At 36.9% G+C, this 72,089-nt stretch overlaps 1 protein-coding gene and 3 pseudogenes across 4 annotated transcripts; 2 read left to right on the forward strand and 2 right to left on the reverse strand.

The window, feature by feature from the left end:
- The first annotated feature begins 13,938 nt into the window (after positions 1 to 13,938).
- Positions 13,939 to 22,909, forward strand: LOC129870096 (methyl-CpG-binding domain-containing protein 11-like). 3 transcript variants are annotated; one of them, XM_055944688.1, is made up of 3 exons: positions 13,939 to 14,152; positions 20,910 to 22,178; positions 22,603 to 22,909. In XM_055944688.1, the coding sequence occupies exons 1-2, from the start codon at positions 14,081 to 14,083 to the stop codon at positions 22,170 to 22,172; spliced, it is 1,335 nt and encodes a 444-aa protein (XP_055800663.1). In that variant the 5' UTR covers positions 13,939 to 14,080; the 3' UTR covers positions 22,173 to 22,178; positions 22,603 to 22,909. The 3 variants fall into 3 exon arrangements, with proteins under 3 accessions (XP_055800663.1, XP_055800662.1, XP_055800664.1); XM_055944689.1 differs by lacking the exon at positions 22,603 to 22,909 and adding an exon at positions 15,333 to 15,457 and having other exon boundaries at positions 14,063 to 14,152; positions 20,910 to 22,522; XM_055944687.1 differs by lacking the exon at positions 22,603 to 22,909 and having other exon boundaries at positions 20,910 to 22,522.
- A 151-nt stretch (positions 22,910 to 23,060) lies between these two features.
- Positions 23,061 to 26,266, reverse strand: LOC129870097 (thylakoid lumenal 16.5 kDa protein, chloroplastic-like; annotated as a pseudogene).
- Positions 26,267 to 26,771: 505 nt separating this feature from the next.
- LOC129871212 (uncharacterized) lies at positions 26,772 to 37,509 on the reverse strand (annotated as a pseudogene). Its single transcript, XR_008762211.1, has 14 exons — positions 37,439 to 37,509; positions 36,240 to 36,291; positions 36,027 to 36,134; positions 35,401 to 35,485; positions 34,747 to 34,801; positions 34,241 to 34,633; positions 33,066 to 33,125; positions 31,463 to 31,560; positions 31,275 to 31,385; positions 30,867 to 30,938; positions 30,553 to 30,669; positions 29,590 to 29,739; positions 28,560 to 28,660; positions 26,772 to 27,219 (listed from the first exon to the last, which is right to left on the reverse strand). The product of XR_008762211.1 is annotated as an uncharacterized LOC129871212 (transcript).
- Positions 37,510 to 38,654: 1,145 nt separating this feature from the next.
- LOC129905010 (protein SEEDLING PLASTID DEVELOPMENT 1-like) lies at positions 38,655 to 47,416 on the forward strand (annotated as a pseudogene).
- The last annotated feature ends 24,673 nt before the right edge of the window (positions 47,417 to 72,089 follow it).

Genomic DNA, 72,089 nt, shown 5'->3' on the forward strand with positions numbered 1-72,089 from the left:
AAATTAAAAAGAATACTCGACGTCCATCGGTTCTCCTTGACTAGAAAAGATGAAATCTCACATGGATTTTTTTTGGATCGTTATTTTCTCTAACATAAACATTCTTGGCTTTTTGACAACCATAATTCCACAAGAGTTGTGGATAATACATAAGATCTTGTTTGATATAGGTTGTAGATGTACCATATGCAGTAAATCTTGATACATGCAAATCTGATACATAAGCAAGATGTATCATAAACATTAAATCTTGAGACATGAAATTCTTATGCAAAAACTAAATGTATGAGCAACTGAAATGTTGAGAAATGAGAATCTGATACATATGCATGATGTATCATAATCGATAAATCTTGATACATGAAAATCTCATACATAAACAATATGTATTAGAATTCGCAAAACTTGACACTTATGAATATGATACATAAAAAAGAAATATCAGAATCATAACATCTTTATACAAGAGGATTTGATACATAAACAATATGTATCATAAGAATTATTATTTTGTAAATGAGAATGTGATACAAAAGTATATGTATCAGATTCATTAAAAAATGGTAAATGTTATTGTGATACATAAGGAAGATACCCCGGGCAGTCAAGTTTGATACAGTAGAATATGATACATCAACTTTGTTTTTATATTCGAGTTTGATGCATGAGAAAAACATACAAATCTTTTCAATTGATATATGGAAAGATTATTACATTTCAGTTGCTTACTGATTCTGATACATTACAGTTAATGTATCAGATACATTAAAATAGCAGATACATCTAAAATGTTTACTATCACAAAAAAAACCTATTGGACATCAATCAGTTCTCCTTGACTTGGAGAGATATCTCTCCTAGGTTTTTTTGGATCATCATTTTCTCTAACATAACCATCCATGGCCTTCTGACAACCATATCTCCATAAGAGTGCGGCATATTTTGAATGGAAGAATTCGACATTTAGTCCAATATTTGAAATAGAAATTATATCACTAAGATATTCAGCAAAAATGGCCAGGAAAACTCCACAATTCCTGCAAAGAAAGGAATACAGAAGTTTAAAAAAAGTAAAATTGACATATTAATGATTTATGTATACATAATTGTTAATACTCACAAGTTGTCACTTCTTTGTTGTGCAATTCCTTCAACGTATTCAACTGCAAATGGGTGATATGGTTCAAGTATGTTACCGGTTGATTTTTCCTGGTATGAATCAAGCGACGACCAATCAGTACGTTCGTTGTTGTCAAAGAAACCACTATCTTGCAGGTATGTTGGTAGCATTGCTGCTATCTTTTGGATCTCTTGGGAAGGGTTGCTACTTCTTCATCTAGAAGATGAATCATACACACTTATCAACCTCTTTTTCAACACAACCACCACAAGAACCCAATGAAAATCCCTATCACAGTTTACGGGAATGTATACCTCATCTACCAAATGCCAGGGCAACCCGACTGGTATTGAGAAATCTCTTATTATGTTCTTCACAGATCTCTCGTGATGAGCTGTAACAGTGGCCCTGCATATCTTCTTGGGTAGAAATGTCAGGTGGAATGTGATAGTAGCGTGTGTGTGCTTCAATGAAAATTTTGAAAATGTAATTTATCATTGTGTATTGATATTGATTGCTCAACTGCATCTTTGATTTCTTTCGAAGGTAGTAAAATATTACATCGATGTGCTGCACATTTTAAGAAAGTATTAGTTATATAACAACAAACTGCATGTATCAGATTATGTATGTATCAGATACATTAATCTCTATGTATCAGATAGTAAGTATGACTTGTATCAGATTTTTTATGATGAAATTTTTACCTTATTGTTCCAACATCTGTTCGGCTGTGACATTAGGTAGAACCAGTTCTTATCTTTAAGAAATTCCACTACAAAGTCCATTTTTTCAAAACCGAATGAAGAGCACTTAGATCTATAATGTTCCTCCTTTGGTTTTCTGAATGGAAGCTTGTATTTAAATAACATAACATATATAATACACAACTTGTATTGATATAAGTTGTATATATCATACTTACTTATTTCCATGCGATTTTAGTAGTCCTTTATCTATCCATTGAGAGTAGTCTGTGAAAAGCTCAGATGGGGGATGATAACATATACCAAAACCTTCAAAAGGGTGTGTCTGATGCATAATAGATGACAATTTTTCCTTATCCTTTTCACTCGACTCGAAGTTTGAAAGATACGGCGATTGTAAGATCTTCGAAGGAATCCTACTTCTTCGAAATGGTGTCTTCGCATCATCAAACAATACATTGGGTTTTGATGGAAGATTGGTAGGTAGCTGGCTATCGCGTAATAGACATTCATCCTAAACTACTTGCTCATGACTAACAGCGGTCAATGACATGGCTGGTAATGGAAGTCCATAAATTAGAGCATCTATCACATCCAGAGTTTTGGTCGAAAATAGTGTTGAAGTATTGGATTCCGATGTGTTTGGTTTGATTTTTTCTTTTTCAATCTCCTCAACTTGCTCTTCTACTTTATCAGTTTTATCAACAGCTACTCTTCCATCTTTCTTTGCAGTGTTCTACATGTAATGTATAACGTCATTACAAAACTTATTAATGTTGGTTTTATCTCAATAATGTATCTGATATATTACTTGTAATGTATTAGAATCAGCAATAAGCTGAACAGTATCTGCTCTTTGTGGTTCCATTTGGTGTGCTGATACATCCTTTAATTGTGGTGTAATAATGAATATTTCCGATTCCAACAAATATAATAAAAACAATTACTTAAGAAAAAACTGCTGAAATGATACATTACCTTAACCAAATTTTGTACTGATACATTACTTTTAATGTATCTGATGACATATGCTGATCAAATGATTCTACATCATCTGCTATAATGTTTTGTTCTGATACATCATCCACCTTTTGTATCTTGTTGGATGGTTCAGCTTCCTGGAAACATAATAACATTTACTTATGATATATATGTATAAAATGTTTAAATATCTATATATTTAAAGAGGTTGAGCTTATACAATATATATATAGCATCGGATTGGTCATCAATTTATTTCTAATACATTACCTTTAATGTATCAGAAGAAATATGCTGATCAAATAATTCTGGAACATCTAATAAAATATTTTGTTCTGATACATTGTCCACCTGTTTTATCATGGTGGATGGTTTAGGTCCCTGAAAATATAATAACATTTACATATGATATATGAAAATAAAATATATCCAGAAGTTTAAAAGTATAAATATCAAATATTACGTGATGTATGTACCTTAATATCTTTCTGGACATTAGATTGGTCATTTGCTTGGGGTGGGTCAGATTTATTTGCAAAATTGTGCTCCTCCAATCTAGTAGGTGCTTGTTGTTGTTCCACCACATGGAATATTTAATCAAAATCATCTGTTTTAAGTTGAGATGATGTGCCAGTCATTCGGTGCGCTATACTGTCGATGGCTTTCAAAAGATCAATATGATTTGAATCAATTTTATTCTCCAAACTCTTGAACTTTCGGTCAACCTTGATACAGTTATATGAAAAATCAGAATGTATCAACTAATTAAAAGTATATTGTATGTGATACATCTTAAAATAATAACTTACGTATCTCTTTAGAGACTTCTTTATGGACTTCTTCAATGCTTTGAATTGCATATGAATAATTTGCTCCGAATGATCGGAAGATTCACCTCTTACCGCTGACTTCGCCGCTGGTACATTGTCAGAAAAAATAAGCTTTTTTGATTCATTTAGTGGTATGACATCCTTATGCATGTTGGCTGTTTCTACTTGAATTGGCGTTTTAGCAGGGGTAGTCTTTATTCTTTTGGAATGAGGTAGAGAAGATATATCAGCGACATGACTAGATTTTTTAAATAATTCTGTGGGGGTGTTGTTGAAAAGTCCTCAAATTCGGGGACTTCATGAGGTTTTTTAAAATTGACCTTGGCAGCTAATGTAGAAGCTTCAAGTTGATGTTGACTGCCATGAATGATAATATGTTCTATTTCATGTTGAGATGACACAATGTTGGAGCATCGATACTGCAAAAAAGATTAGTTGCTTGTCAGAAAACAAGTGAATAATTGATACATGATAATTCTGGTACATAAACATGATGTATCAGAAATATTAATCCTTGATACATGACAAAATGATAGAAAAACAACATTATCTAAAGCACTAGAGTCTGATACATAAATGCAGATGTATCATGAGATGCAATTCTTGATACATTATAATTTGATACATAAGGTAGAGTTTTCAAGAGCTGTAAAGACTGATAAATGAGTTTCTGATACATACATTTATATGTATCAGAAAGATTATATCTTGGTACATTATCATTTGATACATAAAGTAGATGTATCAGGGGCATTATATCTTGATAAATTTATAACCTGATACATAAATATAGCAGCTGATACATCTACTTTATGAATCAAATTATAATGTATCAAGGTCACGAATATAGAATGTATCTTAGATGTTATGTATAATGAATTGGTGCATAAACGAATAATTTTCAATGCATGTACCTCACTGAAGATGGTAGACATGAAAGTCTCAAATTTTGGCTTCAAGACAACAACACGCCAATTAAGAATTCTGAGAATTTTATTACCCACTCTTACAGCAATTTCAGAGGGCACTTGAGATGCACATTCATATATCCATGCATTCAGAGCGTATGGCATGCCGCCTAGACGATACATTTATTTGGCATTTGAAAACTCCTGCCTCATTTCTTTTATCAATTTAGAAAATGTTATTTTCCCCCATGGGTATTGCTCATACCTACCATCTTCTACCATCTTAAAATCATCAATAGATATAGGTGCATCACTGACATGACCTAAAAATTGAGGTCATGATGGCACACATCTCAAAACCCAATCTGATGTGTAACCCTAAATATAAAACTCATAAAAGACTCCCAAAGGGGAAAGTGATGCCACAATTTAAATAAAAAGAAAAACAATAAAGAGAAAATTATCCCAAAACCTGGTGTCATAAGTATAAAGAGCATCTAATACAAGGTTCGAATCTGAAGATACAACATAAGTCTCTGAATGATACAAAAGACTGAAAAATAAGGATAGACTAGTGACGATCCGAATTCTGGGACCTCACTACTAATCTGAGAATACACAATCCGCTAGAATATCAACTGCCACATGAGGTACCCCGACTAGTATCTGCATCAAAAAGAGATACAGAAGTAGGGGTGAGTACAATTCACATGTACTCAGTAGGTTTTAGCTGACTGAGTATAAGGAATTAATCAAACCTATGAAATAAACTAAGGAACGCTTCCACCTACATACAGAAAAGTCCCACTTCAGCATCGGTGCCGCCAGTTTATATATATAGTGGCACGAGTAAAGTAGACCCATAATAATAGCTCATAATTACAATTAATCAGATAATTCAAGCAGCACAGATATCAATGCAATGCAATACAATATGATGATGTAATGATGTGGTAGTACGGTGGAATCAAGACTGTCGCACAGCCTATCGTATACACTTGCCGAGCTGTGCTACCAAGCAGGACCCGTGGAGGTCTCGCAGACCATATACCTCAATCACAATATCTTATTATCCTTGCCACCTCCTGGTGGTCAAGGGATCACAATACATCCACTACCCTGCCGTAATACTGCCTCGGACAGGGACTCAAGATACAAATGTTTAAATGTGTTTCATTTTCTTTCTCAAAAAGAATTTTCATATTTCTCAACTTCTATGATGAATGAGGATGAATTCATCAAAACACATATTACATGGAAGTAATATTCAACTCACATATGTTAGAAGGTTCAAAGTTCTCAAAACTTAACCTACACATGATATTCACCCTCAATAAATAGTAATAGGAATATTCATCCCTTTCTCAACAATATTTCAATACTCAAGCATTCTCAAAACCCCCAACTCAACCTCTCAGGTGAGCATCACAAGTAAAATAATATACTCAAGCCTCTCTCTTAGGTAAATCATGAATCACATGCTCTCAAAGCAAATAAGATAACAAATAAGGCCTCCACACGGGCTATGTAATATAAATAAACCCCCACATGGTAATACATTAATAAATAAGCCCCCACACGGGCATCACAATATATATATATATAACATTCTCAACTCATATTACGACCTCATCCCAAAGTCTATAACATATGAATGACTACCCCATCTCAATCTCAAAGAAGGATAGCCAAACCTACCTCAATTGTCGAAACTGTGCTCGAACACCTCCACCGAACAAGCAACTCTCGAATTCAATGCCCGGACTGACAATCCACTATCAACAATAAAACATACACATCACAAGGAGTCCAATGACACCCATATTAATAGGTTTCAAAACCGGGGGTAAAATGGTCTAAAAATTAATTATTTCCGAAAAAGGTCAAATCTGGAAATTTATTGGAAAATCACATTCTACTTGTAATAAGGAACTCATGGTTGAAAAACTCATAAAAATAGAGCTCAAAACGAGTTAGAAATCACCATTTTCCTTAAATTCGAATTAGGGAAGAAACAAAGATTTTTGGGGTTTGAAACTAAACTTTAGGGGTTAAAATCATCAAAAACTTAATGAAAAGGAAAGATTTTAAGTCAAAAATCACTTACCCAACACTTTGCCTTACAAATCTCTTCTCAAATCACCTCAAGGAGTTGAAGAACTCAAACAATTGATGAAAATATTGAAATGGAAAGAAAGGGGCATTTTTTGCCCAAAAAGTTACTATTCACGCGTGTTATTGTTCACGCGTGTTTTGTACAAATTTTCAAAAATCACCCTCAAGGTCATTACAATATCCACCACTAAAAAGGATGTTCTTCCTCGAACATAAGATAAAATAAAATACCTGGGGTCTCAAAAAGCTGAGGGTACCGAGCCTGCATATCAGACTCTAACTCCCAAGTCGCCTCCTCAGCAGGCCGATGCTGCCACTTCACCTTAACTAAAAAGACCTCCTTGGTCCTAAGTCTCAAAGCCACCTATCTAGAATAACGGTCGGCTCCTCCTCAAAAGTCAAATCCGGACTCAACTCTACCGCATCATAAGAAATCACATGAGACTCATTCGGTATGTACTTGCGAAGCATGGAAACATGAAACACCGGATGGACAGCTGACAATTTAGGGGGTAAGGCCAAATCATATGCCACTCCACCTACTCTCCTCAGGATTTCAAACGGGCCAACAAACCTTGAGCTAAGCTTGCCCTTCTTTCCGAACCTCATCACACCCTTCATAGGTGATATTTTAAGCCACACACAATCACCCACCATGAACTCTAAGGGACGAACCCTCCTGTCAGCATAACTCTTCTGACGAATCTGAGCTGTCAATAGTCAACCCTGAATCAAACGTACCCACTCTACAGCATCCTTAAGTAAGTCAGTATCCAATGCATCAACCGCAACAGAATCAAACCATCCAGTGGGTGATCGACACCTACGACCATACAATGCCTCAAATGGTGCCATCTGAATGCTGGAGTGATAACTGTTATTATAGGCAAACTCTACTAAGGGAAAGTGTTGGTCCCATCGGGCACCAAAATCAATCACACAGGACCTAAGCATATCCTCCAACACCTGAATAGTCCGCTCGGACTGACCATCGGTTTGGGGATGAAATGTTGAACTCATCTCTAGCCGTGTACCCAAACCACGCTGTAATGCCTTCCAAAAATGAGAGGTGAACACTGAACCCCAATCCGACACAATATAGATAGGCATCCCATGCAGCCTAACAATCTCACAAAGATAGATCCTAGCTAATTGATCCGCATTGTAGCTAGTCTTCACCGAAAGAAAATGGGCTGATTTGGTCAATCGATCCACAATCATCCAGACAGAGTCATACTTACCCAATGCCATGGATAATCCAGACACAAAGTCCATAGTGATACACTCTCATTTCCACTCAAGAATGGGCATCCTTTGCATAGGACCACCCGGTTTCTGATGCTCATACTTCACTTGTTGGCAATTTAGACACTTAGCCACAAAATCAACAATGTCTCTCTTCATGCCACACCACCAATAGTGTTGTTTCAAGTCATGAAACATCTTTGCCACTCCTGGGTGAATCGAATATTTGGAACAATGAGTCTCCTCCAATATCATACATACCCATTCACTCACCTTGGGCACACAAATGCGACCATTAATCCTCAAAACTCCTTTCGGATCAAGAGAGGCTAATTTTGCTTCACCACTCAACACTTTGTCTCGAATGGCCCTCAACTTGTCATTTTCAAATTGGTGTGTATAAATCTGGTCCATCAAAGTAGACCTAGCCTCCACAAAAGCCAAAATACCATGATGTGTAGAAATATCAAGTCGGACCAACTGTCTAGCTAATGACTGAACCTCCAACGCCAAAGGCCTCTCAATAGCCTTAAGGAAGGCCAAACTACCCATGCTAACTACTTTGTGACTCAGGGCATCCGCTACCACATTAGCTTTGCCTGGATGATAAAGTATGGTGATATCATAGTCTTTCAATAACTCTAACCACCTACGCTGCCGCATGTTCAGATTCGGCTGAGAAAAGATATACTTAAGGCTACGGTGGTCAGTATAGACCTCACAATGCACTCCATAGAGATGATGCCTCCACAACTTCAAAACAAACACCACCACTGCTAATTCTAAGTCATGGGTAGGATAGTTCTTCTCATGTACCTTCAACTGTCGAGAAACATAAGCTATAACTCTACCTTTTTACATCAATACACCACCCAAGCCGACTCTCGAAGCATCACAAAACACAATAAATGCCACGCCCTCCTCGAGTAAGGCTAGAATAGGTGCTGAAGTCAATAATTCCTTGAGCTTTTGAAAGCTCGCCTCACACTCTTCAGTCCACTGAAATGCCACGGTCTTTTGAATTAGCCTAGTCAATGGGGCTGCAATAGAAGAGAATCCTTGAACAAACCGACGATAGTAGCCTGGCAACCCAATAAAACTCTGAATCTCGGTAACCGAAGTAGGCCTAACCCAATCACGAACCGCTGTAACTTTGGCTGGATCAACCATAATACCATCCTTGGTCACTATATGACCCAAGAATGTCACAGACTCAAGCCAAAACTCATATTTGGAGAATTTTGCATACAACTTCTCCTCTCTCAATCTCTGAAGGACTGTCCTCAGGTGCCTAACATGATCCGCCTCATTCTTGGAATAAACCAAGATGTCATGAATAAACACGATCACAAACGAGTCTAAATAAGGTCGAAATACCTGATTCATCAACTCCATAAAAGCAACTGGGGCATTAGTCAACCCGAAGGACATAACCACAAACTCATAATGCCTATAACGAGTCTTGAATGCAGTCTTCGGGATATCAGATTCCCGAATTCTCAACTGATGGTAACCCTACCTCAAATCAATCTTTGAGAACACCGATGCACCCTGAGGATACGAACTCGGATTACCCTTCCATACCAAGCTAGGTAACCCGGGATAAGCTAAGGTCACGGTCTTTGCATAACAATCTAATATAGCATGATAAGGAGATAACCAGTCCATACCCAATATCACATCAAAATCAAGCATTTCTAATAAAATCAAGTCTGCACGGGTCTCTCTACAAGAAAATATCACCAAACATCCCTTGTATACCCGATCCACCACTAAAATTTCACCTACCGGGGTAGAAATAGTAATAGGCACATCAAGGAACTCACTCACATAATCAATACCCACATCAAAATAAGTTGCCACATAAGAATAGGTAGACCTTGGGTCAAATAATACTGAAGCAGAACGATGGCAAACTGGAATAATACCTCTAATAGCTGCATCAGAGGCTTCTGCCTCATATCTACTCGGGGGTAAAATGGTCCAAAAATTAATTATTTCTGAAAAAGGTCAAATCTAGAAATTTATTGGACAATCACATTCTACTTGTAATAAGGAACTCATGGTTGAAATACCCATAAAAATAGAGCTCAAAACGAGTTAGAAATTACCATTTTCCTTAAATTTGAATTAGGGAAGAAATAAAGATTTTTGGGGTTTGAAACTAAACTTTAGGGGTTAAAATCATCAAAAACTTAATGAAAAGGAAAGGTTTTAGGTCAAAAATCACTTACCCAACACTTTGCCTTAAAAATCTCTTCTCAAATCACCTCAAGGAGTTCAAGAACTCAAACAATTGATGAAAATATTAAAATGGAAAGAAAGGGGCATTTTCTGCCCAAAAAGTTACTGTTCACGCATGTTACTGTTCATGCGTATTTTGTACAAATTTTCGAAAATCACCCTCAAGGTCATTACAATCACCTAGTTGAGAAAAAACAAAAGTGTGGATGAAGTAGAGAATGACCATCTGAACAGCGTCTTCATTTGTTTTTCATCCTCCAACCAGAAAACACTCAACGAAACGAGCTTTGTTGACCCCATTTTTTGCACCAGGAAAATATATAGACAATAATCTACTTGTTGGGTCATCAGAATATCGAAATTCATTAATATTATCGATACATCGCAAACCAGTAATGATAGCAAAATCATTTATTATAAATCGGAGTATATTACCCTGCACGTGACGAATGTGCAATTCTTCTTTGTTTTTTGCTCTACCTCAAGAAGTAAGAGGCATTTGATGATTTGCCCTTGAAAATTGCAGTTTGGCATATCTAAGTAGTGACCAAATATGGATTGCCTAAATAACTTTATACCTTCTTCACCTATTTATGATTCAAAATCATCAAAAAAATTAGTCCTATATGCCGTGCCGAATCTCAATGGGTGGGACGGGATCTTTTTGATGACGTACTTCATTTCCTACATTGACATGAAAAATGATTAAATACAACTTAAACTTTATACATAAATACGATGTATCATACGCATTAAAATATTTGATACATGAGAATCTGATACATACAGAAGATGTATCAGAAGAAGTAAGGCTGTATAAATTATAATCTGATACATAAATGTAGATGTATCAAAATTATTAAAACTTGATACAATAGAAACTGACACTTAAACACGATGTATCAAAAGTAGTAAATCTCCAAAAAAAATGACATTTAAAAAAACACTATGTTTCAGAAGAGTTAACGCTTGATACATGATAATCTGATACATAAACAATATGTATCAAAATCAAAAAACCTTCATAAAAACTTCATTAAAAAAACCTTAATTGAACCCATACCTTTGGGAGATTAGGGCGTGTTGTAACCCCTTCAATCTTGTTGTCTAGTTCTTTGGGTGCATGTTTAACTTGAGCTTTCGACTTTAATTTCTCACGTAGCTTATCCATCACTGCTGGATTATTACGATGTTTGGATCTAAACTCGTCGTAACCTTTCCAAGATGAATCAGAACCAGGTGAAACAAGAATTCCTTGATTTTTATTCGACTGTTTGAGACTATGAATGGATTCCATATGTATCATTAAAGATATGAGTTAAAAAAATAGAAAGATTTACAGAAGAAAGCAAAGGATATCAATTTTAGAAGATTTTTCAAAGATTTACAGAAGAAATCAAATGATACAAATTTTAGGAGAAATCAGATTGAATGAGAATGAAATGAGATTTCATATAAGGAAAAATTTAAATATACCTTAGTTAAAATCTTGGAATTGAGTAACAGATGTACTCAAAAATTCAAAATCTCAAAAACTGATGAAGAGGAGTGAATTAGGGCGAAAATTTAGGGAGGAAGAGTAGTGTATCAGTGAGGGAGAGAGAGTTAAAGGAAAAAGAGGAATTTTGGATATTTTTTGGCATAATAGGGAATACAAGTAAATATGGTATTAGAATATGTGTAAAAGGGTAATTTTTCCTAAATATTATTCATTTTCAATGTTTAGATGACTTATATTTAATAAGAGTGATTTGGTAAAATTATTTCTATCGTTTACTGCTTTTTAATTTTTGTGTCAAGTCAGTAGTGAACAACTATTGTGAACAGAGGGAGTAGCTTAAATATTTTGTCATCTTCTAAAAGTTGTCAGTAAATTTTATTTAAGCATTCAAAGTTTTGATTAAGCACTTGAACATATGATGAAGTGTTCTTATCAGGTACTTTTGACTCAAGCTTTTATGTGGTATTTTCAAGTGCTCATTGTATAGATAAGCTAACCACTTAAAATATGTTATCTTCTTTAATTATACGCATTAGCCTCAGTAAGTCGTAAAAACCTTAAACTTGTAGTTCTAGTGTCTAAATAAAATTCACTGAAAATTTAAAGGGTTATCTATACATTCAACCTTCTTGTTATTTGAATATTACTACCTTTGATCCAAAATATCCGCCATTTAAGGTTCATATTCACACCTTTACATGGGAGAAAATTTCATAGACAATCATTTTTCAATTTTTATAATTTAAAAGTAGCTATTGTATTAGAGTTTCAACTTCTACAAGTGAAATTCTAGATACTATATCAAAGTTTTCATTGTAGAAATTAAAATTTCATGACAATGATTATTTTTTCAATAACAGGCTGAAAGATGGTTATTACACATTTTTACTTCTTATATAAGATCGTATTTAAAAATTAAATATTTTTATGAAATTCTAAATTTAACAGGCAAAACTTCATGACAGCGTCTCTGAGTTTCATATGTTAAATTTGAAACTCCACAATAGTATTTCTTATTCGATTATGAGGGTTATAAAAAGTGATTATTTGTGAATTTCACCTTTCTTTTTTGGATAAAAATCACAAATAACCACCTAGCAATTGAAAGAAAAACATTGTGATGTATTTCCACCCGTGAAATTTAAAACTTTAGTATAGCGACTATTTTTCAATTATAAATTGAAAAGTGGCTAATCCGTGCAATTACTCTTTCGTTATTTGATATAAAATCAATGGGCTTTTGTCATCAGCAACCAACTTGATATTTTAACGGCCCAATATTAACTGAGCCCATTATGCCGTTGGCCAAGCTGATCATAAAATGTGATCCTTAAAAATTGGAAAAATTATCTAAATACATAATTTATTTTATCATAATCTCTAAAATTTTCTATCATTTAAAAAAAATTCAAAAATCTTCTCTCGGATACTTCAATCTCCTCTCGCTAATACATCATCATCCCCTCTCGGATACATTCCTCCCATCTCGGATACATCCCTCTCTTATCAGATACATCCTTCTCCTCTCGGATACATCCCTCCTCTATGTATCCGGATGTCCTATTCCATCTCTGATACATCTCTATCTCTTCTCTGATACATCCCTTCCCCATATATTCGAATGTCTGCTGATGTATCTGGAAGTTCAGTGATGTATCCGAAATTCATAAATTTTAAAGAATTTTTATAATTTAGAAAAAAATAGTGAAATAATGTAATTAGCTCTTAACATTATGTGATTTACGTAAATTACGCTAAAAAATATTCTTAAAAACTTCAAATTTTAGTTAAAAAGAAGTATGGTATATGTATATACAATGCTGTAAAAGTTTCACTTTTCCTGCTATGAATATGCCTATTTAATCCACATTGAGATTATACTCACACTGTTTAAAACATACTATTTCTTTTCTATTTTTAGAAATAAAAACACAGTAAAAGTTATATTCTATTTTTTTCCTTTGCCTTGATTCATATCCTTATAAAAGGTGAAGAAAACCAGTTAACTGCCAGTTCTACATTGTTCTGCAAAATAATCAAATTGGGCAAGAAAAAGTGAAGATTAAAAAAAAAAGTGATGAAAAAAATTAAAAATAATAAAAAGAAGAAATTTCCAGATAATGACACGTGTCATCCTCAGTTGCAAAGACAAGTTGATCCTAGCCCTTGAAATCTATTAAAAACAAATAACATCAACAGTAAAACATTAAACAATCTCAGCAATGTGTTTGTTTTTTAGTCAAATTTGCACTAAATTCCTTGCACTTCCAGACAAGATTTTGCTTACCCGAGAAAAAAGTAGAGTACAAAAAAAAAAGATAAAAAAAAGTATTTTTAGTTCCTATTTTATAGGAGAAATTGGGTAATACCCATTTTGCAGTTAGTTGGTTTTGCTCTTTTTTTTGGGGGAAATTTTGGTTAGGTGGGAAATGGCGAAATCAGTGGAGAAAAATGAAGTTGTGTCCATTGAGCTTCCGGCTCCTCCTGGTTGGAACAAGAAGGTATCTCTCTTTTTTTTTTTCTGAGTCTTTAAGCTTATGTTCAGTTCTTGAAGTTCTTCAAAAAAGTTCCAATTATTTGTTGAGTTTATGTAAAGTTTGTTTCTTTAGCTTTGTTGTTTGCAATTTTTCAACAATGGGGTTTGTGGGCTTTGTTTAATTTTGCTTAATTTGTAGTTTTCAGGTTGAATTTGTGGTTTTGATGAGTAAGAGTCCAGATAGGGTTTTAGCTTATGTTTAGTTCTTGAAGTTCTCCAGGAAAGTTCTAATTTTTTTGTTGGGTTTATGTAAAGTTTGTTTCTTTAGCTTTGTTATATGCAATATTTCTACAATGGGTATTGTGGGTATTGTTTAATTTTGCTTATTTTTGAGGTTCTCAGGTTGAATTTTTGGTTTTGATGAGTAAGGGTCCTTTAGGACAATAAGGTTTTTCTCTGGCTTTATCATGTTCAGTTCTTGAATGTCTCTAGAAAAGTTCCAATTTTTTGTTGAGTTTTTGTGAAGTTTGTTTCTTTAGCTTTTGTATTTGCAAATTTCCTACAATGGGGTTTGTGGGTATTGTTTAATTTTGCTTATTTTTGTGGTTCTGAGGTTGAGTTTTTGGTTTTGATGAGTAAGGGTCGTTTAGGAGATGGGTTTTTCTCAGGCTTTATCATGTTCAGTTCTTGAAGTTCTTCAGATTTTCAGTTGGGTTCATGTAAAATTTGTTTCTTTGGCTTTGTTATTTGCAATTTTTCTACAATGGGTTTTGTGGGTGTTGTTTAATTTTGCTTATTTTATGGTTCTCAGGTTGAGTTTTTGAATTTGACTCAGTCTCTAGTTTCTTAGAAAAGTTGCAATTTTTGTTGATTCCATGAAAAGTTCGATTCTTTAGCTTTGGTACTTGCAATTTTTTTAATGGGTTTTGTCTAATTTTCTGTAGTTTTGGGTTTTGTTAGTCTTAAGACAGTTTTTTCTTGGGTAAGGTATGATTGATGAACAAAAAGCACCAAAATACTGCTACCGAGGTTGAGGGGTTTTCTCCGGCTTTTGGATATTCCCAAGTTAACTCTCTATGCTATCTTGAAAAGTTCCATTTTTTTTGTTATTTTGAGTAAAGTTCGTGTCTTAGCTCTGGCTTTTGCAGTTATTCAAAAACTGGTTTTATGGGTATGGTTTAATTTTTAGCTTTTTTGGTTCCAAGGTTGATTTTTTTGGGGTTTGAAGAGCTAAGTTGCTTGGACTAGGATGCGGGTGTCCAATATGGGTGCGGATCTAAACGCCGGATCCTTCATGATCTAACTTTTAAGATTCAGGGTACATATTCAGGTATGTATCATGGCCCAAATCCACGTGACCTGCACTCGCAGCTCTACCCGAGCCGAGGAAACCAACCTTAAAACCAAAGCATGAATTTAATCTTTAAACCAACCACCTTTCATTTAAAAGAAAATGCACAACGTAAAGAGTTTCTTGAGACTGAACACTGATGGCTGCTCTAAGGATAATGCGAGGGCCTAGTGTGCTGGGGGGATTATTAAAAATAAGCATGTTCAAATAATCAGTGCCTTTGTGATGCGTCTAGAAATTATGTCTAACGACATGGCAGAAGCTATGGTCCTTAAATCTGGGATCGACTGGTGTGTTTCAAAAGGGATCAAAAACATTGTGATGGAATGTGATTCTAAGTTGCCCACTGACTAGGTAATGAAGGTTATGAACTACCTTGGAACTTATGGGAGATCATTGATGAAATACAGAAGCAAACTTCTAAATTTGCTAGCTGGAGTATTTATCACTGTTATAGGGAAGGAAAGAAATTGGCTGACATTTTGGCTAATCAGGGTCTCCGGTTTAAGGAAAAGGTTCAGTTTTTTTACTACAACAGGCTTCCTAAAGATGTTAGAGGTGAATTGCCAATGGACAAAGCTCAACTTCCCTCTTTTAGAAGGAAATACGTAGGAATTTTCTCTCTTGAAAGAGTCATTTATAGAATTATTCACAATTTTGATGTCCCTTGACTGTTTTATCTGGCTAAATGAGGTTTTCTGTACCTCATAATGCCATCTTATTTTAGTAGCTGATTTGAAATCCTACTAGTCCCGTAGAATGGAGGGTGTTCCATTCTTAGTAGATTTATTCTCCTCTGTTTTCTACATTTTGTTATATTGATATATGCTTCCACTCTCAAGTGATAGAGATGGATGAGATTTTTTGAAAAAAGGTGAAGAGTTTCATTCAGGCATGCCACATGAGTAGCCAAAGAAATACCACCCAAAATAACAACCACAACTGTCTATGGAATCTTTACGATACATAATGAAATAATTAACCAAGACAAGCCCCGGTGACCCAAAAGTTAATAATAGATGTCCTCCACGAATACAAGTGTGGAGCCTCCCCAAAAGTATTGACACGGGATGTGGAACGATCCTATCTACAGGACTTGGGTTGCATAGTCCCAGTCCTTGAAACTAGAAATGGAAATTTGGCCAACAAGCCTAAGCTCCACATGTCGTTTCCCCTAGAAGTGAGCCAAAAGCTAATAACATATGATACATGCATAACAATCGATATAAGAAGGAACATTTGTATCAATTAACGATTGAGTCGAGGAAATTATAAATAATGTAAAACATGTTCTCAATCATTCTTTAAACACCAAGCTTTATGTAATCTAGAAAAGTTTTTCATTTACGAGGAGTACCACACTATAATCGACACAACTAAAAAGTCAATTAGGCTATGTACATAGTGGCAAGTATTATATGCCCTACTTGCTCACGTCGTCTCATTGTAATGCCGCATGAATCGACTTTGTCAGGCTAACAAAGTAGCACAATAGTACTCTCTCATGGAGGGACTCTGTCAAAGTTTCAAGCCGTGTAAGGTTGGTTCAAGGCCTACACCAGCACAAGTAGTTTCATGACCCAACAAGGAAAATATCCAAGGCCAATCTCGGTGAACTCAAGTAACTCCCAAAATACTTTACATCTTACCATTTCGGCATTTATAGCCAATCCAACCATTTATGAAAGATTCAGTGAAAATAGGTTTACAATTCATGAAATTCATTTAATAAAAGTAGTTCAAATGTCACTTCTACATACATCGAATCTCTTTCCAAATCTTGCCCCAATGGATCCAATGATGCCAACAATTCACAATCAACATATCCGAGCTTACGTAAATCATTAACGTGTCAAAATAATACCAACTAAGTCAACCAAGTGACTAGCACTTAAATTTGACTTCATAAGTTGTAGCAAAAATCTTCATTTTCCACTTCGAAAGTCAACTCTTTGAGTACTCCAATCCATCCACTAAACGTGTTATGGAATCTAGTCGCTCCACTAGAAACCCGAACGACATTGTTTAAGCAAAACCCATCACAATTCATCATCTCTACCAACAAACATCCAATTTCAAGAAAAATAGAGGTGAACTATCCATTGTATAATCCCTATGACGCTATCCCACTAAATAAGTATTTGAAATTGGTAATCATTCATCTAAAGACGTCCGGTCAACAATTTGCCACCTCCTTGAATAGTCAGTTCTATAGAGTTCCTTCAATGTGAAATTGCTGATAACTATTTATGTGTACATTTTTTCTCGTGAGTGTGATCTTCTCCCCTTTTTTGTAGCTTTCTCTTCTCTTTTCCTTTTCTTGCTATGCCATTAGTTGTCATAGGGTGGAGTTGGAAGAAGGCCATCGAGACAAGCTTGGGTCTACTTTAACATAAAGTAAATGGATTTGTGTGAAAACACGCAAGCGGGGGGGGGGGGGGGGGGAGGGGGTGAACAGTGGATAATCAAAACTTAGTTGAGTTAAGCTGAATGCAGTTTCTGCTTAGATAGCAAAGAGATAGCCATGTATCACCTATAATTTAGAAAGAAAATGTGAATAAATTAAGGGCAAAAAATAAAATAACACTAAATGTTTTTATACTGGTTTGCGCACCAATGTGGTGCCTTTTATCTCTTTGCAAATGTTTTCAATGTAGACCCTTCGGGGTGGCCCAGTGGTTTAGGCTTGGGACTTCCATGTTGGAGGTCTCAAGTTCGAAACCCCTTGCTAGCGAAAGCAAGGGGTTTGCCTTCTGGGTCGAGCTCATCGCACCGGGCTTGCCTAGTGTGGGTTACCTCTCCTGTGTGGTTTGTGAGCTATTGCATAGGAGCGGGGGTTTTACCCTGTGCGCACCCAAAGGGTAGGGGCTGCGGGTTTCCCTTGTCTTAAAAAAAAAGTTTTCAATGTAGTACAGTCACTAGTGGTTTTACGCAATCACCACATAATGTTTATCCACTATCTTTTCTCGCTCACTAACTAACAATTACAAAATTTCTAGTTTGCTTGAAATCAAAGAGCTATCTTTGTCTTCAGATTTTACTTCAAATTTATAGGGAGCTTGAGTTGTTGCCGCTGAACCTTTTCTTGATACTTCTTGTGTCTTTGACTGTTGTTGATTATTACCAAGTAACTAATGGCTCCTTGCTTGAATTCAATAAGAGCTGCTTTTGTGTAATCCAAGGGACTCTTAAATGTCAGCCGGCCTTTTTGAAATAGAAACTTCTATTAATTGTTGATTTCTGGGCCATCTTCATTTTGGGCTTCAGAATGTGATCTCTGAGCTACTTTTTGCTTTGTCTTATTTTGTCTTCATACAATCTTTGGGCTTCGGCGTTTTGTTCAACCATGGATTGAACCAAGCTTCTTCAGGGCAATCTTTTCGTGGGTTGTTTTTCTTCATCTTTATCAACTGTTCTGTCTTTTTCCCCTTCAATCAAGATATATCGGGGGGTTACCTGCCTCACATTCTCCCTATTCTTTCTTAAGTTACTTGTTTTTAAGAAATGAAGGGAGTGTTCGTACGAAGGAAAATGTTTTCTAGGAAAATAAGTGAGTTTCTTACCTATTCTCTTGTTTTCGGTACTTAAGCAAAAAATATTACCCTAAAAGCATTTGTATATAATCTCGACAAATACTATGGGAGTTGGGGATGGAGGTAGGGGTGTGGGATGGTGGGGATAGGGACTACGGAGGTGGAGGTGACGATGAGGTATGTTGGAGGGTGGGCATGACACAATTAATATGAAATGCCACTTGTGGAATTTGTTTTCCCTATGTCTACTAGGAAGTCATTTTCTTCATTTTTAAGCAAGTTGGTTTCCTAGAGAAAATGTTAAAAATTTGACCCACTGAACATGAGAAATTGGAAAATATTTTCCTCCATACCGAGCACACCTGAAGTGTGTGTTCGTTTTCTTATACCTTTTACCCTCAGAGCCTGTAGAAATGAAGTGTGTAATAGATCTTTCTAGATATGAGATTCTCTTTCAATTGAGCGGTGAGTATCATTGCACATGTCTATGTGACAGGGTAAGTTCCATTGTCCATCATTTCAGCACAGTAGCTTTGACAGAGTTTTGTCGTTAAGATCTTGCTTGGCGTCTTTGAGGAACACATCTTTTTCAGAGAAAAATTGTTGAAAAATATGCTCATCTCGTAAGAGAGTTGGACTATGTTGTAGATATGCTGGAAGCATTTTTCAGAGATGTTAAAAATGTTGTTGAAAAATATGCTCATCTCGTATGAGAGTCAGACTATGTTGTAGATAAGCTGGAAGCATTTTCAGAGATGTTGTGCAACAGCATTACTTCGATATGCATGGGTTGGATAGTTGAATGAGTAAACACAATTTCCAGTAGGGGAAGACAGTTGCTTGATTTGTTGCCTTTTAGTATAAAGCAACAGGGCTATTAGCATGTTACGGGTGCTTGATGTGCTAAGGGGTCGTTTGGTTCACGTTGTAGTTATGCAAGGATTTCAATGTAGGGGTTGTTATGTGGTAAATAATAATGTAAGGATTGTTGTTAGTGATAATTCATGGTGTCATAAATATTATTACTCATAGGAACTGCTTTATATCTGATTTTGATTTTCTACTGAAATTGCTGTTTGAATGCATCTAACAAACTGTGTGCTAACATATTTGGATCTTCATGGATATAAGTTAAGCAGGAGATTTGAGTCTTTATTGCTCATCATCTTTATATAGTAACGGTTTTGTGTTTCGGAAAGACATCCTAGATTACTTGCTACTCTTTTGAGCCTTCTTTATTTCTTTTCCACCTGAACCAAGAACTTTTTTTTTTGATAAAGAAAACCAAGAACATTTTGAGGAACTCAAAAGAGAGATTGGAGAAGATTTTTCAGGAGAGGTAGAGGTAGACCGAAGAAGTATTGGAGAGACGTGATTAGAAATGACATGACGCAATTTCAAGTTTCAACTTACGAAGGACATAACCTTAGATAGGAGGGTGAGGAGGTCACGGTTTAGGGTAGAAGGGAAGTAGGTAGTAGTGCATTGTCTTGTTGTCCGTTCATATTAGTAGTAGTAGTATTGCTCCTATAGTTTCTTGTCTTTCGATTTAGGTAGTAGTGCATTGTCTTGTTGTCCGTTCATATTAGTAGTAGTAGTATTGCTCCTATAGTTTCTTGTCTTTCGATTTCTATTACTATCTGATGATTCCTTGTACCTCGACTATTGTATTGTTTTGTTGTAGTTTCTGTTCTATTTTGTTTTGTTACTATATGCTGTTTTTGTTATTATTTGTTGTTTTCTTGAGCCCGAGGGTCTATCGGAAACAACCTATCTACCTTTGAGGTAGAGGTAAAGTATGTGTGCACTCTACCCTCCCCAGACCCTGCTTTGTAGACTACCCTGGGTATGTTGTTGTTGTTTCTTATAAATTTGACTCTCTTTCTGTTCCTTTGCAGTTTCTACCTAAAAAAGGAGGTACTCCAAAGAAGAACGGCATCGTATTTACTGCACCAACAGGGGAGGAGATCACCACAAGAAAACAGTTGGAACAGTACCTGAAGTCACACCCTGGTGGTCCGCCAGTAGCGGACTTTGATTGGGGAACTGGTGAAATGCCAAGAAGATCCGCTAGGATCACTGAAAAGGTGAAGGCAACTCAATCTCCAGCAGAAAGTGAGCCTGCTAAGAAACGAGGCAGAAAGTCGTTGTCTTCGAAGAAGGATTCCAAAGACAAAGAAGTCCCTAAAGAAACTGAAGCAGCAAAGGATGATGACATGGAGGAAGCTGAAAAGCATGAGAAGGATACTGCAGCAATGGAAGCTGAGAAAGATGTTGAAAAAGAACAAGACGAGAACCAAAATGAACCTCAAGATGGAGAAAGTGAATTGGTGAAGAAAGATGAAATCCAATCTTCTGAGAATGATGTTGTGAAGGAGAACTTAGATGAAGGCCAAATTGTCGACGACAAAGTAGAAGATGCTCAAGTTGAGAAAGATGTTGAGATGGCTGATAACGTTGGACATTCTAAAGATGTTGAAGAGGCTCCTGTTGATAAAACAGCTGATGGTCCTGATGCTACTAAAATTAACGAGGAGGAAAAGGATGTACAGGTTCAAGAAGTAGAAAAGATACCTACTGAAGAAGCTCACGTCGAGAAGGACGTCAAAATGGCAGATAATGATGTTGAAGAGGAGGCCCCTGCTGATAAAACAGCTGTTGGTCCTGAAGCTGCTAAAATTAACGAGGAGGGAAAGGATGTACAGATTCAAGAAGTAGAAATATTACCTACCGAGGAAGCTCAGGTTGAGCAAGATGTCAAAATGACTGATAACATTGGACATCCCGACGATGTTGAAGATGTCCCTGCAGATAAAGAAGCTGATGGTCCTGAAGCTACTAAAATAAATGAGGGAAAGGATGTACAGGTTCAAGAAGCAGAAAACAAACGGACTGAAGAAGCTCAGGTTGAGAAAGATGTCAACGATGTTGAAGAGGAAAAGGATGTACTGGTTCAAGAAGTAGAAAACATTCCTACTGAAGCAGAAAAATTCGACTCTAGCGCTGCTGAGGAAAAGAATCATCAAGCGGTAGGAGAACAGAAAACTAGTGCTGCAGCAAAGAGTACTGATGATCAAGATAATTTGATGAACATTGAAAAAAGCAAGGTGGAGGGTGAAGTAACTGAGAATGGCAGCAACGCTAACGAGGCCAAGCCTTGAGCAACGGTTCTCTCTAATTCTAACCTTTTGCTCTTCTTGCTTCATTTGGATGACTGTAGTGTAGTCAATTATAGATACTTTGACTGTTCATGAGAGACATGTGTATGCAAAATTCATAGATTTAGGTCCTAAATATTGCTCTGTAAGGATTTATCGCCTGTACCATTACTACTGTATGCCATAGATTTAGACTTTCAGCAGAGACACTAATTGTGCTGAAGTAATTTGTAGCTGTCCAGATCTGCTAAACTTCTTGTTAGAACTTAGTAATGTAAGCTTATAAAAAGCCTTTGTGTCATCTTGACTAATGAGGGAGTTGGTGAGTCAAGAGTTGCTGCAGTTTGTTGTGATGTGATTGTGTTCTTGCCTTTCATTAATCCATCCGTCAATCAACTATCTCAATCCAAAGCTAGTTTTGATCATTTCTCAGGTGATCTTTGTTGAAGGACGTATAGAGTTAACGATCAAAAACATATCTAAAGTATCCTGATTTATCGAGTTTCATACTTGTACAATGGCGATATTTAAGGTAAGAAATGGGAGCAATTCGTTGTTGAGGTATGTTTTGATAAATAGTTGGTGATAGTTCAGGTAGAAAACTCGCACACCTGATAGTTTGGGTGTGTTTTTGTCATTTCGTTCGCTTAGAAATGTTATAAAATATCCATATTGTGCACTGCACGGGAGAAGCTACAATATTAGTTACGGGTTCAGATGAATAAAGTATCTTTTGCTTAGGCCTTGTATTTGTATTTAATTGCGAATTCAATAACGGAAACGAGCTACGTGTCTGATAGTAAGTTCAAAACACATAAACTTCACATCCTAACTCTGCCTCTGGTGCCTTGGTAATCGTTTCAAGCCCAGTGCGCACAAAAGGAAAGGAAGTAAACCTGACAACATAAATGTCATTTTGCTCAGAGATTCAGCTACAACTGGAACTCAAATTACATTTTGTATTACTCTAATGATTCATTTGATAGGGGGAAAACAGTGCAAAAAATGTATTACTTTGTGGTTAAACAGTAAAAGAAAGTCAAAGATGAAATGCAATTTTTTTTCTTTTGCTTTAAAGCCCTTTTAGCTCTTCAATCAACCCTGTTAATGTTGACCATTTCTCAAATGCACTGGCTGATGCCACGAAAGCTATTTTTGATCCTTCAATGTCATTCTCAGTAACTGCATAAAACACATTAAACAGAGAAAAATAGTTAATTTTGCTGTGACAAACCGAGTTAAGTGAAGACTCACTTCCTAATAATTTACAACCACCACTAAAAGTGCAACCCGCTGCACTAAGAACCCACTATGTGTAGGGTCCGTGGAAGGACCGCACCACAAGGGTCTATTGTAAGCAGCCTTATCCTGCATTTTTGCAAGAGACTGTTTTCACAGCTCGAATCCGTGCAATCTGGTCACATGACTGCAACTTTACTAGTCTCCACTCTATCTCACCCATGGAATTTGATATCCGTGCTTTTCTTAGGTCTTGTTTTTAGTACATTGTATACTTACCTAATCTGGAAAGTCTATGTTGCTCGAACTTTGCAAAAATGTCAACAGTATTGCATTTTTGGAGGATACAATAAGGCTGCAGCAACATCTTTGCAGAGTCCGAGCAACATAGTTGAAAGTTAGGTTTCATTGTACATCAAATGACATACTTTGGGCATATCTTGAACCTAGCCCGAAATTCTTGTTTAGTTATCTTTTAAATTTTCTAGTCTGTGAATCAAGGGAAGCCAAATATGAGATAGAATGCAGCCATAGTCATCATTGGAGTGTCAAGGAAAACATTACCTGATGAAACTAGAGAAGATAGCGAAGAATTGAAGGAATCGACTTCTGTCTTCTCCTCATCGCTACCACTAAACTGTAAAAACACGACGAAAATAATATTCAGTGCACATAGACAATGTGCTTGAAAGGGAATGAATGATTAAAAAAAATCTACCTTGTTGAATGCTGAATTAACTTTCTGGACCCAATCTGCATCAGTATTTTGCCCAAGAACTGAACTTGCAGCAGATAGATCATTGTTCTCTATGGATTGACCTACTTTATTGAGCTTGTATACCAAATCTTGCAAGTATCCTTCACATTGAATTTGATAATATGAAAGTTATTAAACATGATTGTGATCTATAAATCGAAAAGAGTTTTAACTTCTATACAAAAGAAACAATCAAGTCTCCTATAAGGTAATTACATGTAACTAATTGTTCATAATAAGTGGAATAAGTAACCTGAAAAACAAAGACAAGTAACCTGCAACAACATGTGAAATTGTGGTGAATAGTGTAAATTGTTTTGATGCTATCAGTGTATAATAAGTTAAATCGAATCAAAAAGCGGAATTGACTAATAAGGGTGGTTTGTCATATTTGGTATCATGACCATAGAATTAAGAAAATGGATAGCTATTCAAGAATGGTGCGCTAATTATTTTGCCATATACAGTATTAGAAGGGGGGCGTGGACGTGGAGTATCAATAAAGTTGTCTCTGTATGACCTATAAGCCACGAGTTCGAACTGTGGAAGTAGTTACTAATGATTGCATTAGGATAGGTTGTCTACCCCTTCCCCCGACTCTACTAACGCCTTCATGCTTAAAATAATACAGACAAGTCAATTAACAATACAGTTCTTTATAATTTGGTAATCAAATGTTCAACTATCAAAGCTTAGTAAGGTAAACTATCAAATATTGTATTAACGTTTCAAACAAAACCAGCCAACCCCTTATATTACCAACTGCAATGGATTGAGAATTTGGAAATAACAGTACCCAGGGGGCGGAGCTAGAGGGTCAGAAGGGGTTCATCTAAACCTCCTTTTGCCGGAAAATCATACTATATATACAAGGTCAGTTTTTTTAGGTATATATATAGTAAATATGAACCCTAGTGAAAATCCTGTCTCCAGCACTGACAGTATCTAATACTTATTCACTAAAATGGTTAGTATTTTCTAAGCATATTGCACAACTCCACATATAAAAACTTAACCACACAATAAGAGGTGCTTCACTCAATTTATCACATAATAATTCATGGAATCTTAGTCAAAAGAATGAAATAAAGGCAACCCATAATCCAGTTAGTTTGTAGTGAGCGGTAAATACTTTTTCATCCTTAACCGGAGGGCTCGGTTCGAGTCATGTGTATGATAACCTTTTAGTGGTACTTTACATTGTGAGCCCGGATTTTAGTCACGACCCTATGGGGACCTCTGTTAGGAAGCGCTTTAGCCCCAGTGCGGAACTTCTCGACGAAAATTTGAAGAAGGGGAGGAATAGTACATGAATGGCGGTTCTCAGACGAGGGAATCATTCCTCTCAAAAAAAAAAGAAGCTAGAATCTTTCTATTGATAGAGCTTTCACGTCTGCGCATAGAGACAAGACCGGAGAGAAGAAATCCTCGCGACCAGAAAGATGGGGAGGAAGGTTCTCTCTTTATTCTCTTGAGGGACAACTAGAGTCATCTCCCTTTCTCCTTTTAGCTTTAGTCGGTCGAGTAGCTTATTCGAACTGCTTGGAGCTTTCTCTATACCTTAATTGAACTGCCCCACAATGTTTGAACGTGGAGCCTTTCTTTCTTGGTTAAACACACACATATAGTTGATTTTTTTGATTTCACCAGTAAGGAATTTATCAAGAAACAAGAAAAGCTTTTTTTTTTTTTTTACCTTTCTCCTTTGAGGAGGAACTAATAATGCCCTGTCTTTCAAGCCTTTTCTTTCTGTCTTGTTTCACTTTTTCCATCAACTCATCATCCTCATCAGCTTCTAAAATTGCAGCATTTGCATTAAAAAATCCATTTCCAGTTAAAGAAAGGAACAAACTTCATGCAAGGCTAATTGATAGACTTCTCTTGCTAATAATTGGACTAAAATTAGATACATTATTCTCTGCTTTGCACACAATTATTTGTTTTCTAGTTGTAATTTTTGGGATAATTGAAGTGGAAAGTGAAGAAGAAGAAGATGGAAGAAAGGATATAGGATTTGAGGGGCAGACAGTTGCCATTTTCTTTTCCTTTCCTTTTTTCCCTTCTTTTTATTTTCCTCTTAAATCCCTCTGTTTTTTTTTCCTGTTAATTGGGTGGCATTGTGACAAGTTGGACTATAGAGGATAAGATTACAAGATTTCCCTCATATCAGAACCATTCTCATGTGACATGTCACTAAAATGTTGAGGGTATTGAGGTCATTTCATTATCAGCAAAGATACAAAGAAACAAACTCGAAGTACATTTTATGTTCCACACACACATTTACCAGAATTCTGTTACATTTTTATCTTCTTATTCACCTTTTGCTCCAATACCCATATGGTATAGGTGATGCCTTGGGTTACAATACAACAACATACTCTGTGTAATCCACAAATGAAATCTAAAAAGAATAGGATGTACACAAACTTCACCCCAACCTCTACGGGGTAGAGAGGTTTCAGATAGATCCCTAGCTCAATAGAAATGTATCCGATGCAAGATTGTAAATAAGACGGAAAGTTTAAAGAATAAAAGCTGAAACATTACAAGACAAGGGCCAGAAACATGGTCTCAAAAGTCAAAACTGACGTGACAGAGATTGCTGGTAAAAGAAATCTATTTCATTCTCTTTACATGAATTCAGTATATGCATATGAAAAAATATCACTGATTGTGAAGGTCATTTATCGAACTAGAAAACTTTACACCATAAGAAGCAATTATAGTACATCATCATCATCTTGTTGATAGTACATTGAAGCATCGTCCACTGGTAATGAAGGTGGAGTTCCAGGAGGGATGCAAGATTCACCATTCTCACCAGCACATATACACAGAGCCTCTGCATCCCTGAGGATAGCATCTAGATCAATATGACCACTCAGCTCATTGATAAATTTCAGTAGTGTGTCGAAATCCATCTTCTCTCCTATTATTTTGCTGCGATATCTTTTCAGAATGGCGACACTGACGTACAGGTGAAGGTGCTCACTCCCATAATGCGTCCATAATACCTCCCACAATCGCATGGTTTTTTCAAATTCAAACTCCCTACAAAAGACGAGATATCAATAAATAAACTACTAAACAAATAAGGAAAAATGAATTGAAGCAGCAAACTGGAATTGAAGCATATATCTAGTGACAACCCAAGGCTGACGGTAAAGAAAGTGGTACAAGATTTGAGAAAAGAGAACTACACTAAAGACACCAAAAGAACCAAAATAGTAACTGAATGATAGTGTCTACCAGCACGAGTCACTATGGTTGGTAAGCAAATAAAAGAATTTACATAAACTCATCCTTTCTCTCTCCCCATGGAGAAAGGTACTGTTGGGGTAAAGGATGCACAGATCTTAATGCACACAGGGAAGAGAGAACCTTGTCCCCCACAGAAGTGCTGACATGTGTTGTAAAAAGTTTATTTGGTTTAATGCCTGTTTGTGAGTATCTTCGTTAATATCCACGATGGTGGCAGTTCTAGTTGAGAACACAGCTTGACTTTGTCAATTGTGAATATTTCATGTAAAGTACAAGATAGTAGAGTCTTCATAACCAACATATCTTTTTTCTAATGAAGGAACATGATAATATGTTCTCTTCATGCATTTAGCTTTATGAATGTGCAGTACTGATATAGTCATATTAGTATGCAGGATGCAGACAAGAAACAAATAAGCTTCGGTGGCCTCTGGACACAGAGAACATGGATGTGCAGGATTCAAGGTATCAGACGTGCATTCAGGTGAACAATAAAGAAAAATATTTTACTTCAGGTCCTAGAGCCAATTAACTGTCTATGGATGAATCGATATACATGATATGACAAAAGGGAACTACAGTAAGTGGTGTTGCACGTTGAAAGAAAGAGGCAGCAAGAAATGGGACCAACAACTTGAAGGAGAAGCTAAAGTTCTTTCTGATTTCCACTTTATCAAATGGAACACTGAACTTTCCATCAATTTTTGTGCCGTTAGTAGGCCTAGTCTTTCTGACAATCTACAAAATTATAAGTTTCTTTTGCAAAAGGAACATTCCAAATATAAGATTGAAAATGGTAATTACAGATCCAAGCAAAAGGAAAATAAAATCATGAAAACAATGTGTCTGTAACTTGCCTTTTGAAATCTCAAAATGTCACAAGGTCATAGAAAATGGTTACGAGAAATATGCACAAAACTGGAACTAAGAAGACAGCAAATTTATAGCAACTCTATGGAAATCTGGAATTGGCCTTTGAATCTAACTTTACACATCAGCATAATCTAAGAGATAATCAATGGTATGAGTTTGTCTTAAAGAATAAACCAGAGCATACTCTTATATACCGAAGTAAATCATATACCAGATGGCTAATAGGATTAAAAAAAATTAGGATGATTACTTCTTGCCTTTTGAATTGTATAAGAACCCATCGGAAGCAGAAGAAATAATTCAAGCAGTCCTTCTGTTTGAAGTAATTATGCAGAGGGATGTCCAACAACTCCACCAACTGCAAAAACACAGTAAAAACATCATTTTTTGTAGGAAAGCAAACATTTATCAGCCCAAAATGTATAATATACTACATAGTACTCCCTTCATCCCCATTTATGTGGCACAATTCCCTTTTTGATTTGTACAATAAAGAATGTCTACAATTCTCATTTTACCCTTAATGTGATGATTTTATAGCCACATAAATATCTTAGGTTTGCTTTAGACCACAAGTCTCAAACATCTTTCTTTGTTTCTTAAACTCCGTGTCAAGTCACACGGTGCCTCATAAATTGGGATGGAGAAAGTATATAATATAACTGGAATGCATTGAAAGGAATGGGAACAAGAAAGAACTGGTGATGGCATGGGACTATTCACTCGCTGAACAATCATTTGCAACAAGATGAGATAAACAGGGACACAGAGATATCATAAATACAATGAATGTGTACCAACAATGATTAGGCCTTCTAAGATAGCATGTAAAAACCAATCAAACTAATCCTCCATTTGACACCCAAAACTCACTAATTATTTATTTCAATAAAACAGAATTTTGAAAGGCACGTGCTATTTTACATCTAAGAACGGAGCATACTCAAAGTGGAGGGGTAATCCCAAAGAGACTGTCAAATCCTATTACCTAGGAATTATCAGCACTTTATTTTACTCTATGGCCTTCTTAGACATCCTTGGGACATAAACACATGCCAACAACTCCTATATGGGTTTACTCTTCAAAACAAATTATTCCAGAGACAAGGAAAGAAGACAGAACAATACACATCGCTCTCCGGTCCCCTTACAGTAGATCTCTGGTCATGTGTTGTGTACAATCTGTCTAGGATTCACTAGGGAGGTAAATGCTAATGCTAGAAACCTTTAGGAACTGGCAACAAGAGAGAGGAGAGGGGGAGAGAGAGAAGGGATGAGGGAGAGAACCTTTGATAATGCAAAAAGCTGAGAGTGCATTCCATTTTGGTCGCGGTTGAAGTTTGGTCCAAGTCGTTCCATCAACGCCACAAAGCACCAAAATGTTTCTGATTCATCTCCCATAACAAACAATATTGGTGAAAGGAGATCACTCATACCCTGAAATTCAATTCGAGAGAATCGAATGTTTGTTTATCAATCAGCGAGAAACCATGAAAAAAGGTAGAGATATTAAGTTGCACAGAGAATATTTGAGCAAAAAGGGCTTCCACAATAGGATAGAGAGTGGTACCATGATCAATATCACACCAATGAACTGTTTTTTTTGGAAAGATGAGAAAATTAAATGACAATGAATAAGATAGGCTTGGTAATATCAGATTGGACACGTAACATAAATTAAAGAGAATCTGAACGACAGTGTCTTCCAATGATCAATAGAACAGTTGCAAAGAAGGTAAGTATCATGAAATTTGACAATGTTAAGTAATAGAATTGCAAAAGATGATATAACTCTTGTTGCTTCATTATGCCAAAAACTTATTATTTTTCAACTTAAAGCAATCTGAAGGAGAAACCTTAATTTGAAAATCTTCTGACAGAGTTAGAATAGAATAGAAAAAGAAATTAGAACTTTCTAGTTTAGTTTTTTTTTCATTTTTTCACAAAGTTATTTTCCCAGAGATCTACTGATGATGTCTGGACAACATTAATATCAATCTTGGACTGGGTGCAACCGTCAAATAGTCAAATGTTCAAGCTCAAGTCATCCTATGTTGACCACAAACTGATCAAAGAGAAAAGGAAAAAGGAAAAAAAATGGGTAGAAACAGGCGAGAAGGATAAGAATGCCAGAAATTCAAAAACATGTATGTAGCAGAGATGTCACATATGATTAAATTGTTTGTAAAACAGCGTGAACATATTGATCAGTAAAGAAGTACACATATTAAGATTAAAGGAAAATGTTACCTGACAGTACCCCAAATCAAAGTTGTAGAATGAGTATGTCAGCACTATATCACGCAAACATTTAATGTTTGGGCTGTCATCCTCATCGTAGAATGAAACTGACCGATCAGTCCTCACCTTACATATCAAATAAGAAAGAACAAGGGAAAAAGAAGAACAAAAATATCAGTTTTTTTCCTTATAATAAAAATATTAGTAACTAATAGTAGAGTATCACTGGTTGTAAATTGCAAGGATGTAAACATGCATCTTGGTTCTCAAAGACTCAAACAAATCAATAATAAGCCAGCGAAATGGACAAATTTGACACATACAACATCTTTTTCAATGAGGCCTTTCCTCTCTCGGAATTTTGTAAATCTTTTTGCCTGCTCCTTAGAGATGCTCTACAGAGAGATGTCAGTAAACATTAGAATTAAAATTACATTTTTAACAAAAAATATCTCAGAGACATCTTCTTGTCATGGGAGCCTTCCGGACAATAGGAAAACATAGGGATATGCTTCCCAAATGAAACAAAATTACAAGAGCATCAAAACAGAAGTTGGAAAGAAAAGGATCTTATAGCACCTTAACTGATCTAAAATTAAATTACCACCTACTTATCTGTTACAAGTGATAACATTTTGCTAATTGAAGGAGAACACCTACAAAATTGAGTATATAATGAATCAGAAACATTTTCCTTTTCAACCGACCCTGCCCCTGAGAATATGACAAACCTTCCACTGGTTTTTTATCGTTTCGTATTCCTACTTTTTGACAGACACAAGGTATTCCCTCTCTGCATAAGTTGAATCATATGAATGGTATCCCAACAGAAATCGCCACACCTGCCATAAGGACACATAAGTATATTCATGCTCAGAGAGCTGGATGTGGGGCGGAGTGGATATTTACATTGACAAACCTCTTTACGTAGATCTGGTTCGACTCCTCCGTGAAATATTCTCTTTCTTACTGCTTCTGAGTCTGTGACTCTCCCTTCAGAGTCCAGTAAGTAGACCACTGCATAAGGAGCAAAATATGAGGAACTTAGTCGTGAATGCAATCACAAAAATAGTCTAAGATTAGAAAAACTACAATTTGTTAAAATCCATGCAAGAAAATTTCAAATGTAGATGTCGTCGAAGACACACCAGATGTGCAGTAATTGACAAATGACAAGGTAAACCTTGGCTCTGGATTAACCATTGTTAGAACAATCATGCTAAGAAAATAATACACATTTAACATTACCAGTTTCAAAAAAATAAATACACATTAAGATAAGAAATTAGAATTGTATTGGAAATATATCTTGCCCATTGAACACAAATTATGAGAAATTAGAATTGTATTGGAAATATATCTGCTCCATTGAACACAAATTATGTGCATGGATCATATAGACTCGACTCTAATTTTGATAGACAATTGATCTCAGACAATAATTACACTCACTGAATGACGATTTATTAGACATCATAATTTTTTTTTTTAACTTATAGATGCAACATTAACATTTAGGCAAACTGTCTTTCTTGGAAAGATCTGTTTTGCAAATAATATACACACGCACATATACACATAAAATTATTGAAAGTTAAAAAAAAAAACTAAACGATCTCAAAAGAAAATCACAAGAACCAATATATTTTTTGCATTAAAAACACATAGGTTCTCCCAAAATATTTGAGAACATTCTGAATTGCATCAAAATTACTAATTAAAAGTGTTTGAGAAGACTAGCTTTGAACATGGACAACATTACCTCCGCAAAATTTTATATAGATGCAATCTTGCAAGAGATCGTCTATCTCAAAACTAGTTCAATGTCCTAATATAGCATAGTTTAAACCAATGACACTAAACGTCATAAGAGTGTCACTAAATGATTAGCTTAGAGACACAACGCTCCCCTTTTTATAATTAGTGACATAGTGGCCCAACACTGATCAGCTACTCATAAATATTGGTCTGATGTTTAAAGTTGTAACATTCTATTTCAGAAAAACATGCCCGGGAAGAAGCACCACTAATCAGTTTAGCTATATCACGCCTTCAATGAAGAATTCATAGGAATCCAAAAAGACATATTTGACTTGAACTTCACAGAGAGATTTTCTTTTTTTAAGCAAAGAAGGTTTCTACATGATAAATAGAAAAAAATACAGAGATGAGGTGGTTTACTAATGCTACTTTTAGACATAATAGGAATCCCTTCTAAAACAATGGTTACAACATAAAGATATGCAAGTGGAAAAATTGATCACCCTGGGATCTGTCACGAATCTGGACATTTGCATACTCTGATAAGAAAAGTTGAGAATCTATAACACAGTTAACACTGTGTGAAACAGTCTGCTTAAAACTCAATGATTTTGGTTGCTTCATGGCAAGTGATCATGACAATTAAAACAAAATGAGATAGACATGAAATGAACGTTGAAAAAATTTCTTGAGCCTAGCAGCCTTTGTATTAGCATTTAATAAGTGCAAACTGAAAAGTAGACAAAAAGATAGTCCTCTACCTCTTCTGCTCCCAAGGGAGGCTGCCGTGGCTTTCCCCATACTAGTGACAGTTTGTCAAACTGCAGAAGAAAAACTGGCATAGATTAAAAAAACAAAAACAGAAAGAGGACTAAATGCAATTGTAGCTTGTTGAAATACTAAAAAAAAAAAATGAGAAAAGGAATCTTGAAATAACTCAAGCCAACCTTGCTAGAATTTTTACAAACGGATGAAGAGGAGGGGAAATGGCAGAGGGGATTAATCTGGGGAGGGATTAATCTATGGGGAAACAAACCCCCACATACCTGATTACTTTGAATCACCACCCTTGCTAGATATATTCATATTGTTGGTAGCTTAGGCAATAATCTGTTATTTTTATTTTTTGTAAGGATCTTAGGAAAGAAAATATAATTTGAAAAACAATCCTCAATACATAATGGACTAGTTGTTTATGACTAGGGCACGCTGCTGAAGGAAGCACATCTTACATATTTTTTGTCAGTAAAAAACATATCAATCATTTCATCCTTCTCTATCTGACCTGGAGTTGGGCTAAACATGCATTCCAAAACATCAAGAAAGGAGATTGAATTCATCACTGTGGTTCGGTTAGGAAAAAAATTGAAGTCAATTTTGAAGAAAGTCATATCACTCAAGGTAAACATGAAAGTCGACGGGCTGAAATTGAACTCTCTTTTTTCCTGATAAATAAGGAGTGAAGGAGCATTATTTCATTATTAAAATGTTTCATCTTTCCCATACCACTGATGTCTAATTATTTCTGGACAGTACATTTAAAAGTCATGTCGACTCAAAATATAAGGCAAACTGATTTTCCTATAATTAGATCATGAGTATGACTAGATTTTACCATTTTGAGAAAAGGATAGCCTTTTAGGAAAATCAACAAAAACACCAACACTATGACTGCACTAACCCACATGCCAAACTAACTGGACTATATGAATTCTCTTTGCCCGTAATGGTCCATATGACCCTGTTTCACTCCAGTACAAAAAAATTGAATTAATAGTAGGAGTTCTAAGGTTCTTTAAGCCCCATAATTATCCCTACACTAACCTACACAGCTATAATAAATGTAAATGGCTTCTGGAAAACCCCAGACTACCAATGTAAGTGTACAAAATGACTAACCATCCGATTAAAAGTTAGTTATACGTATGTTTCTCACCTCCAAGGGATCCGCAGGCACTGGAACATCCTCAGGTAGCTTCTGAGCATCATTAGATTCAGCAATGCGAGGATAATCATGTGTTTTTTCGTCATGCTTCCTCCTGTCATAAGGGATAAAACCATCTCCCTGAGCTTCACGAAAAAGTTGTGATGTCGTTTCACGAGCAAATCTGGTCACAAGAGAAAATTTCTCTAGTACTTGAATTGACAAATCTCGAGCAGGATCATTATGTTTTTGTCTTTGCCTGGCATTTTGTTGAGCAAGTGCAGAATTTCTATCAAAAGTTTCCCCATCCGTCCAGCTAGATGGGGATTCACTAGGTGCAGCTGATGATGATGTACTGTTAGTTACAGAAACAGCCCTAGGAAGTTCCAAGGAGGAGAGAGTTCTCTGTAAGAAGCAAATCAACGCATGAGCAAAAGTGAGGATTCATGAATCATGATGAAGCTCCTCAGAAAAGCTGTTAAACTGGTTAAACAAGTGATAGATCAAACTGGTCACACCTGGAGTGGATCTTGAAAGTCATTGACAAGAAATACATTAGCATCATCGGCTGACCTGGAAAAACACAACACACCAGTAAGAACGGAATGGCCTTCATCCCAAAATCAAGTTATCTCTCCACTACTAGTTCATTGCAACAAGAGATATTGGAACGATAATACATTGAGATCACAAATTGCTAGTAGTATGATAAGATATACTTTTTGACAGGCTAGCACCAGTTAAACCTGGAACGAATTGGGAGTTGGTATACCTGTAGTTCAGCTACTTTAAAAAACTGAAAAGAATTCATAGTTGGTGTCCTGCAATTCAGCTGGACTATCATTGAATGTCAACCTAGAGGTAACACCACACTCTAGCATTTGGAAATGACCTTACCCTTCCATCTACCGCATGCTTATATTTTTTTCGAAAGTCTCTCTCATCCACCAAAAGAAAGAAGCAACTTATTAGATCTTTCATACAACATGGCTTTTGATTTATTTACTGTTATCGGTATCATTAATTACCAGACTATCTAGTTTTACTTTCTACTCTCATTTTATGAACTCTGACCAAAAAAAGAAAAAGAAAGAGATGAATTTGGTTTGTTAGTAGAATTGCCTAGTCATGACAATGACGAAGACAATGCATAAAAGCACAAATAAGTCCACCTCACAAGATAAGCATGCTGCTTAATTGTTGCAAGAAACTCCCGGACACCACCATTGTAGAAATAAAGCGGAGGAAATGCTAGTCCTGCAAGTGATGGATGTAGAAAGTAAACTCAAGATGCAATAGCGGCATTCAACAAACTGACAATATGATGATAACAGAAAAATAAAGAATCCGCTAAAAAGCTAAGGGGAAATATCATAAGGTAGGTAGCATACAAGAATCTATCCATCAAGAGAACATACATAAGCCTTATGAAATTCCAAGAAGAACTGACTTCAATCATCATATTTCCTGGGGGGAGGGGGGGATGTTGGGTAGTAGGATATGCCTAACTACACCAAATGAGACAGGACTCATGATGATATCATAGCATTTTTCTGAACAAGAACCACCAATTAAGCTATTCTAAAACAATGATGATTAGAGAGGATCGTCAAAGAAAGTAAAATATATACAGAAACAACAGAGAATGGTTAAAAAGAAATAACTTAATTCAAATTGATATTTCATACATGCCAACCACTAAAATGAATTTGTTGTGTGCTAGACATTCCATAGAACAGCATTTCTAATTTACTATGATGAAACAGAATCACTAGTGAAATAGAGCCCCATAAAATACCTGATGACAAAACTACAATAACATATTGCCACCCCAGGGTGGGAGTGTGTCGTCGAATTGATCTAACATCCGAGAATGGAATTGCTCGTATAGTGTAAAGACTCTTATCTGCACCAAGATGTAAAAGGAACAACCATTACACAACAGCCAATGGAAAATTCGCAGCACAGAGCTGCTCTTTCCTCTGCTACATTACAGATAATTGACCCCAACCTTTTTCAGACAACCTTGCACTCGAGCTTTGCCCTTTATATGGAATCCAAGTCTGTCACACAAAAACCAATTTATTTCCAAAATCACAGGGTAGAGTCAAAGATTTAATAGGTGTTGCAAATGTTAGTAATACTCCAAACCCCCTCCCCCCCCACCCACCCCCATCCCCTCTCCTTCTCCTTGTTTTATGTGACAGCAAACAGCAAAGCTGGAAACCTTTTCTTAATTAGAAGTATGCACATTTTGCTTTGTAATTCCATCAAATTTTTCTTATCAGGTAAATGTATTTTCATTCTATCCTTCACTTGTGGGGAAGGATCGACGCTAGCCCCCCCCCCCCCCCCACCCAACCACCACCACAAAATAAGTACTTCCATTCATCAATATTTTAAAGAACCCATCTCTTTACATCCTTATACACAAAAAGCAAAACACAAGGAAACGTAATTCTATAACAATGGAAATTTGACCATTTAAGAACTGTCTCACATCCGTCTACATATTATTTAGGACTGAATATGGATCACCTCCATTCATTTTGTGGCACATTAACCATGACTTGAAAACATTCACATAACCTCCTAAGGTTATGCACCAAGAGTTAAAATTGGTTTCTCTTTCCAAACTATCAAGCATCAACCAGCACGTTCACCTAAAATGAGAGTTGAGCCAGTTGTGAACCTACTCTCCCTCCAAAAACACCACATCTTGGACGATAAAAACCTTTGCCATTTAAAATCTAACCAGGCAAGAGGAAAATAATTAAAACCAAAACAAAAGCAAAAGAGAAAAGTCAGTGTTCTCCCCTTGCACCTCTCTGTTGTCATCCATTGGAAAAAGAAGAACAAGAAGAATAAATAAGAATAAGAAGAATGAATGGCAATGAAAAGGAAAGAAAAGGAAATGGGGTATTTTGTCACTTTGTCGAAGCTTTTGATAATTTGGGAGTATAGTTTCACCTTAGTCAAGGTATAACACAAACCAACGTACTTGAGAAGATAATCCATAATTAACACTAATATTTATTAATGTTCGTCTCTCTCTCTAGACCAAATTATTTTCAGAAACTTCAGAAAGCTTGAAACCTTTGCAATAGGAGAGCTTCAGATTGTGCATAGTAGAGAAAGGAAAATGATCATTGTCCGTAATCAAAGATTTGAGATTTTAATTCACAATACAAGCATAAACTAGATGTATACCATAAACAGAGAACCTCCTTGCTTGATCAGTTTTAGTCGACCACTGATCCTCTCTGAAGCATACTGAGTCGGATGAATTGCTACGTTATCTTTCACAAACAGTATTTCAGCGCCTTCCTGATCACCTGATGAACTCTGCTTACTGCAATCGCTCCTATTCATGCTCGCCGAACCCTAATGCACATCCCCACAGATGAGAAACCAAATTCAATACGTCATTTCATATTAAAAGAAATTTTTGACAAGAATCATTTCATATTAATAATTAATATATCAGACAAAAAAACCTGCTTCCCCTCCACACATCATTAAGTGGTCATGCTAGACATAACATAGTTGTGCATGATCATATTATGAGATTCTGCCATATGAGCTGAGAGAATCTTGTTTTCTCTCCTTCATTTCTTAATTACAAAGTAAATGGAAAAAAATAAATAAGTACAAAAGTAAAGATAACCACCAGTAGAGGCTGGTAAGATTCAATTCAACATTTAGCTTGTTCGGGTGTGATTGTTTCAGAGCTCTGTGATTCAAATTAAGGATACATGGGCAGTTACTAATAGAATTCCTTGGTTATTTAGGCCAAGGCTTTTGAACACATGAAAACTAAACCAGTGCTGAAAATTAACCAAACTGAATTGACGAAGCTTGACAGGGTGCTGACAAATGGCTGAACAACAATCACTGACAAATAGCTGAACCACAATCACTAACGAAGGCATAGTCTGCTTAATTGGTTCTGACATATAATCAAACCACAATGACTAAGGGACAGTAATTCTAAAGATGATCTGCTTAATTGTCATAATAATTTTAGGCAAATTACAAAGCATATGCTCAAATTTGACTTCTCTGAATAAACAGTATAATCACCAGTTAAACACAGTTCACCTCGAGTAATAAGGAAGGTATCGTAATGCTAAAGACGCCTGCTTAATTGATGCTGACAAATAATCAAACCGCAATGACTAAGGGATCCTAATACTATAGGCAGTCTGCTAAATTGTCAAAATAAAATCCGGCAAATTACAGAGCATATGCACAAATTCAAATTCTCTGAATACACAGTAATAATCAGCAGTTAAACACAATTCACCTCAAGTCCTCAAAATTCAATTTTGACCTCAAAATAACAACAAAAAAATTCGGCAATTAATCAAAAAAAAAATGCTCAACATAAAATCAATCAATTCACATAAACTTTGCAGTCGAGTATATGAGGATTCCATTTTTATGTCCTAGGGACATAGCCAGGATGCTTGTAAATGATTATGGGAAGTGCGTAATGATTGTTGACACCTCTAATGAAATTGGTGGGGATGGTGATATACCTCACGTAGGAATAGGTAATGCTCGGGGGATGCAACACAAGGTAGGAGCTTGACTTCCACTCTGTTAGCAAAATGAAAATAAAATTACTGTTTTGAAAAGGTGCTTCTATCTTACCCACATTTATGAAAGCAAAACTGAGACCTGTCCTTCCCTTACGAGTGGCTCCAAACATAATCCAATTGATCATCGATCAATGAGGATTGGTACTTACTTTATATTTTCGTAGGTGCAGATAGAAGCTGTGGAAAATCCTATGCCACAAATGATTGTAATAGATGAGATCGGTACTAAGCTTGAGGCAATGACTGAAAGCACCATTGCACAATGACAAATTCAGTTAGTTGCAACTGCTCATGGTGTAACAATAGAGAATTTAGTCATGAACCGTGCTTTAGAGATGCTGGTTGGAGGAATACAGGTAGTTCTTGTTTTGCAGAACTTTTTCAATAGTCAGTAAATGTTACAGTTATACCATTGGAGTTGATGGTTAGTAAACGTTGAACTATGTTGTTATACTACAAATGGGTAAGTATGGTAACTTTGTGATTTCTCAATGAAACTTCTCTTGTTTCTTCATATTTCTAGGTAATAGGACGTTCATTTCCAAAGAAGCTAGTAAAATGTGTAGGCCTCCAGGGACATCCCACCTTTCCTAGGTGTACCAGATGTGACTTCTTCTTCTCTTTTTTCCTTTCACATCTCACAAGTAGTATGCAAAACTACTATCACTGCAATAAAGTGAACTAATGCACTACATAATCTATACAATTGCAACACGAGCCGTGCATGAAGGGTGAAAAACAAAAATAATGTAATTAAAGGGAACCAATGCATTCTTTATATTTCCTATGTAATTGCTGTTGGGGCAGAGGAAGCACCACAACTAAAGTTTGATATGACAATAAATATGCAAATAAATTAGACACGAGAATTTTACGTGGAAACCCCTCTAACAGATAGAAGGAAAAAACCACGGGTAGAAGGATATCACTATTTATATATGGAGTACACTGCTCTCAAATACAAGGAGAAAACAACAATTAATACTTCTCTCTTGTAAAAGGAACAACTACTAAAGAGGACACTCAAGACTACAATAGCTATCTTGGTGTATAACTCTCTTTGTATTCTTACTCTCTCTTTCTGGGATGGATTTAAAAGAGGGTAGAATGCCCTCTATTTATAAGAAGAAGAAACCGCGTAAGCTGAAGGAGTATGCGCATTTTCGTTATTGAAAACGCGTAAGGAAAAGCTGGCAACAATTAGTCAAAAAAGGCTGCCTAACGTTTACTGTTTCTTCCTTTTTTACTTTTCATAGCAACTTTCTTTTTCCTTCTTTTTTGACTTTTGCTTTGCTCTGTCTTTTTTTTGCATTCTCCCACTTGAAAATTTAATTGAGAATCAAATAAGTCTTCACACCATCCTTTCTACCCAATTAATGCAATGTTACGTTTCTGCTAGGCCAATAGAAGATCGACACCATATAAACTTGTTACTGTTGATCGACTTCGTAAACATATCTGCCAGGTTGTCATTGGTGTGAATTTTCTGAATATCCCCACTGCCTTCTTCACCTTTTCACGAACAAAGTGATACTGAGCTCGTATGTGCTTTGTCCTTGAATGAAATGTCAGATTCTTTGCAAGATGCAAAGCGGTCTGACTATCACAAAACATAGCAATCTTCTCTTGTTTGTGCCCGAGCTCCTCCAGTAATATCTGCATCCATATTGCCTCTTTGCTAGCTTGTGTAACTGCTACATATTCTGCTTCCGTCGTAGATGTAGCCACGATAGATTGCAGTTTTGAAACCCAGCTTACAGCTCCTCCAGCAAGAGTAAACACATAACCTGTGGTGGACTTGCTTTTATCAAGATCACCCACATAATCTGAATCAACATAACCTTTAACAGTAAAGTATGATCCTCCATAACACATTGTAACATCTGAGGTACCTTTGATGTATCTCAGGATCCTCTTAACATTATACAAATGCTCTCTACCAGGATTAGCCATGTATCGACTAACCACTCCCACTGCTTGTGTAATGTCAGGTCTTGTACATACCATGGCGAACATTAAACTTCCCACTGTTGATGCATACGGTACTCAAGATATCTCCATCCTCTCTACTTCATTGCTAGGACTCATACATGAGGATAACTTGAAATTAATAGGAAGTGGGGTAGAAATTGACTTACAGCTTTGCATCTTGAAGCGTCTCAAGATTTTCTTCAAGTAGTTTTTTTGAGAAAGCCAAATCTTCTTATTATTTCTGTCTCGGTGAATTTGCATCTCCAGAATCTTGTTTGCTGGTCCCAAGTCCTTCATTTCAAACTCCCTAGCCAACTGTTCCTTTAAATTTGTGAGACGATCTCTATTGGGGCCTACTACCAATATGTCTCAACATACAACAGCAAAATAACAAAATCATCATCACCAAATCTCTTGTAATAAACACAAGGTTCTGAACTATGTCTCTTGTATCCAAGGCTTATAATGAAGGAATCAAATCTCTTATACCAACATCTTGGCGCCTGTTTGAGACCATATAGAAATTTGTTCAATCTGCAAACCAAGTCCTCTTTTCCCTGTTCTTCAAAACCTTCTGGTTGGAGTATGTAAATTTCTTCTTCAAGTTCTTCATGAAGAAATGCAGTTTTGACATCTAACTGCTCCAAGTACAAGTCAAATATAGCACACATCGCCAGGACCACTCGAATTGTTGTGAGTCAAACCACCGGAGAAAATATCTCATTGAAGTCTATACCATTTTTCTGAGCAAATCCTTTCACCACCAATCTTGCACGATACTTCTCCACTTGATCATTACCATTGTGTTTGATCTTGTAGACCCATTTGTTTCCAATGGCCTTCCTTTCTTGTGGTAATTGAACAAGATCCCATGTTTTATTTTTATGAAGAGCTTCAATTTCTTCTTGCATTGCTGCCACCCACAGAGATGATTCTTGGCCTTTCATAGCCTCGTGAAAAGTTGAAGGCTCTCCATCTTCTGTTAATAGACAGTATGTAACATTGCTCTCCATAGAATAATCTAAGTGCCAAGCTGGTTCTCTTCTCTCCCTAGTTGACCTTTAAACTTGTGGAGTTTCGATCTCAGTTTGCTCTTGTTCTTCGTGCTCTGGTGCTGCTTCAAAAGAAACTGGAACTTCTTCAATTTCTTCAACTTCAACTGTAGTAGTCTCTGATTTTTCTTTTGAAGTGATACCTTCTTTTGCTTGTATCTTGTTTTCAATAAATACAACATCCCTGTTGATTACCATATTGCGGGCTGTGGGATCCCACAAGTAATACCCCTTAACTCTATCAGCATACCCTAAGAAAATGCATTCCCTGAATTTTGGATCCAACTTTGATTTTTCTTGGGTGTTGTACATAACATAAGCAGGACTTCCGAATATATGTAAGCGAGAATAATCAGCTGGTTTTCCTGTCCACATCTCCATTGGCGTTTTCAGATCAATTGCGGTTGATGGTGACCGATTAATCACAAAACAGGCAGTTTTGACTGCTTCTACCCAAAATTGTTTTTCCAACCCTGCAGTTGCCAACATAGCTCTTGTTCATTCCAACAAGGTTCTGTTCATCCGCTCTGCTACTCCATTTTGTTGTGGAGTATATGCCACCGTGAACTGCCATTTAATACCTTCTTGTTTATAGAAGTTATTAAATTCATCACCAGTGTATTCTCCTCCATTATCTGTCCTCAAACACTTGCTCTTTTTCTCAGATTCAAGTTCCATTTGCGCTTTGAATTCTTTGAAAACTGGAAAAACATCTGCCTTTCTCTTGATTGGATACACCCAATTTCTCCTGGAGTAATTGTCGATGAATAACACAAAATATTTTGCTCCTCCTAGGGACTCCACTGGTGCTTGCTAGACATCAGAGTGGACCAAATCTAGTATTTCCTTGCTTTTAGCAGAGGAACTACTAAACTTCAGTCTATTTTTGTTTACTAGTAACACAATGCTCACAAAAGGGTAGTGAAACCTTTTTGAGCCCTGCAAAAAGCTTTTGCTCAGCAAGAATCTTCAAACCTCATTCCGACATATGGCCAAGTTTACGATGACATATCATCGTTGATTCTTCAAATGAACTTGCTGACGCGGTTGATGCTTCTCCTTCTTGGTGTGTTTCACCTTTAAGCACATATAGGTTTACAGCAAGTTTTTTCGCTTTCATCACTACAAGCGCTCCTTTGGATATTTTCATGACTCTACCATGAGTCTTATATGAACATCCATTATCATCTAGTTGTCCTAAAGATAATAGATTCTTCTTCAAGTCTTTTACATATCGTACCTCCTAGATGGTACATACCATGCCATCATACATCTTTATTTTGATAGACCCAATACCAATAACATCCAAAATATGATCGTTTCCCATAAACACAGACCCTCTTGAGATATAATTATATTGATGGAACCATTCTCTTCGGGAAATCATGTGCCATGTTGCTCCTATGTCCATGATCCAGACATCAGCGAAATATTTTCTGCCTTCATTATTTGATATTGCCTCACTACATAAAATATCGCCATCATTCGAGGTATATGCAACATTTCCTTGAGCATTTGATGTCTCAGGGTGTTCACTCTTCTTTTTGAACTGACAATCTTTCTTGAAGTGCCCTTGATATTTTTATTACTTTTTGATTGAGATCTGCCATGATTGTGACTCCCACTAGGGCCACATTCTGTTGGTCTTCCTCTCACTATCATCAAAGCTTCAGCTTGCTGCAAACTTTCTTGTCTGTCTTCCTTGTTTTTGCGCCGATTTTCTTCTTCCAGGACAGCGGCTGCAATTTCATCAAAAACTAGACTATCTGTATTGTTCGTCAGGTTAATGATGAGTTGATCATACGAGTCAGGAAGACTTTGAAGTAGAAGTTCCGTATGTTTAGTTCCCTTTATTTTGCAACCCATTGTTGTAAGTTGCGAAAACAGAGTATTCAAAATATTGATGTGTTCAGTAACCGATGTGGACTCTACCATTCGAAGAGTATACAATCTTCTTTTTAAGAAGATTTTATTATGCAAAGACTTGGCCTCATATAACCCCGTAAGAGTATCCCATATTTTCTTTGCCGTCCATTTTTCAGCCACACTAAACAATACTTGATCAGCTAGTGTCAAGTGTAGATCAACAACTGTGTTGCTGTCTATGTCATTCCACTTGCTGTCATCAGTAAAATCTGTGGGCATGCCTTCAATTGCAGCTAAGCAATTGTCTTTTCTCAATATCGCTTTTATTTTTATTTTACACAATGAGAAATTAATCCCATTAAATTTTTCAACGTCAAACTTTGTTGTACTCGACATTGTTATTTGCTTCACACCTTTCTAAATCGTTTCTGAATATTTTTGCGAATAATTGTGACAAAATATACCGTCACCGAAAATTTACTATTCACATAAATAGTACTTTTCACCAAATTTTACTATTCATTAAAAGTTACTATTCACAGATAGTACCTTCACATAAAATAGACAAAATAACTGAGGGCTCTGATACCACTATTGGGGTAGAGGAAGCACCATAACTAAAGTTTGATATGACAATAAATATGCAAATAAATTAGATACGAGAATTTTATGTGGAAACCCCTCTAACAGATAGAAGGGAAAAACCATAAGGTAGAAGGATATCACTACTTATAAATGGAGTACACTGCTCTCAAATATAATGAGAAAACAACAGTTAACACTTCTCTCTTGTAAAAGGAACAACTACTAAAGAGGACACTCAAGACTACAATATTTATCTTGGTGTATAACTCTCTTTGTATTCTTATTCTCTCTTTCTGGGATGGATCTAAAAGAGGGCAGAATGTCCTCTATTTATAATAAGAAGAAACCGCATAAGCTGAAGGAGTATACGCATTTTTGTTACTGAAAACGCGTAAGGAAAAGCTGGCAACAATTAGTCAAAAAAGGCTGCCTAACGTTTACTGTTTCTTCCTTTTTTTACTTTTCATAGCAACTTTCTTTTTCCTTCCTTTTTGACTTTTGCTTTGCTCTGTCTTTTCTTTGCAATTGCAACATGAGCTGTGCATGGAGGGACAGAGGGTGAAAAAAAAATAAGCGAGAAACTGAAGATTAAAATAAGTAATGCTCAAGGGAACCTACCTTCCTATAATGATGTTAATAACTTATTTCAGTATCACATTCAACATCAATAAAACTTGGGAATCTTCTTAATTGCCTAAATATTTAGTCATGGAGGTGTCTTGACATTGAATCTATAAGTGGAGAAGTTCTTAAAAGATGATATCAGGTCTAACTCTACTTTTCTAAAATGCAATAATACCATTAAAGCATGGAGCGACTCTCTAAAATGCAATAACACCATTAAATTGCAATAATACCATTGGACGACTAGCTATTTTTTGTTTTTGTTTTGAAGTTTATAACATAGATTTCATAATTTATTTAATTTATTTCTCATCAGAGTGTAACTCTTGGTGATAAAGAGGCAAGTAGGAGAGACGTTCAAAAATCTGTACTGGAGAGGAAAGGTCCATCATCTTTTAGCTATGGGGTCGAGATAATATCCAAGGCAGAATTGAGAGTTCACCCTGCCATGGTGTTAATTCTCATATTGAGAAGGACGTTACTCAAAATATGAAATTCGCAAGATAAATCCAGGATCACAAGATGGATTAATGGAAAGTTCATCCATCCAAGCACCATTTGATGAGAGAAATGAAGTTTTAGTTGAAGATATTATCCAGATGAATGGAGGTATACCTGATTCTACTGAGCTCATCTCAGCAACAGATCCATGCATGGAAGGAGGTTCCAGTGAAAGTGAGGATTCCCTTTGCATTTTTCTTTATGGGTTAAGATGATATTATCATTTAACTTATTTAGAAAGAAAAAAGAACGACATCACTATATTGAATATGTATAAAAATCTTAGTCTCAGAATCTGTTTTCTTAGTTCAGATTTATCGCTGAGCTTTTATTCATATTGTTGAAGGGTGTTCAAAAGAGAATCAGTTTCCAAAAGAGTGAATTACCTCCTAGTGCATAATGGTTCGACATTCGCATATTATTGTTTGTTAGCGAAAATGTGAAAATATAAAGAACAAGGAAGAACAACAATATTTAACGTGGTTTGGATCAGAATGACCATCCTATGTCCACCAGAGAACAACTGTCTTTATATTAACAAAGAAAAGGGAGAGATCTCAAATACAAGTAAGAGAATTACTCTATCAATTCTCTACTCTTCTAATGTATTTTGTAAATGTCTTAGAATATGAGAAGACACAATGTGATGTCATGGATGGCATCCAGAGCAAGAATTTATTTCTATAAATAGGTAGCTCTTGATTTATTTGAAACACAACTCTCATCACCTCTCTCTTGTCTTCTCATATTCTAAGTCATTTGCAAAATACATTAGAAGAGTAGATAATTGATATAGGAATTTACTTATATGTATTTGAAATTTCTTCCCTTTCTTTGTTAATATAAAGACAGTTGTTCTCTGGTGGACGTAGGATCATTCTTATCTGAACCATATTAAATATTGTTGTTCTTTCTTGTTCTTTATATTTTTACGTTTTCGCTAACAATTGGTATCAGACCCAAGGTTCTGACTGAATATACTCTGTGGTTGCATCTATGATACCATATATTAGGACTGTACATACCGCCACCTAAACTCCACATTAGTATGATATTGTCCGCTTTGGGCCAAGCCTTCACAGATTTGTTTTTAGGCACTTCCCTAAAGGCCTTATACTAATGGAGTTGGGTGAGCACATATATATTGTTACATTTCTTCTTCTCCATCCGATGTAGGATAGGTTTGTTACCCAACAATGGTCTTAGATTTAGGCCTCATTTGTTTTTGTTGGGATAAAGCAGCCCAAAGATACTCTTAATATGGTGTGATATTGTACGCTTTTGCCAAGACCACACGATTTTTTCTCAAAAGGCCTCATGCCATTAAGAGATCCTTCACCTTATATGTAGGTTACCAAATATGGAACTTCGTTCACATCCAACAATATTTCCCTCAAACTAAATTCCACATGGACCATCACCATGATCCACATGTCAATTCCTATAATTCACCATGTGTCACCTACATCGTCTAAATATTTTATGGCAACCGAAGCCCAAAATTAGCTTCTTTTTATATCTGTGCATCTAGCATTGTATTTACATAATCTACTATTGATAGTTCTCATGTATCCTAGTTTGTCATCTGTGTTTGCTGATATATCACCAAATAATATCGTTGATGTAGTTACTTTAAAATCTTTGAGTGGATTTTGTGCATCTACTTTTCGCAGGAGGCTAGAATAGCTATGGAGCGAGTGGTAATTCCAAAAGGGGAAATTGTTGAGCTACTCCCTAGGACATGAAATATTTTACTTCTTCAGAAGGATCTTGTTAGAAAGTACAAGCTAAAGTCAGAGTGAATTGAAACAGGAATGGAGATAAGACTTTGAATTCTCCCTTTCAACAGTGCATCTGATAAAGACGGTTACAATAGTGAAGAAGTTGATGATGAGAGCGAAGTGGATGAAGTATTATTCAAGCCCATTGCTGAATCAAATGGATCTGCCTACACTGAGAATAGGTTACCTCTATTACTTGAATAAGAAAGTAGATTGTTGGTTTCAACACCAGTTGCCTCTATCAGAGTGCATTATCTTTGTTTTTGAAGTTTATTCAGCACACCTGGCATAGTGTATCATTCAAAATCTATTGAACATACTCTGAATCAATTGAGCATAAATACAAATGGTAGCCTAAAAATTGGTGTTTTTTTTTTCAAATTCTCAGTGTTTTAGGGTAGCATGATGTATGGTATCAGCCTATTGGGGCCCTTAAAGTCCTTTGTGGATATTGAGTTGGGAATAAAACAATGTCTTATTTGGAGTTGTATTACAATTCATTCTCGGGCATAGTTGTTCAAAAATGTGTCTGTCATGCCCCAAAAGGGTACCCTAGGCGTGGCCGACACTCGAAGACCATTGCTAGTTCCCAAGCGAACTACGTGGTCCAATTATATATTTATTCAATCATTCATTCTCTCAGCGGAAGACTCAATACAAATTTAAAAGACATTCGAATATCTAACCAACTCAACAATTCAAAGAAGCATAATGCACTTTAAAACCAATCTCAATTCAAAGGATAGTTTGAAAGCAAAACAAATGACTCAATATCATTACCATCCATCTATGAAGTCTCTATCACTATTTAGAAGGTGCCAATGACAAGTACATGGCTACCCAAAAGAGGATACTCAAAGTAAAGATGAAATAAATACGATCCCTCAAAAAAAACAAGGAGGTCTCACCAGTCTAAGAAAAGATGTAGATCTAACGAAGCACCTGTTGATGATCTCTATGTCACGCCCCGTGAGGGTACCCTAGGCATGGCCAGCAATCGAAGGCTATTTCTGACCTCCGAGCGAACCACCTGGTCCAGTCACACCTTCATTCAATCAAATTCTCTTAGCGGAAAACTCAAATAATGAAATACTGATCATATATATATATGGGGGCCGGAGGCCAAACATTTACAGCCCAACAGGACAATAAAATAAGACTTCTCAAAATAACAGTTCGACCTCCCCACACTCCAGTCTATGAAGCCTCTATCAAAGTCTAAGGGGTGCCAATGACAAGTCCATGGCTACCAACAATCAAAATGAAGGAAATGTCAACAAAACTGTACATGAAGGCTCAATATCCTCCGGAAACTAAGAGGACTCACCAACTAGCTGAGGGTGTATGCGGATCTTCAACGGAGCGCCAGTTGATGATCTCTAGTACATGTCTCTGCATCATGAAACGATGCAGACCAAATGACATCAGTACATGGAATGTACGAGTATGTAAAATGGCCGAATACAACGAATATCAAAGAAGAATTAATCAACTCGGGAGCTCAACTCAAGAGGGATAACAACTCAATCAAATGTCCTAAGTCTAAACAAGAATATGATTTAAACGGGACCAATCACATACAATTCAACTCAATCTGACCCAGAGTACTATCAAGACCTATTTGGGAGTTTCTCTTAACCGACAACCATCACTTATGAGCCAGTGAAAGTACAACAAACTGACGTTGTTGCCGCGTCCGTTCATACTTTGCCAGGGTATGAACGAATCAACAAATCATGGATCCAATCCAACCAGGTCCTATAATGTCAGGAAAAATCTCTCGGGGAAGCATCCGACTTTAACGGTTCCATCCCCCTTACGTTTGGCGACGCAGTTATTGGGTTCGAGTATGGACTATACTCTCGCCCAATTTGGTGTTCGATACTCCTCCCAAGACTCAATGCTCATAAAACCCCATCCAATCAACTCAATCAAATCACATTGACAAGTCTCATTACAACCTCGTCAACTCATCAACTCTATCACAATCAAATCTCTTCCAATCATACTATCTGATCAATCTCAATCATATCTTCAAAAGAAATTTAAATGCACATATATAACAACATCTAGATATAATCAATCATTTCCTCCATCCATATGAGAAATCTTTGAGACTCATCACAATTTCAAGACTTTAAATTTACATCTTTATAATAAGCAACATTTTAAAGAAAATATCATCCTTTATCAAAATCTACATAGTCAAGAAGATCAATAGAACATATTTAACAACTCATTTTCATCAACTCATACTCATATAAAGGCTCATTTTGGGAACTTCTTAAATCCACAACATCAACACATATAGAATCAAATAAATAGGGGACAAAACTCATTTAAACTTAGACCATACCAAGAAACTCCATTTTCATGAACATCTAACCTCAAAGCAAGAATAGGGCACATGGGTGGACTCAACCCATGTTTTGGATAGCCTTACATACCTTAGTGAAGATTTGAAGAAAACCTTGTGGTTGGGTCTTCAATGGAGGACTCAAATCCTGAAGCTCTTGGACTCTTTTTGTTGGAAATGGAGAAGAAGAAGAAGAGAGAGAGAGAGAGATTTCTAGGGCTTTTAGAGAGAGAGAGAGAGCTGGAAATTTTTGATCCCAAAATGACCAATGGCAATACATATATAACTTGGGTAAGTTCCCAAATTACCCATCCTCAAAAGTTCTGAAAATAGGCTAAAAACACACCTGGCGCCATAGTAGCGCGTCGCGCCATTGCAGCACCAGGCTGAATACGCCTAAAACCTGCACACCTCATAGTGGCGCGCCGCGCTAGAGACCAAACTACTGAGGCATGTTTCTAGCGCGATAGTGGCGCATCGCGCCCTTACAGCGCCAAGGCCATTGTTCTGAGTTCTAGGAATTTGGCCTGAAAAACCCTACACAACTTTTAGTGGCGCGCCGCGCCAGAGTCCACACTACTGAGGCATGTTTCTAGCGCGATAGTGGCGCATCGCGCCCTTATAGCGCCAGGGCCATTTCCCCAGCAGTTGCAACCCAGGCCAAAAATGAAATTCCTGCCGCGCTAGCTCATCTTAGGATCGTCATATCTTTCAACTCCGAACTCCAAAATTCACATTCTTGGTGGCGTTGGAAAGAAGACTCGACGACCTTTAATTTAATAAGTCATGGTCCACCTAGATTTCCGTCTTTCAAAAGATAGGGCCATTAGAAGTCAACCCCATACACGAACTCATCCTAACTTAGCCACGACGAACCTTTTTAGGACTTAGCTCGGTCCTAGGGGTCCTCTATGAACCCACATCACCTCCAACGCTCTTTAATTTCTCAGGGAATCATCTTAACTCTAGCACATACTTTGAAATAAATACGATGGGCCCCACACGTGTATAAGGAAGGCCCGAATCTTAGGGGAAAATTTTTGAAGGGTGTTACATTATCTCTCCCTTGGGATCATTCGTCCTCGAATGACGAGCAACCAAGAATGGACTCGGGGTACAAATCACAATCGAAATTTCAGTCATTCAACCAATCACATTCTCAAACAAATATCAATCAAAACTCAAGAAGGCACAAATAAATTCAAGTCAAGGAAATGGTCATTACCTTCAACATTCTTCTCGGTAGGCATGAATAGATGTGGATATTTAGATTTTATTGCTCCCTCCGCTTCCCATGTGGCTTTCTCAACAAGTTGGTTCCTCCACAGGACTTTGACTGAGGCGACCTCTTTGTTCCTCAATTTGCGAATTTGGCGATCAAGAATTTGGACTGGGACCTCTTCATAAGACAAGCTATCCCTAATTCCAATGCTATCAATGGGAACTACCAACGAGGGATCACCCAAACACTTCTTCAACATTGAAACCTGGAATACCAGATGAATAGAAGCTAACTCTGAGGGTAACTCCAACTCATAAGCAACACTTCCAATCCGCCTCAAAATATGGTAAGGACCAATATATCGAGGACTGAGCTTCCCTTTCCTTCCAAACCTCATGACACCCTTCATGGGTGATACTTTCAAGTGCACCCAATCACCCACCTCAAACTCCAAGTCTCTCCTCCTCACATCGGTGTAAGATTTTTGGCGGATTTGGGCTTTCTTTAGCCTATCCTGGATAACTCTCACCTTCTCCATGGCTTGGTGAACAAGGTCAGGCCCAATCAACTCGGCTTTACCAACTTCAAACCACCCAATGGGAGATCTACACCTCCTCCCATACAAAGCTTCATAAGGAGCCATTTGAATGCTTGCGTGATAGCTATTATTATATGCAAACTCTATGAGGGGTAAGTGATCATCCCAATTTCCCTTGAAGTCAAGCGCACATGCCCTCAACATATCTTCCAACGTCTGAATGGTGCGTTCTGCTTGGCCATCTGTCTAGGGGTGGAAATCCATACTCAAGTTCACCTTCAAACCTAGTCCCTTCTGACAGGATTTCCAAAATTAGGAAGTGAATTGAGCTCCTCTGTCTGAAATGATAGACAAAGGGACCCCATGCAATCTGAAGATCTCCTATATATAAAACTTTGCATAATCTTCTGCGGTGTCAGTAGTCTTAACCGCCAAGAAATGAGCTGATTTCGTCATTCTATCCACAATCACCCAAATGGAATCATGTTGCTTACGGGACTTCGGCAAGCCTGTAATAAAGTCCGTGTTGATCATCTCCCACTTCCATTCTGGAATTCCTATGTTTTGGGCTAAACCACATGGCCTTTGATTCTCAACCTTCACCTGTTGGCAATTCAGGCACTTGTAAACAAATTTTGCAACATCCCTCTTCATCCCACTCCACCAATAGATTTCCCTCAAGTCATGGTACATTTTCGTGGAGCCTAGATGAATAGAGTATCTGGAACTATGCGCTTCGGTCATAATCCTCTCTCAAACATCATTGACATCAGGTACACACAATCTACTTTGGTACCTCAACACATCATCTCCCCCTTTGGTGAAAACCATCACCCCTTGTTTGTGAACAACTTTCTTCAACCAGAGGAGGATGGGATCCTGATCTTGTTTCTCCTTTACCTCTGCTACAAGTGAGGATGTAGCCCCATCTCGAACGTTTACTCCATATTCATTGTTCTCTTCGAGTCGAACTCCCAATCGGGCTAATCGATGTACCTCCTTCGCCAGTTCCCTCCTTCCCTTTTCCATATGGGCAGTGCTACCCATGGACAACCTGCTAAGAGCATCAGCAACAACATTAGCTTTACCTGGATGGTAGAGGATGCTCATGTCGTAGTTCTTGAGTAGCTCAAGCCATCTTCTTTACCTCAGGTTGAGTTCCTTCTGGCTGAAGACATATTGCATGCTCTTGTGATCGGTGAATACATCAACATGCACTCCATACAAGTAATGGCGCCAAATTTTAAGTGCAAACACCACAACCGCCAGCTCAAGGTCATGAGTTGGGTAATTTCTCTTATGAACCTTAAGCTGTCTGGAAGCATAGGCTATCACCTTCCCCCTTTGCATCAACACACAACCCAAACCAATTTTGGATGCATCACAATAGACCACAAAGCCCTCTGTTCCATCGGGCAAAGTTAGAATAGAAGCAGTGGTTAGTTTGGCCTTCAATTTCTGGAAACTCTCCTCACAAGCATCGGACCATTGGAACTTAGCCTTCTTTTGAGTCAGCTTAGTCAATGGTGATGATATGGATGAGAATCCATCTACAAACCTTCGATAATAGCCAGCCAAACCCAAGAAGCTCCTTATCTCTGTCAGGGATGTAGGTCTGGGCCAATTCTTTACTGCCTCAATCTTCTGAGCATCAACCTGAATACCATCTCCAGATACAATGTAGCCTAAGAAGGCCACTGATGCAAGCCAAAATTCACATTTAGAGAACTTTGCATACAATACCTGGTCCCTCAAAGTTTTGCAAGACGACTCTAAGATGATGGGCATGCTCCTCCTCATTCTTGGAGTAAACCAGAATATCATCTATGAATACAATCACAAAGATATCAAGATATGGTTTGAATACTCAGTTCATGAGATCCATAAAAGCGGCGGGGGCATTAGTTAACCCAAAGGACATGACCAAAAATTCGAAGTGGCCATAACTAGTCCGGAAAGCAGTCCTCGGAATATCACATTCTCTCACCTTCAACTGGTGGTAGCCGGATCTCAAGTCTATCTTTGAGAAACAAGTGGCACCCTGAAGTTGATCGAATAAGTCATCTATTCTGGAGAGAGGGTATTTGTTCTTTACGGTGACCTTATTTAGTTGCCTGTAGTCGATACACATTCTAAGGGACCCATCCTTCTTCCGCACAAATAGGACCGGAGTACCCCATGGTGAGACGCTCGGCCCAATGAATCCCTTATCTAACAAGTCTTTCAACTGCTCCTTCAACTCCTTCAACTCAGCTGGGGCCATTCTATAAGGAGGAATTGAGATAGGATGGGTATCAGGAAGAACATCAATCCCAAAGTCAATCTCTCTATCAGGAGAGATTCCAAGTAGATCTTCAAGAAAGACATCCGAAAACTCGTTGACAATCGGAACCGACTCCAGGGATGGAGACTCAATATCATCATCTTTCACTCGGACAAGGTGATAAATGTACCATTTTGAGATTAGCTTCCTGGCCCTAAGGTAAGAAATAAACTTACCCTTAGGCATAACAGGACTGCCCCTCCACTCTATGACAGCTTCGTTCAGGAATTTGAACTTGACAACCTGAGTTCTACAATCAATAGAGGCATAGCAGACATAAAGCCAGTCCATGCCAAGGATCATATCAAAATCAACCATGTCTAACTCAACCAAGTCAGCCAAGGTATCTCTGTGATGAATTGACACGGTGCAATCTCTATAGACTTTCTCAGCTACAACAGAATCACCAATAGGGGTAGCTTCATAGAAAGGCTCACTAAGATATTCAGGGATTTTATTGAACTTACTAGCCATGTAAGGAGTCACAAAGATAATGTGGGACCTAGATCTATCAAAACATAATAGTCAAGAGAAGAGACTCGAATCATACCCGTCATGACGTTTGGAGAGTTCTCCTGATCTTGGCGACTACCCATGGCATATAGGCGGTTTGTACCTCCACTTGTACTTGAAGTAGTGCCCCTCTGATTACCCCTAGACGGTGGTGCAGTGGTAGAGAACTGGGCCCTGTTCTCCTATGCTGGACACTCCTTCTGAAAATGGTCTATTTGGCCGCATTTATAAAAACCCATCTTTCCCGCTCTGCACTCTCCCAAGTGAAGCTTACCACACTTGACGCATGGGGCTTCCCTGGCGCACCTTGACCCATGCTAGCTTGGGATTGAGAGCCCTGGGTCTGAAATTCTGGCGACCTTGTCCCTGCCGATCATACCTATTCTACGGCATCGGTGCACTGGCGGCAGATGAGGCATAGTTAGAAGGCCTCTTCTGGAAGAAGGACCTGTTGCCCTTGCTTTGCCTCTGCTCATTCTCATGCCCAACTGATCTTGACTTTTTGCTCAGATGCTCCTCTCTATCTTTCCTCTTCTCATCCTCTACCTATTGAGCATACACCATCAACCTGGAAATATCCATGTCCGAGATCAACAATGCTGCTTTGCACTCCTTCTTCACATGCCTCCCTAACCCGGAGACGAACTTCCTCATCTTTGACCTCACATCTGGGATCATTTCTGGAGCATACCTGGATAATTAGATGAACTTCATCCTGTACTCCTTAACAGTCATGCCTTCTTGTTTCAGATTTACAAATTTCTCCACTTTCGCTTCCCTCAATTCTTGGGGAAAGAAGTGGTCAAGGAAGGCTCCCTCAAATTCATCCCATCTAACAGGTTCAGCATCCTCATCCCTACCCTGTTCCCATTGGTTATACCAAATGTTCGCCACATCTTTGAGTTGATAGGACACCAACTCGACCCCTCAATCTCCGTAGCATGCATAGCTTTCAGAATTTTCCATATCTCATCAATAAAGTTTTGGGGGTCTTCATCAACCTTAGAACCCGTGAATGCAGGCGGATTCATCCTCAGAAAGTCCCTAATTCTGGTGGCAGCAGATGGCTCTTGGGAACTAGAGCTGAGAGTCGGCGAACTCTGGTTACCATTTCGGGCAGCCATTAATTGCGTGAGCATTGCAATCGCTTCTCTAAATTCTGCCTCTAACGTGGGTGCAGGCGGAGTAGCAAGCACTTGGGTTGCCTCCGCATACCTCGCAGGTCGGCCTCTAGCCCTTGCTGGGCGTACTTCTGATTGGGGCATATCGGCATTGTCAACGTTTCTCTGGCCAGCCGTATGTTTAAGAGGCATTATCTGTAACGAACAAACGCATGAATTAGAAAGGAGTTTTATAGAGTTTTAACTCTATCGCACGAAGTCAGAGTATGAAAGAAGTGGAAAAATTCCTAATGTCCTATAGCCTCCTGCTTATAAGTGTTGTGCACAACACACCCCTAAGCAAGACTCTACTAGACACGGCTTCATACACTCCCTAGGACACTTGAACTCTATGCTCTGATACCATATTTGTCACGCCCCGGGAGGGTACCCTAGGCATGGCCGGCACTCGAGGCCATTTCTGACCTCCGAGCGAACCACCTGGTCCAGTCACACCTTCATTCAATCATATTCTCTTAGCGGAAAACTTAAATAATGAAATACTGATCATATATATATATGGGGGGCGGAGGCCAAACATTTACAGCCAACAGGACAATAAAATAAGACTCTTCAAAATAACAGTTTGACCTCCCCACACTCCAGTCTATGAAGCCTCTATCAAAGTCTAAGGGGTGCCAATGACAAGTCCATGGCTACCAATAATCAAAATGAAGGAAATGTCAACAAAACTGTACATGAAGGCTCAATATCCTCCGAAAACTAAGAGGACTCACCAACTAGCTGAGGGTGTATGTGGATATTCAACAGAGCGCCGGTTGATAATCTCTAGTACATGTCTCTGCATCATGAAACGATGCAGGCCAAATGACATAGTACATGGAATGTACGAGTATGTAAAATGGCCGAATACAACGAATATCAAAGAAGAATTAATCAACTCGATAGCTCAACTCAAGAGGGATAACAACTCAATCAAATGTCCTAAGTCTAAATAAGAATATGATTTAGACGGGACCAATCACATACAATTCAACTCAATCTGACCCAGAGTACTATCAAGACCTATTTGGGAGTTTCTCTTAACAGACAACCATCACTTATGAGCCAGTGAAAGTACAATAAACCGACGTTGTTGCCGCGTCCGTTCATATTTTGCCAGGGTATGAACGAATCAATAAATCATGGATCCAATCCAACCAGGTCCTATAATGTCAGGACAAATCTCTCAGGGAAGCATCCGACTTTAACGGTTCCATCCCCCCTACGTTTGGCGACATAGTTATTGGGTTCGAGTATGGACTATACTCTCGCCCAATTCGGTGCTCGATACTCCTCCCAAGACTCAATGCTCATAAAACCCCATCCAATCAACTCAATCAAATCACATCGACAAGTCTCATTACAACCTCGTCAACTCATCAAATCTATCACAATCAAATCTCTTCCAATCATACTATTCGATCAATCTCAATCATATCTTCGAAAGAAATTTAAATGCACATATATAGCAACATCTAGATATAATCAATCATTTCCTCCATCCATATGAGAAATCTTTGAGACTCATCACAATTTCAAGACTTTAAATTTACATCTTTATAATAAGCAACATTTTTAAGAAAATAGCATCCTTTATCAAAATCTACATAGTCAAGAAGATCAATAGAACATATTTAACAACTCATTTTCATCAACTCATACTCACATAAAGGCTTATTTTGGGAACTTCTTAAATCCACAACATCAACACATATAGAATCAAATAAATAGGGGACAAAACTCATTTAAACTTAGATCATACCAAGAAACTCCATTTTCATGAACATCTAACCTCAAAGCAAGAATAGGGCACATAAGTGGACTCAACCCATGTTTTGGATAGCCTTACATACCTTAGTGAAGACTTGAAGAAAACCTTGTGGTTGGGTCTTCAATGGAGGACTCAAATCTTGAAGCTCTTGGACTCTTTTTGTTGGAAATGGAGAAGAAGAAGAAGAAGAGAGAGAGATTTCTTGGGCTTTTAGAGATAGAGAGAGAGCTGGAAATTTTTGATCCCAAAATGACCAATGGCAATACATATATAACTTGGGTAAGTTCCCAAATTACCCCTCCTCAAAAGTTCTGAAAATAGGCTAAAAATGCACCTGGCGCGATAGTAGCGCGTCGCGCCATTGTAGCGCCAGGCTGAATACGCCTAAAACCTGCACACCTCGAAGTGGCGCGCCGCGCCAGAGATCAAACTACTGAGGCATGTTTCTGGCGCGATAGTGGCGCATCGCGCCCTTACAACGCCAAGGCCATTGTTCTGAGTTCTAGGAATTTGGCCTGAAAAACCCTACACAACTTTTAGTGGCGCGCCGCGCCAGAGTCCACACTACTGAGGCATGTTTCTAGCGCGATAGTGGCGCATCGCGCCCTTATAGCGCCAGGGCCATTTCCCCAGCAGTTGCAACCCAGGCCAAAAATGAAATTCCTGCCGCGCTAGCTCGTCTTAGGATCGTCATATCTTTCAACTCCGAACTCCAAAATTCACATTCTTGGTGGCGTTGGAAAGAAGACTCGACGACCTTTAATTTAATAAGTCATGGTCCACCTAGATTTCCGTCTTTCAAAAGATAGGGCCATTAGAAGTCAACCCCATACACGAACTCATCCTAACTTAGCCACGACGAACCTTTTTAGGACTTAGCTCGGTCCTAGGGGTCCTCTATGAACCCACATCACCTCCAACGCTCTTTAATTTCTCAGGGAATCATCTTAACTCTAGCACATACTTTGAAATAAATACGATGGGCCCCACACGTGTATAAGGAAGGCCCGAATCTTAGGGGAAAATTTTTGAAGGGTGTTACATTATCTCTCCCTTGGGATCATTCGTCCTCGAATGACGAGCAACCAAGAATGGACTCGGGGTACAAATCACAATCGAAATTTCAGTCATTCAACCAATCACATTCTCAAACAAATATCAATCAAAACTCAAGAAGGCACAAATAAATTCAAGTCAAGGAAATGGTCATTACCTTCAACATTCTTCTCGGTAGGCATGAATAGATGTGGATATTTAGATTTTATTGCTCCCTCCGCTTCCCATGTGGCTTTCTCAACAAGTTGGTTACTCCACAGGACTTTGACTGAGGCGACCTCTTTGTTCCTCAATTTGCGAATTTGGCGATCAAGAATTTGGACCAGGACCTCTTCATAAGACAAGCTATCCTTAATTCCAACGCTATCAATGGGAACTACCAACGAGGGATCACCCAAGCACTTCTTCAACATCGAAACGTGGAATACCAGATGAATAGAAGCTAACTCCGAGGGTAACTCCAACTCATAAGCAACACTCCCAATCCGCCTCAAAATATGGTAAGGACCAATATATTGAGGACTGAGCTTCCCTTTCCTTCCAAACCTCATGACACCCTCCATGGGTGATACTTTCAAGTACACCCAATCACCCACCTCAAACTCCAAGTCTCTCCTCCTCACATCGGTGTAAGATTTTTGGCGGCTTTGGGCTTTCTTTAGCCTATCCTGGATAACTCTCACCTTCTCCATGGCTTGGTGAACAAGGTCAGGCCCAATCAACTCGGCTTCACCAACTTCAAACCACCCAATGGGAGATCTACACCTCCTCCCATACAAAGCTTCATAAGGAGCCATTTGAATGCTTGCGTGATAGCTATTATTATATGCAAACTCTATGAGGGGTAAGTGATCATCCCAATTTCCCTTGAAGTCAAGCGCACATGCCCTCAACATATCTTCCAACGTCTGAATGGTGCGTTCTGCTTGGCCATCTGTCTTGGGGTGGAAATCCATACTCAAGTTCACCTTCAAACCTAGTCCCTTCTGACAGGATTTCCAAAATTAGGAAGTGAATTGAGCTCCTCTGTCTGAAATGATAGACAAAGGGACCCCATGCAATCTGAAGATCTCCTATATATAAAACTTTGCATAATCTTCTGCGGTGTCAGTAGTCTTAACCGCCAAGAAATGAGCTGATTTCGTCATTCTATCCACAATCACCCAAATGGAATCATGTTGCTTACGGGACTTCGGCAAGCCTGTAATAAAGTCCGTGTTGATCATCTCCCACTTCCATTCTGGAATTCCTATGTTTTGGGCTAAACCACATGGCCTTTGATTCTCAACCTTCACCTGTTGGCAATTCAGGCACTTGTAAACAAATTTCGCAACATTCCTCTTCATCCCACTCCACCAATAGATTTCCCTCAAGTCATGGTACATTTTCGTGGAGCCTAGATGAATAGAGTATCTGGAACTATGCGCTTCGGTCATAATCCTCTCTCAAACACCAAATGACATCAGTACATGGAATGTACGAGTATGTAAAATGGCCGAATACAACGAATATCAAAGAAGAATTAATCAACTCGAGAGCTCAACTCAAGAGGGATAACAACTCAATCAAATATCCTAAGTCTAAACAAGAATATGATTTAGACGGGACCAATCACATACAATTCAACTCAATCTGACCCAGAGTACTATCAAGACCTATTTGAGAGTTTCTCTTAACCGACAACCATCACTTATGAGCCAGTGAAAGTACAATAAACCGACGTTGTTTCCGTGTCCGTTAATACTTTGCCAGGGTATGAACGAATCAATAAATCATGGATCCAATCCAACCAGGTCCTATAATGTCAGGACAAATCTCTCAGGGAAGCATCCGACTTTAACGGTTCCATCCCCCCTACGTTTGGCGACGCAGTTATTGGGTTCGAGTATGGACTATACTCTCGCCCAATTCGGTGCTCGATACTCCTCCCAAGACTCAATGCTCATAAAACCCCATCCAATCAACTCAATCAAATCACATCGATAAGTCTCATTACAACCTCGTCAACTCATCAACTCTATCACAATCAAATCTCTTCCAATCATACTATCCGATCAATCTCAATCATATCTTCGAAAGAAATTTAAATGCATATATATAGCAACATCTAGATATAATCAATCATTTCCTCCATCCATATGAGAAATCTTTGAGACTCATCACAATTTCAAGACTTTAAATTTACATCTTTATAATAAGCAACATTTTAAAGAAAATAGCATCCTTTATCAAAATCTACATAGTCAAGAAGATCAATAGAACATATTTAACAACTCATTTTCATCAACTCATACTCACATAAAGGCTCATTTTGGGAACTTCTTAAATCCACAACATCAACTCATATAGAATCAAATAAATAGGGGACAAAACTCATTTAAACTTAGACCATACCAAGAAACTCCATTTTCATGAACATCTAACCTCAAAGCAAGAATAGGGCACATAGGTGGACTCAACCCATGTTTTGGATAGCCTTACATACCTTAGTGAAGACTTGAAGAAAACCTTGTGGTTGGGTCTTCAATGGAGGACTCAAATCTTGAAGCTCTTGGACTCTTTTTGTTGGAAATGGAGAAGAAGAAGAAGAAGAGAGAGAGAGAGATTTCTAGGGCTTTTAGAGAGAGAGAGAGCTAGAAATTTTTGATCCCAAAATGACCAATGGCAATACATATATAACTTGGGTAAGTTCCCAAATTACCCCTCCTCAAAAGTTCTGAAAATAGGCTAAAAACGCACCTGGCGCGATAGTGGCACGTCGCGCCATTGCAGCGCCAGGATGAATACGCCTAAAACGTGCACACCTCGTAGTGGCGCGCCGCGCCAGAGACCAAACTATTGAGGCATGTTTCTGGCGCGATAGTGGCGCATCGCGCCCTTACAGCGCCAAGGACATTGTTCTGAGTTCTGGGAATTTGGCCTGAAAAACCCTACACAAATTTTAGCGGCGCGCCACGCCAGAGCCCAAACTACTGAGGCATGTTTCTGGTAAGATAGTGGCGCATCGCGCCCTTATAGCGCCAGGGCCATTTCCCCAGCAGTTGCAACCCAGGCCAAAAATGAAATTCCTGCCGTGCTAGCTCATCTTAGTAACGTCATATCTTTCAACTCCGAACTCTAAAATTCACATTCTTGGTGGCGTTAGAAAGAAGACTCGACGACCTTTAATTTAATAAGTTGTGATCCACCTAGATTTCCGTCTTTCAAAAGATAGGGACATTAGAAGTCGACCCCATACACGAACTCATCCTAACTTAGCCACGACGAACCTTTTTGGGACTTAGCTCGGTCCTAGGGGTCCTCTATGAACCCACATCACCTCCAACGCTCTTTAATTTCTCAAGGACTCATCTTAACTCAAGCACATACTTCGAAATAAATACGATGGGCCCCATACATGTACAAAGAAGGCCCGAATCTTAGGGGAAAAGTTTTGAGGGGTGTTACACTCTAGTACCTGTATTTACCTCATGAAATAATGCAGGTCAAAAGGCGTCAATACATAAAATGTACGAGTATGTAAAATGGCAGGAAGGAGAAATAGTCAACAACACTTACCTAAATCTCATCAATCAACTCAAAGGATATGCAAAATTTAGAATTTAGCAAGTGCTTTTCAAATTGACTCAACCATCTACAATTTCTATCAAACAATCCTATCATGCAAGATCATATACTAATTAGGAGTTTCTCTATCCGGCAACCATCACATATGAGTCAGTGATGTATAACGAAGTGGTATCGTTGCCAAACCAGTCCAATACTTTGCCAGGGTAAGGAACGAATCACTATCATTGGATCCACGATCAACTAAAATCCATCGTTTTAGGACTTAAGAGGTTTAACCCTCTATCCTACGCTGGCTACGTAGTTCATGGGATTTGTGTTGTAACTATACTCTTACCCAAATTGGTGCTCAATACTCCTACCAAGACTCAATGCTCATAAATCCCTATCAAATCACTTAAATCTGTTTATTTCAACAAGTCTTATTTGTACCCTTATCAACTTATCAATTCTATCACAATCAAACCTCTCAAACAATCATACTATCCAATCAATCTCAATCACATTTTCCAAGAGTAGTAAGATATACTTTTATGACAACAATCAGTTATGTTCAATCATTTGGGTTCAATTTATGGAGACCCAAAGGACATTCTAGCTCCACCAAGGTTTCGTTCCTATTTTATGCCATTCACATTCATAGTTATCCCAATTCATGCTTTTTATTCCAATCAATACATATACATAATCATTTATAGTCAATATATAGCTATAGTTTATGAAATAAAATATGAAAGTAATTGTTCAAGAATTCAAGTCATGAAGATCATCAATCAATTAAAAAATGTAAAAATATTCTATAGTTTAGGAAAATTCAAGAAAACATTCATGGAAGGTTTAAGTCTTTCACAATTTCCATCCAATACATCTATGGGGCATATGGAAGAACTCAATCCATATTTTAGGTTAGTCTTACATACCTTATACGCTCCTAATTCTTAAGAAAGATAAAATCTTTGGAGGAAGAGATGAACAAATTAATTGCTTGAACCTTAGAGGTGGATCTCCTTGAAAATCTACAGATGAATAAATTATGGATTCTATGGTCAAATCTTACCTTGGATGATGGATGAACCTTGGGGAAGGTCGGTTTTCTTGAAGTTCTTGAGAGAAGATATTTTGGGAGTGAATGAGAGGATTAGATGATGAAAAATCTGATTTTTCTTAGTGTTTAAGACCATTTATATAACTCTCCAAATGGTTTAGGACTAAAATACCCCCTTAGAAATTAAAAATTGACCAAAATCACTGTTCTGTTGTCATTTGGGTGATGGAACGTCATTTGGGTGATGGACCATCACCCAGACCGTCATAATATGCCCCAAAATCAACCATTCTACCTAAGCGTGACGGCCAAGGCTGACGGGCAGTCACAAGTCTGACGGTCATCACTTTTTCCATCAGCCACTAACAACTTTTAGCATCTCCGGTAAAATGGTCATAACTTTGAATTCTAAACTTGGATTGATGCAAACTTTATGTCTTTGGAACGAAGACTCAAAGACCATTAATTTGATAGGTCATGGGACACGTAAATTATTATATTCTAGGGGATATGAGCGTTTGAAGTTGACCCAAGTAAAATCTTATATCGAAACTCAATCTGTAAGAAAGCTTTCAACTCAACTTTGTGCTAGGGGACTATTGTGACCCTAATTCACTTCAAACACACTTCAAGCACTAAATAATCAGTCATAACAATAATATTATAATTAAAATTAATTGGATTCGGGCCTATACGCATAAAAGAGTAGTTCGGGTCTTAACATAGAAATATTTGAGGTGTTACAGTGGCATGTGATATTCTTCAATGGAGTCATAGCAAAAAAGAAGACTAGGAGAGGCAAGGTACTTCCCCTTTTTAGGATTTCTACTGGTGGATGCCTTTCCTTTCTGAACTAAACTATAACGACCCTCGCTAATTGCATTGGATTCTTTCAATTAAAAAAGACCATGATATTCTACGAGAATAGCTATTTCACCTTCTATATGAGATAACTAATTCCACTATTTAAGTATATCCTATGTGATTGTTATTCCATATTCCACCAACCAAACGCAGGACAGAATAATCTTGCATTATATTTCGAAATTGCTATTCTTTATCCCACCAATTAAACAATCACTTAAGTGGATTCCTTCCCTAAACCTTTTTGATACTCAAGATTTGAAGAAAAATGCAAAGATTTAAACTTGGCGTATAATTCAGTGATAATTCAAATTCAGTAATAATGAATTTGAGCTATCCTAAAGATTTTCCATCATATTATTGTAAACGCTTTCTCCCTAATAGCAAATAAAAGTACAATCAATATCTCTATAACATTGTGTTGATGTAACTACACTTCATTAGATTATCGAAAAAAACTAAACTTCATTATAAAAGCTAAGTTTTTCCGATATTAGGCATTTATGTTATATTTTACCTATAACAATTTTTCACTTATAAAAGAAACAATCATTTTTATAATAATACTTTTTTGGAAGATTATTCTTTTATAGCAGTATTACTTCAATTTACTGTTTTCCTACATTTGTTGCTAGTGATTGATTTTCATAATAAAGAAAATAAGAAAGCAACACATGATGATTTTTTGTTATAAAGCCACACACAGAAATAGAATGTCTAAGTTGATTAATAATAGACCTTAGGGATGGACATAAATACTGAAAATCGAAATGTCAAAGTTTCAATGCTAAAATATAAATATTGTCATTCTGTTTTGGTAAAACTTAAATAAAAGCTTGGTTGCTTGCTATTGGACCGCTGCTGATGGCACTGGAAAGTAAAGCTATTGAAAATCATCTTATCATCATGTTGGATTATTCATCAGGAAGCTTGCTATTCTTGGAAGCTGGATACTCGATGTTGCTGTCACCTGCATATGTAGAATGTAACTTTTAAAGATAATATATACTAGTTGAGTGACAATCTCATAATTCAACTCTTTCAAATTAATATTTCAAATAAATAAAGAGTAGTAAATGAAATGAGATAAAAGCACAAACTCACTGTCATTGAAATTGAAATACGCATCACAATCTTCCCATGCATTTGAATCTCTTCCATCAATATCATTTGCATCTAAAGTCCCGATGATACTATTTGGATCAAACATGTTTTGTTCACCCATATATTGCTGAAAATTAGCATTTGTGGTCTCTAATCCATTTATTATCATTGTTCCAACATTTACATTAGACACCATTGTGCTATAATCATTTTTAGTAGGATGATCCATACCGTAATCATGATAATCTCCACTATTAAACGCCAGACCAGATCTATAATTAGTGCTCCCAAAAATTAGATTTTCTGAACCCAACATTCCAAATAACAGTTTGTGTTGTTGTATCCCATAGCCAGCAATATTTTGGACCTATAAAAATGGGTTGAGGTAGTGGGGTTGAACTCGAAGTTGTGAGTGATGAAACTGTTGTTGAGTTGAACTTGCAAAAAATGCTATTGGTATTAAGTACTGGTGGAAATTCTGGGCCTTTTTGGATTTGATTTGGAATATTTGTTTGAAGATGAGGCATTCTTCCAAAACTTTTACAGCTAAGATTGATCAAAGAAGAATGGCTCGAATTTTGGCAGAAAAAAAATCTGGGGTGTTACATTATCTCCCACTTGAGATCATTCATCCTCGAATAAAGATAAATCAAAGCTGGACTCAAGGAATGAATAACAATTGTGACTCGATCAAATCAACCAATCAACCAACCAACCAATCAAGCAAATTAGACAATCAACTATTCCCACTCAAGAGTAGGCAAATCAATTCAAGTCAAGAGTAGGGACATTTCTTTCATCATTCTCATAAGTAGGCACGAATAGAACATCGAAATTCTATCAATCGAATCATTCAAACATCTAGATCATCAACCGTGAAACTCCAATTCATGAGTGACATTCCCAATCCTTTCCATAATTTTGTAAGACTAATATATCGGTGCCCAAGCTTCCCCTTCTTTTCGAGCCTCATAACACCCTTCATGTACATACAATCATTCCCCCAAAAGTCATCAATAACCTTCTACCATCACTCTCATAGTTACTACCATACACTCAAGCCTATCACTCTAACCACCTCAACCACACCTAAGAATTGCCAGGCTTACTTTAACACTTCTACCTTCATTATTGTATGAGCTCTTACCCAGAGACATACTAACATACTATTACCTATCTATTGCACATCACAAGGTCTCATCTCACTCCTCTTCCACATATCTATCCTCAACTAGACAAGTACAACACAACTATCACAATCAGGAAACACCCACTCTCCCCCATCTACTCTCACTCAACTCAGTCTACTATCATCCTGGTCAACTCACCACTATCCAAAACTCAAACTCACTTTTGATTCATTACCCTATTATCTCCCACTTAACTCAAAGGCAGCAACTAAAGGATACCTCACTCTAGTTATAGGCCTCAATTAACCACCATTCTCACTATTTGAGTTCTATTCCTCTAACTCCCTTTTTCTAACTCTAGAATTATTCTACGAATCATAGCCCACTATGCCTCAAATCACATTCCATTGGATGGTGACACTTATTATTTAGATATACAACTTCTCCCTCAAAGATAACATTCAAATCAAGATTTAGAAATGAGATTCTGGGATACATCTTGCTCTGGCTCAAATGCACGATTCATTTGAATAAGAGTGTATTCTTTCAAATCAATAGACTTAAGCACATTAATTAGCTCCTTTCAAGCCTTGTGCAATCTCTTTACTTCCTCAAGACTTAATCTTAACATATCAACAAGAATCTTAGATGTACTATTCCAACTACCTTGAGTATGAGGGGTAGTCAAACGAATTTGAGAAATGCACGAATTAGAAGGGAACTTTCAGAGAGTTAAACTCTATTGCACGAACTCAGAATATGAAAGAAGTGAAACAATTCTTAATGTCCTATAGCCTCTTGATTATAAGTGTGGTTCATAACACACCTATAAGCAAGACTGTACTAGACATGGCTTCATAGACTCCTTAGGACTCTTAAACTCTGTGCTCTTATACCAAGTTTGTCACGCCCCGGGAGGGTACCCTAGACGTGGCCGGCACTCGAAGACCATTACTGGTCCCCAAGTGAATCACTTGAACCAATCACACATCCATTTATATCAATCAATCAGCGAAAAGTTTAAAATAAAAATATAATTTAGTGGGCAACTCAAATCATCAATCTAACTCAAATAATCAAGGCCATGGGCCAAAAAATTGAACTCCAATCTATGTCATTAAATAGTTTGACAAGAACAATTCAAGGAATTAAAATACTCAATCGACTCATCACTATCTAGTCTATGAAGCCTCTATCACTATTATCTAATAAGTGTCAATGACAGATTCATAGCTACCTCAAATCAGAATAAAAAGACTAACTCGATGCAAGAATAACTTAAATGGTATCCTCCGAATGTAGGGGAGGACTCACCAATAAGCTGAGTGTGAACAGATCCTCAATGATCTCTTAAACCTGTCTCTGCATTATGAAATGACGCAGGTCCAAATGGATGTCAGTACATGGAATGTACGAGTATGTAATATGACAGAATGAAACAATACCGATTCAAATATCTCAAGTCATAAAATAAGAAATACTCAATCAAGGTGTCATAAGTCTAAAGTAGGAATACGGTTTAGACTGAGACTATTTATATACAATCCAATCCAATCACATACAATCCAATTCAATTTAATCACATACCATCCAATCCAATCCAATCATATACAATTCAATCCAATCTAATCATATACAATCCGATCCAATCCAATCATATACAATTCGATCCAATCCAATCATATATAATTCAATCCAATCCAATCGTATACAATATGATCTAATCCAATCGCATACAATTCGATCCAATCCAATCATGTACAATCCGATCCAATCTAATTGCATACAATCCGATCCAATCCAATCATGTACAATCCAATTTAATTCATTAATTTACAATTCAATCGCATACCATCCAATCCAATCATATTCAATCCAATCCAATCTTGTACAATCCAATTCAATCATATCCAATCATTTACAATCCAATTGCATACCATCCAATCTAATCCAATAATATACAATCAACTCAACAATAAAGTCAAAGGACTCAATTCAATAGATATGCAAATTAGAATTTAGCAATAATTTACAAATCAACTCAATCAGATACAATTTCAATCAAACCAATTATATCAAGCACAATCCACTCAATTGGGAGTTTCTCTAACCGACAACTATCACCATATGAGCAAGCGATAGTACAACAAGCCGACGTTGTTGCCACGTCCGTTCATACCTTGCCAGGGTAAGAACGAATCAAAAAACATGGATCCATAACCAATCAAGTCCTATCATGTCAGGATAGTAATTTAGGAAACAACAAACTTTAACGGTCCAATCCTCTCCTATATTTGGTGACGTAGTTATTGGTTTGAGTATGGACTATACGCTTACCTAATTTAATGTTCGATACTCCTCTCAAGACTCAATATGCTCATATTTATCAAGTGAGTAAAATACTCAAAATACTCATTTAGTCTCTTAGGACTTATTTTCAAATCAACTCATTTAGTCTCATTGGACTCTTTTCAAAACTCATTCAATCTGGTCTCGTTGGAGCTTCATTCACAATCAACTCATCTCAATCATCAAACTCTTCTTTTTGAATTTGATACCATCTCAACTCAATGAATGCAAAAAATATTAGATGCGTTTAAAATATAATTTTAACTCCTCAACTCAAACTCAAAATAGATATTTTAATGTAAAAATACTCAACTCGTTTATATATACTTAAAATATTCATGTTCAAAAATGATAATTTAGAGACTTCTCAAACTCAACTCATACTTAAACTCTTTTTAAATCAAAGATGAAATAATCATTCTTTAAACTCAAAATAGTGTATAAATAGTTTATGCAAAAATGTTCATAAATTATTTATTTAAAACTCCTTCTCAAATAATAATTTATACTCATATGACTCCAATCAAATCAAATTATACAAATCACATTTCATGTAGTCACATTAGACTCCAATCCATTTCACCTCAAACATCGTCATCAACATACCTCTTCATCAATCATTCTATATATGTTAAATAACCATCATTCACATCATCATCAAACATCATCATTCACATCATTATCAAACATCTTGCTCTAAAATTCTTATTTAATTATATATTCCATTTATAGAAACAAAAATGACATTCTAGCTCTATCAATGTTTTATTTCTTTTTATGCCATTCACATTCATAACTATCTCAATTCATTCTTTTCATTCCAATCAATACATATACACACAAAACTATCAATCTCAACCTCGAGACAATTATGAAAAAAAGAAGTCTCATCTTGGGTTCATGTGAATGAATACATGAATCCATACTCCCAACAAAACTCAACTCAAGAACACCATCAATACATATTAATTTATATAAAAAAATTCATTGTTGTCAATATGTAACTACGGTTTGTGAAATAAATATGAAAGATAATTATTCAATAATTTAAGTCATGAAAATCATCAATCAATTACTAGTATATAAAAATATTCTAGAGTTTAAAAAAATTTCAAGAAAACCTTCATAGAAGGTTCAAGTCTTTCACCATCTTCATCCAACAGATCTATGGGGCATATGAAAGAATTCAATCCATATTTTAGGTTAGCATACCTTAGAGTAGATTTTGAAGAAACTTTGATGTTAGGTCAATGGGAAGCTCGAATCCTTGAGCTTTTGTGAGGATGTTTTATTGGAGATGATTTGAGAGAGAAGAGGGTGAAGGTTAGGGTTCTTTGGAGGGGCAAAAGACTGAAAATATCATCCCAAAACGTGACCAAGTTGTGTATATATGTTTAGAAAAAATGTTCAAATTGCCCTTCATCAAAAATCTGGAAAAATGGGCTAAAACCCTGTTAGCGCTATAATGGCGCACCGCGCCACTGCAACGCCAAGCCTGAAATTTTTGAAATCTGGAAAATGGGCTTAAAAACCTGCAAGTGCAATAGTGGCGCATCGCGCCAAGGGCCAAACTACTGAGGCTGGTTTCGGGCGCTATAGTGGCGTCGGGAGCCACTGGAGCGCTAGGCCTAAAATTTCTGCAGTGATAGTCTATAGTAAAATGGTCATAACGTTCAACACCGAACTCCAAAAAATACAATCTTAGAGGCATTGGAAATAAGACTCAAATACCTTTAATTTGATTAGCCATAAGACATATAACTCTTAGTATACCAAAAGTTATGGTCGTTTGAAGTTGACCCTTATACAAACTCATTCGGAAACTTAATCGATAGAAACTTCTTAGACTTGGTTTGGTGTTAGAGATCCCTTATGATAATAAAACAAATCTAATACACTTCAAATATTTAAGAATTGATCCTAACTCATATATAAAACTATAAGTCATCGAGTTCGATCCTACACGCACAAGAAGAACGGCTCGAGTTTTGGCGGAAAAAAAATTGGGGTGTTACATTGTTATAGCTATTTCTTTGTTGAGAACCACATGAGGATCCTCGAAGAATATATCTTCGCTCTTTCTGAGGTCTCGAATTCTTACGACATTTCTGAAAGAAGCAAAAAAGAAAAGGAGAGTTATACTGTGGATATAATTATCGTCTCAACGCATTGTTATTTAAGTATTGATAACCGATGAACGATAAAAAATCTTTTGAATGAAAGATTGACAATAATACTATTTCATTAAATAGTCATTACAAGAAAAATAAAAATTAGCAACAAATAACTCCTATCACTAAACATTTAATAAAAGACTATTACTAATCCTCTTTACTTAGCGTGTGTTTTGATTAAAAAATTTGAGGACTAAAGATGAGAATAATTTCCAAATATTTATGGTGGAATCGATATAGAATTAAAATTAAAAAATATAGATCTCAGAAGTGTTTGATGAAATCATTCTATGAAAAATATTTTCTAGTAACTTAGTACTACAAATAACTTTAAAAAAATATTTTCTTGCAAAATAATTTTTTCTTTACTAAACAAATGCAAATATATGATATATACATAATTTACCACGTTTTTTAAGCATGTACCTAAAGATGGCTAGAAACTTGTTTTTTGGTAAGACCGGGCATGTTCACCACTTTAAGAATATCCACCGGATAACATCCTGCATGTTTCATTCGAAAGTAACTTTAATTTAATAACTACTTTAATATTTCTAGATCAAGCCGAGGTACATCTAAATACAATAATCAATATTCGTTAATTCTAAACAAGTTGACGTTAGCTATAAGTATGAATTCTCACTATTCATATCGCTGCATATATAGAGATGAATTGTAGACAAAATTAATTAATAGTGAGATAAACATACTTCATTCACCGATTTGAAATGGAGATCATCATTCCATACTATGCAGCTCTTATGCGTAACTGTCTTATTAATAGCACTGCTTTGACTTTCTCCTTCATTAATCTCTTTTGTACTTTTTATGTCTCTTTTCCTTCTCAACTTGTATTTTTCATCTTTTTCAGTCTTATGAATGTTATTGCTCTGTTCCTCAGTAGTAATAGGCATATTCTCCTCTCCTGCTTGTCCTTTTATCAGTTTCTCTCTTTGTATTTTTTTCCTCCATACAAATTGCCACAAGTGTTTCACAATTACTTTGTCAAGTGGCTTTTTGATGTAAAGGTAAGCTCCATTGTCAAAAGCCTTATTTGCTAAGACTTCATTGTGTTCATCACATATAACTGCATAATTATATTGAGAAGCTAGCAATTAGAATATATGTTATACATTATGCAAATAATTAATTTAACACGTGTTCATTGAATTTTATCTATTGTGACAATAATACTGTTAAAAAATAATCATTTATTATATCACTATAACAAAAAATAAGATTAACAATGATAACTTTTGTGGCATAAATAACAACAATCCGATCTATTTAATAACGGATTATCATAGCTACAAATGACCTATATATAGGAATATTTTGTTGTTGTCGTGTATTGATTAAAAAAACTAATTTTACCCATTGTAACAATAAAATCATAAAGGATATCCATGCCATATTGATCAAAACATTATATGACTAGTTAATTTCAAGTATGTTAACTGAATTTTGTTCCTTATAATAACAATAAAGTTACAAAATAACCGTTATTTGAAAATTAAAATAATATTATCAGTGGATAATTTATGTCACTATAAAATAAAAATGAATGCTAATCTTATTTAACAGTAGATTATATAAATTTTGTTTAGTCACAGACTATTTAACAATAGATTAACTGTAATGACCCTGAAGGTCATTTTTTAAATTTTTTGTGAAATGACCATTTCACTCCTCCTTCTAGCTA

The sequence above is a fragment of the Solanum dulcamara genome, chromosome 10 (genome assembly GCF_947179165.1).
Source record: "Solanum dulcamara chromosome 10, daSolDulc1.2, whole genome shotgun sequence".
NCBI lineage: Eukaryota > Viridiplantae > Streptophyta > Magnoliopsida > Solanales > Solanaceae > Solanum > Solanum dulcamara.

What these genes read in the sequence shown, in the direction of transcription:
- LOC129870096 (XM_055944688.1), top strand. Translation starts at nt 14,081, where the DNA reads ATGGCGAAATCAGTGGAGAAAAATGAAGTTGTGTCCATTGAGCTTCCG. An exon ending in CTCCTGGTTGGAACAAGAAG is followed by an intron (nt 14,153 to 20,909) that starts GTATCTCTCTTT and finishes GTTCCTTTGCAG; the next exon opens with TTTCTACCTAAAAAAGGAGG.